The sequence below is a fragment of the Symsagittifera roscoffensis genome, chromosome 5, assembly GCF_963678635.1.
Source record: "Symsagittifera roscoffensis chromosome 5, txSymRosc1.1, whole genome shotgun sequence".
Lineage (NCBI taxonomy): Eukaryota > Metazoa > Xenacoelomorpha > Acoela > Convolutidae > Symsagittifera > Symsagittifera roscoffensis.
Genome location: NC_087066.1, coordinates 59,896,197 through 59,968,285, shown reverse-complemented (window position 1 = coordinate 59,968,285; position 72,089 = coordinate 59,896,197).

Below are 72,089 nucleotides of genomic sequence, written 5' to 3'. Positions count from 1 at the left end.
TCCGGCTTTCTCTTAATATATAAGATACGATTGCGCTTGCAATTAGCAGGCGTTAGCGAATCGGAAAATAGAACTTTTCGGTTTAAAAACGTGTGTTACAGAATCATTTGAATCAGAAGGTTCAAAACGAAATCAATTTTCCTGTCTTCTTCGGTATACTTAGACTGAGGGTAAAAAAATGGCTGTGACGGCTTTTGTCCCGAGATTGCATCTGAACAGAACTTTTTTTTTCAAACGTGAAAATTTTGGTTTAGGCAAAGTTTTCGGCATTGTATTTGTCTGCTCAGTTGCGACATCTTAGAAGTTATTTGTGTGGTACGCAATTTTCAGTCGCTTCGAGTGTTTTGACTATCTCCCGCTATTTTTCATTTAGTACACGCGCTGACACACTTCGTACGAGTCTGGCTTTGGTACATTTTCTGTGTTTTTTTATTTGTTTGAAACTTTAAATCGGACAAAATGATTTTGGCATGTATTTCATCGGCTTAGTAACCTGAATTTGGTTAGTCTCAAGGGAAAAGTAACGATTATGGCTTTTTCCGATGGCACAAAACGCTAAATGTCTTAGAATACATCTTTTAATTCAAAAGCACCAACATTGTTTTCGTTTCTAACCGAATTAACCAAAAATTGTCAGCTCAGTTGCTGCTCGATTATTGTTTCTACCTATACAATAAGCGAGTATGTACTATTTTCCCGTAAAAAACGTTGTTTCAGATTTATCTATTTTTTAGTAATGATAAATTTCTTGAAAACTTTAGTAAACTTTTTTGATTGGGTAGTAAATAGGTGTAGTCCGATTCCGGGGTTAATTTTTTTCAAATTATTTTTGTTGGATTCAATTTTGACGGTTCTTGCTTTCCGGCCTAATTACGGTCGTTTGGTCGGTTCATTTTCCGTTTGCTTAAATTGAATTCAGATTGTTTAGTGTTGTTGGTTATCGGTTTTTTTCTAATACATGGATTATATTTTGATTTTAGAATTTTCTGATTATATTGTCAGTTTTCCAAGTCCAATTTTCTCTATTTTAGTTTTATAATTCTTTTTGACTGAATGGTTTTGGTGTATGTTTTATCGTACAATTTTTTTTATTTCGTAGTTATGAGGGCAAAAAATCCTGTTTTTATTTCGTAGTTATTTCGTAGTTATGAGGGCAACTAAATCAGGTACAAAAAAATCATAACTTTTGAGACGCTTCGCCAAAATTTTTCATTTTTGGCTGTAGTTTTGTCTTTTTCTTGACAATTTTTTTCTCATTGATTTGCGAGAAGTGGAAAAGAATTAACTATCTTTATTTAAATCTTTTTCCACCTTCAAAGGCTGTCGAAAAAATAAACAAAGGCAAAGTTTGACTCATTTTTTTAATGGTTTTTATTCTTTTTGTTTCTCGGACTGAGATGAAGATTTCATTGGCAAGAGCAGGTAGTGTGGAACTCTTCTTTCTCTGCGGAAAATCCTCCCGGCGTAAGCGGTCACGCTCCATTTTCTGTAGAGGAAACCTCAAAGTTTTTGGGTTCTCGATCATTTTTTTTTGAAACTTTGTTACTTTTATTGGAAACTTCCCTGCCAAATCTGATATCAAAAGTTTAATCGAATTAAATGGTCTGAAAATCCTCCCTCTGTTAGCGAATTTGCCTTTTTAGACTTACAGAAACAAAAGTAATCCTCTAGCGAAAAGTCAAAGTTTTGAAACTTTGACTTTTTTTGGAAATTTTTGATTGTTTTCAGAAAGTCAAATCTCCCTTTTCAATGTTGATGGTTGAATTGGAATGTAAAATTTCAAAAGTTTTTGCTGGATAAGCTGATATGCTTTTTTTATTTAGAAAAAAATTCTAGCCTGCAGATTTTTTTTTCTACCCTTTTTCTGGAAATTTTTGATTGTTTTCAAAAAGTCAACCCTTCCCTATTCAATATTGATGGCTGAATTGGAACAACAGATTTCAAAAAATTTTGCTGAATAAGCTGGTATGAATTTTTCTATTTAGAAAAAAATTATAGTTTTCGAAAAGCTTAGAAAAATTTTTAAAAATATTTAGAAAAAAGCCTTCAGACAATTTTTTTTGGACCATTTTTTTGAAAACTTTTGATTGTTCTTTCGACTTAGCGGTTTTTAGTACTTGTGTCGCAAGTGGTGAAAGCTCAGTTTTGGCTTTGTGCGGAACTTTTGTTTTTGAAATTTCAAACGTCGACAATTTTGAGTTTGGACGAGTGTTCCTCAAATTTGAAATAAGTTCAGACATCATTTTCATGTTTTTTTTCTGTGTATTTTCTCAAATTTCAGATTATTTTTTTAATTTAGCTGGTCTCTTTTTTGTCTGTTAGCTTACAATGCTTTTTATGCGATACTTGAAAAGGTGCGGAGCTCTGCTTTGCCTTTGCGTCAAGAAATGTTAACTAAGTTGTTTGTTGACTTTTTTTCATACAGATTTTTAGTCAACAATTTCTTCTGCTCGAAGCGTTAAAAATAACCAATGAGATTCAGCCAAGTTAGTTTGATTTCGAAATTTTTATAATTGACCTTGGGATGTTTTGATGTTTTGTGTATGTGACCCAAAAAAATTTTTGTGCTAATCAGGAAATTTTTTGCTATCTGAAATTTTCAGAAAAAAAGTTCTGGCTGGAATTAATTTTTATCTACTTTTTTCCAAAAGTCAGAGCCAGATTAGCAGTGTTTGCTTGCTGTTAAATTATAAAGAACAACCTAACATCGAATCCGGACACTTGGGTCCTCCCTGCACCGGAATTTTATGGGTAACAGTCTGTCTCAAAACTGTTTTTTATAGTTTGTCTCAAAAAATTGAAAAAAAATCTATCATAAATGATGAAAGATGAATGTTTTGTTTTGTTGGGAGGATGTTGTGCTGGGAAAAAGGATGGATGTATATGGCGGAGAGGGATAAACAAGGGGGCATGGCCGCATGATTAATATATAATAGAGACAAACTCTTTCAACTTAGACTCAGCATCTATCCAAATTTTCCTACTTTACACCTTTATATGGATTCCTCACATGACTTTTTTTGCTCAGGTAAAAATCATTACAGTTAAAAACATCAATCAAATGATCAATCATAGTAATACTAATTTACTTTTCATGAGCAAAACTCATGACTCAACTCTTCCTCGGTTTTTTGTCATGATCAACCCAATTTTAAGTGTTTCACGCTAACTAAAATAAATTTAAAATTACTGATGTAATTGGTTTTGTTATTGCAAACATAAAACTAAAAATAAATGGAAAGGTTTTTACAATTAAATTAAAATAAAAATGAAATGAAACTAAAATTTTTTCCTAACAGTCACCATCTATTTTTTGCTTCTACAAAATAGTTTATCATGAGCTTTTTTAAAGTTTTTTTTCTGCTTTCTGCTGTATATAGTTTCTTTCTGCTTCCTGTTTTCTGCTTTCTGCTTTACTGCAATCGTCTAAATTTTACTTCGTGTTTTGTACATGCTTACACATAGTAGAGACCAATTTTCTTGTTCGGTTATTACTGTAAGATTTATTAGCAAACAAGCAGTTTTTGTAATCGTGAATTATCAATTTTCTTGCGAAATGTTGTTTTAAAATGTTTTGATCTGGATGTTTTTCCGAAGTATCTCAAAAAAGTCCGAGTGAGTGAGAATTAAAATCTTTTAAATCATTCAAAATCAAATACATATGCTGATGGTAGAAAATGAAAATTATACGTGTATTTTTACGAAAATGCTTGTGAATGAAGCAAAGACAAATCTATTGGCTTTTTTTTCAGGAAAGTTTTGATTTTTTTTCTACAGTAGAAATTTCTTGTAGTTTTAATCACTGAATTACAAGTAGAAATAAGCGAAGGAATCCAATTTTTAATTTATGAGACAAAGCCCAAAATATAGCAAAAACTTGCTCAGAAAACAAAATCCAGCTATTGAACATTTTTTGAAAGAAAAACAAAAATCATTGGGTAAAACTTCACTAATTTTCAAATTGAAATAAAACTGAAGATAACCAAAGCAAAAATACGAGATTCAGAGTTTGTCTATTTGATTCGCTTTATGTTAAATACCACCTCTATTGAGAGATTGTACATCTAGTTCTGCTAAAAAGATCAGGGTGCCTCAAAAATTTCACCAAAACTCTTAATAAGTTCTTCAAAAATTTTTACAACAACAAAATGACACTTTTTAGTCGAATTTATGTATATGAAGGTCTTGAAGGCAGGTATTCGATTCATGCTTCATCTGTTCTCTTCCATAAGAACTATTTTTGCTTCATTTTAACACTAATTATAGGTAATTTAATGAAACGCTGTATCAATAAACCAAATAGTTTTGTCTCAGAGTATTGTTAATTTAAACAAAAGCTTAAAACATCCAAACGCTTACGTTAATTTATTTAATTCTTCAAAAAATAACAAATTACGGATACTTACTGATAGCTTACTGTTTTTATTTTTCCGGTTTTCCTCATTCACAACCTGTAGCCTAGATTAGAGCAAAATGACTTCAAGACTCCTGAAGAATTTAATTCTGACTTTTTTTCCAGTTAAGTCTTTCTTGGTTTCTGCTTGATCTATCATTCTCAGATTGATTCAATTTTGAACAAAAATTTACTCATAAAAATGTATCGTTTCAATTTTCTTAAAAAATTCAAAGCAAAAATGAGACCAAAAACTTCATTTGCGAAAAACCTCCCAAAAAATTTGAAACCAGATAGATATATGTTCTTGTTTCTATCTTAATATTTAATTTTGAAGTGAGTTTCTGGTGCACACTTATGTTTTTATTATCTAGAAATGTCCATTGTCTAACAAAACTTTCATCCATTCCATGTCTGTTATCAAAAACAGTGAAAAATCAAGATAAACGACCTTTTATCTGCCTGAAATTGCACTTACCCATAAAATCATTGCGCTTACCCATAAGACAAAAAACAGTGAGTTTTAAAAAACTTATAAATTGATAGATTGGAAAAATGATTCAATTAGTTGTTTTTTTTATAAATACTCGGTGATTTTTTTTCCACAATTTATTTTAAAAACACTTATCCACTTATTAACTCATATTATGTACTATTACTGAAATTTAACACATCAAGATCCGTGTAAGCTTACTGCACTAAATAAACTATAACTGCGGGATTGATTTACATTCAGAGATTCACAATAAAAATGAATCCGATTATTGCTCCATTTGATTCTATCATCAACCAGAATCTTGAACAAAAGCATAAATGAAAAATTACGAAATGCGTTGAAACTTTTAAACAGTGCTTACAAAAAAAAATCATTTTTGTCAAAATTGTATCTTTTTTCTACATTCTTTCGGGCCACAGTTTTTTCAATTGGATTACTGTCTATAGTAGCTTTTCATATGCTTGCTATGTTTTCAATTCATGATTTTAGTTTTACCGTCTCTTGAAGTGTGGTTGGAAACTGCTGAGCGTGTTTTCCATCTTCCTGAAAACATTATTTTGACAAAAATATAGCTTTATTTTGAAACGAATGTTCAGGTCCTTGCTGTTAAAAGTATGGAAAATACAGTTTTGAGAACTCAAAACTCACTGAGATTTACAATTTTTTGATGCTTTTTGACGCATGTTACAATGAACATACTCAAAAATCTTTCGTTTTTTTGAGAACATATGGGAGATTCGGAAAGTCCCAACAATTTTTAGTAAGAGACTTACACAATTTTGAAAATACTCAAAAACAGAACCAGTAAATGGGAGGATTATGCGATTGTAAACCAATTTTTTGTTAACGAGAAAAAAAACAGAATCGTTTTCATCCTTTTTGGCGTATCTGAAATAAGAACAAACCAGTCAGAATGGACGTAAGTTTTGAAATCAACTGAATAGAAACTAACTTAAAATCTAGCTTTACCTATCGTTGAACTTTTAAAAACTTTGATATCATTCAATCAAGATTAAGCTTGATTACTCGAAAAAATTCCGAAAACTTGATATAAACTAATCAGAATCGAGCTTTTCTAATCTTGGAACTTTCAAAAGTTTTGATATCAACAAGTTAGGTTTGAGCTTTAGTTATCATGGATTATTCAAAAAATTTGATATCATTAGATCAGAATTAATTTTACTAAGCAACTAATTATACTTAGTTTTTCAGCAGTTTCAAGGTCAACCAACTAGTTCCGAGCCTACCTATAAAAGATTTTTTCTACCTTTTAAAATCAATCAAATATGACTGGCTGATCAATGCCTGGCTGATCAACGTATTAGGATACGTTACAATTTTCCTGTCAGCCATGCTGTGTTATAACATTGGGTTTGGAGTCTAGGAAGTATTAAGATAGGGAAAAGATTTTGCAAACGTTTCAGTGTAATGGTAAGAGAATGGTAGGAAAAATGATATTTTTCCTTTTTTTTCTCTAGTTTTTTGCACAAATCTCGGGGTTCTTTTTCTAAATGGAGAATATCATTGTTGTATTACACGTAGATTGTGTAATGAAGCTTTTATACTATGTTGATTGGTTCATTGGTTCATGGTAAGTTAATGGTAAGACGATTTGTGCAAAAACTGAATTTTCCTATCAAAAACATTAATTTTGTTCTGAAAATTTTCACAACTCGATAATAGTAAATCTAATTCAATTAATGAAATGTTTCATGTAACAGTTTTATGATGCACCGAGCTACAGGCTAATGAAATTTAAACAAATCGAGTGTTTCAAAAAAATTAAGTTCTAAAGAGATATTTAGATCACTGCTCGTATTTTATATTCACTGCAACTCTTTAATGAAAGTAATAAAACGAGTAAAAAATTGCATCGTTTGCGTCAGGTTTGCGGCCTGGCTTCACTTCTTATCATTTTATTACACTGCATCAGTTCTTATAAGTTTTGTTTAGATTCCATCATCTTGAACACGGCTCTTTGGATGAAAGTAACTAAATTCTTTCTTTATTTGCTCATTTGTGTGCCCCGATATCATTTACGGTTCTGAATTCTCTATTTAGAGATGTTAGGTTGATTGCTTTGTATGTCCAGGGTATGTCTCCAGAACCTTCTAGAACTCATTTGTTCAACCCTTTTTTAATGAATTTGAAGTTATCTGACTTGTTGTAATAGCTGCCATATGTCTTGCTACACAAATGTGGCATCTCTGTAAGTCTAAATTCCTAGTGAAACGTCCCGGCTTCCGCTCATCATGCCTTTTTTGGGTACTGCAACACGTTCAAGGGAGAAAATTAGATTTTTAATCTGCCTTGCAAGAGTCTTTGCAGTCATTTACCAAATGGAAATGACTGCATATGGAGATACTACCCAAAATTTCATTTTTTTGGCTACAACACCTGATAGAGGGTGTTCTTTTTTTTCTTTTTTAAAATCAACCAATGATTAAACAACAAAGTTTAAATACTTTCTAGGAGACTACTAAACAGAATGGTAATTTTTAGCGCACTACAAATATAACAAATATAACTTGAACAGAGGGGATATAACTGTTCCACTTACCAGCTTGAAGCTCGATAAAAGCGTTCTCTGAAGATATTATAACATTCTTGTTTGCATAGTCAACGTTGTTGGTTGCATACTTTCTAAAGTAATCTCCAATATTTTTTCTTCCAACCTTAAGGTTTTTGAAAATTAGGGGAAAATTTGCAAATTTCGATTTTAGTTAATCTGGAACAATAATAAAAGGGATTGTAACACAGCCAAAATGAGATCCATATTTGATTATTGATAAAAAAGGAGTCTGTAGAAAGAAATCTTTCGTTCGGAATGTGCGGTCTGACATGATTTTGATCTTGTCATCGGTATTGAAAATTTCCTCCAATCACACTTCCACGTTTCTTCAATTTTGTTTCCTTCCTTTTCTCTTTTATGTATTCACGTGACATGTCATCTATTTCTCTCTCTTCTTTTCACTTCGCGCAATACTCTGAACTGTTAAGGAGAGACGAGCTTCTCGACGCAAAAAAATTGCTAGTAGTAGAAATCCATTACTTCGAATACCGTTTTACACTGATCACAATAACCTTCCCTATTAAATACAATCAGTTTTCTTCTGTTTTCAAAATGGGAAAAAGCTCTCAATTTAGCTTTTTTTTTTATCTTGGAAGAAAAAATTAACATATTCTCAATGTAGCGAGATCGCTTACTTTTAGCTTCAACCTTCTGCATATCGGTGTCAAATTCCCATCTCGTGTACAGTCCTGTTGGCTTATCTTATCACCTAGAGTATGGGTAAAGCTGGCTTTCATCAATTCCAACGATCGATATACAAATATTTGAGGATTTTCTGAAGAATGTCTTAGATTCTAAAGCTTGTAGGGTAAACACAATTGAAGGACCACCAATAATGTATTCTCGTATTTTTTCACTCAGACCCTTAACACTCTCAAAAATTGGATACAACTTATAATTTGTACATTTTTGTGGACTTATGTTTGCTAAATTTGGAAGTCAACACTATCCTAGTTTCAACATAACTAGCCCTTTGTTATGACAAAAACGATACATTTTTTGCATTGCATTCTGAATTGGAGCAACATCATTGTCATTGTACCACTGCAAAAAGCGTTTGAACACAGTCCTTCCAGTTTTCTTCCAAGTCTTATGTAAGTAAATGTAATTATTCAAACCAGATGGAGGTGCAGTCCTTTTTCAGTAATTGTTGCTCATAAATCCCAATCTTTTTCAATTTTTCATAGGCCCTAAAGTCTTGTCTAGAGGATTGTTGATTCTAATTTTACTAAAAGAGGCTTCATAAGGTGGCAACTCGGTGAAATCAAGTGCGTATGGGCTATCAAACCACTCCTAGGGGAAGAAGCATTTCGTTTTGCTAGCTTTTTAGGGTTTGAGAAAATATCCAGACTTGAAGGAATTGAAATCTTTCGCTTTTTTGATAACTGATGTTTCTCGTTCTTTTTGGGGAAGGAAAGAGGGGTTCAGTTAGACTCGATCAGATTAAAAATTTTTCAATCTTTGTTAAATCCAAAAACTGGTAGAGTCATTATATATCTCTTTAGATAAAGTTTTAAATCAATGAGTTATTTTTTTTGTGAATTCTCGAAAACTGGGTTGATATAAATGCTTCATCCGAGCCTTCTTCTTTGTACTCAAAATTGTTACTTGAAAACTTTTCACCTCGTTTGTTCAGCTGATCATAAATTTTTTGTTTTTTTTTTCACTAAAAAAACACTTCAATAACTTGGATTTTTGTCTCATCTCAAGCTTATTTTGCTTAAATCGAGATTGCTAACAAAATCAATAAACAAGTTCTGTGGATCCTTGTTAAACAAAAAGATGGTTCCATCGATCCGATTCTATGTTAAAGTGACTGAGAGTAGAAAATAATTTCCAATTCAGGTTGAAGTTGGTGTCTCTTTTATTTTTTCTCTAAGAACACAAATGGACTCAAAACCGAAAAAATCCAGGTTATGAAAACTTTTTTTGCTAATCTTCAGAAACTGGAATAATGAATCCTTCCAACTTTCCAAGCAAGGTCTTGCACTTCTCATACACGTTCCTTAGGTAAACATCTCTCAGAAGATCACTACAATGTAGATTATGTCTGCTAAAGGTGTCAGATATGCTGAAGAGGCGGTTGCAACTGGGACACTGGAAACACCTGAAGATGCTATAATTATCATTTGTATGAATGCTATGATTGTTAAATCCGGATAGTTTAACTTTTTAACAAAACTTCTAATACTTCTTTGAGCTATTTCTCTTACACATACTCCTTTTTGAATATCACAATCATCTATAATGATGTTTCTTCGCTCAATTTCCTGGACAACAGGTAAGTCTTCATGGAAACTCCAGGAAACTTTTTAGGATCATGATCAGAGGTTGTAAGGAGTTCTGTAAAGTATCTAAAAGTCTGAGAATCGAAAACATTGTGTCCATTCATTCATATTGGCAATGCGCGGAAAAATTATAGATGATTTTTGGATGGTTCAGGTAATACTGAGTCCGCACATCCCATTGGGATGTTTTTGATTGAAACTGCCAAAATTTTATCGTTAGTAATTAACTTAAAGTTTAATTTTGTGTATTGACTTTCCAGTGTACAATGTTCAACAATATGTCACTTTTCTACTTTCCCTTGGATTATTATCAAGTCTGCTTTAGTACACAGAAAATGGGAATTTTCAAACGAAAAAATGTTTTTTGGGCAAAAATTATCGATATTCACTGATATTCCTTCAATCTTACTTTGATATTCCTTCAATCTTTCGATAATCTTAGTTATTCCTTTAATCTTTCACTAACCTCCTCTTGTTCTTTCATTTTTCTTGTACAGGTCAGCCATCGTATTACTAGGTTTCCGTTGCTTAGCTCCATGTTACTTTCTCAGATGTTGTTGAAGAGAGTAGTAACTTGAAAACTCTTGCTCACAAGAATAAATCGTCGAATGCTTAGAAGCTGGTTGAGCATGCTTTCTTGGCGACATGATAGTCCACCTCTTTTTTCGTTTTGTATAACAATGACAGTTTGGACACTTACGCTCTTTTTTTTCACATCTCTTGCAATGTCTCGCAGCATCAGATCTCCTGTGTTCATTTGCAATTAAAATTAACGATTCAATCGAACAAATTGGGCGTATATGAACTAACATTGACGTCAACGCCTACGCAAAAACAAGTTTTTGGTCATAACGTCATTTCCTCTAAAAATGACGTTAACACCTACGCTACTTTTTGGGTAATGATGTCATTGTCTAAGAAAAATCATTTTATGACGGAAATTCTAGAACTTTACAGAAAGTGTTTCGACCAATCAGAGCTCAGCAGTTTCTAGTTATAAATTTGAATGAGATGTACTCACTATTTTAAAACTGTCAATTAAAAAATAAATGAATTTTCTCGATTTTTCTACTGCGTATTATTTCCGTATTGATGAAATGGAAGTGGATTTTTGTTTTTTCACTTTTTCTGGACGTTAATGTTGACCAAAATAGAGTTCCATGACTAAAAATGGACCTATTTAGGGAAACTTATAGATTGACTGAAGGAGGGGAAACTTATAAAAACAAATTGAATCAATGAAGGAGTCAGTTTATATTTTTGAATAGATTACTGAGTATCAAAACTTCAAAATTACAGCTGAATTACACCTGACAAAAAAAGAAAAATTTTATTTTAGAAAACTTGAAATGAAAAACCGTACAAAAACATTTCAAACACTCATTTCATACCATAGCCGACTTCACATTTGTCAAAAAAAACCAGTAAAGTTCTTTGAGAAAGATTTCTTGACCAATCTTTCTAGATCAGTTTCGGAAATTTAAAGATCTTGTCTGATTAGGTCTGGAATAAGACTTCCAAGGATTTGTTTTAAAAATTTATTCAACTTCGAACTACCGTCTAAATTTACATCAAAATTAAAGAACTTGACTATCAACTCAAAAATTGGCAATTTATTCTTGATTATGTACAGAAATTTGTTTGACTTGATAAAAAACTGTAAGAAGGTTACTTGTTATAATTTTTTTTGTTTTGTTTTGATTTTTACAGCAAAAAATCTGTAGTCAATTAATTTTGCAACTTCCTCTGTGTATAATATTATCTACTTGCTTGGAAAATGAGTAGGATCTGATTGGTTACAACACTTAATCTAATCTGGTTGGATAACCCTCAAAAGTTTTTTCTGATTGGATACGACAACCTAAATTAAACAAAAATTTTTGTGATTGTAAGCAATAAAGTTTAAAAAAGCCTTAAATTGAACCTCCTCTTGTTCTTTAATTTTCTTGTACCGGTCAGCCATCGTATTACTAGGTTTCCGTTGCTTAGCTCCATGTTACTTTTTCAGATGTTGTTGAAGAGAGTAGTAACTTGAAAACTCTTGCTCACAGAAGAACAAATCGTCGAATGCTTAGAAGCTGGTTGAGCATGATAGTCCACTTCTTTTTTGCGTTTTGTATAAAAATGACAGTTTGGACACTTACGCTCTTTTTGCTTTTCATATCTCTTGCAATGTCTCGCGGCATCAGATCTCCTGTGTTAATTTGCAATTAAAATTAACGATTCAATCGAACAAATTGGGCGAATATGAACTAACATTGACGTCAAAGCCTACGCAAAAACAAGTGTTTGGTCATAACGTCATTTCCTCTAAAAATGACGTTAACACCTACGCTACTTTTTGGGTAAGGATGTCATTGTCTAAGAAAATTCACTTTATGACGGAAATTCTAGAACTTTACAGAAAGTTTTTCGACCAATCAGAGTTCAGCAGTTTGTAGTTATAAATTTGAATGAAAGGTAATCACTACTTGAAAATTGTCAATTAAAAAATAATTAAATTTTCTCGATTTTTTTTTACTGCATATTATTTCCTTATTGATGAAATGGAAATGGATTTTTGTTTTTTCACTTTTTCTGGACGTTAATGTTGACGAAAATAGATTTCCATGACTAAAAAAGAACCTATTTAGGGAAACTTATAGATTGACTGAATGAAGGGAAACTTATAAATACAAATTGACTCAATGAAGGAGTCAATTTTTTTTTGAATAGAGTACTGAGTATCAAAATTGTAAAATTACAGCTGAATTACATCTGACAAGAAAAGAAAAATATTGTTTTAGAAAACTTGAAATTAAAAATCATACAAAAATCTTTCAAAGACCCATTTCATACCCTAGCCGACTTCAAATTTGTCAAAAAAACAGTAAAGTTCTTTGTGAAAGATTTCTCGATCAATTTTTCACATCAATTTTGGAAATTAAAAGATCTTGTCTGATTAGGTCTGGAATAAAACTTCCAAGGATTTGTTTTGAAAATTTATTCAACTTCAAACTATCGTCTCAATTTACTTCAAAATTAAAGAACATGATTATCGACTGAAAAATCGGCAATTTATTCTTGATTATGTACAGAAATTCAAATGACTTGATAAAAAACTGTAAGAAGGTTACTTGTTATAATTTTCTTTGTTTTGTTTTTATTTTTACAGCAAAAAATCTGTAGTCATTTAATTTTGCAACTTCCTCTGTGTATATTATTACCTACTTGCTTGGAAAATGAGTAGGATCTGATTGGTTACAATACTTAATCTAATCTGGTTGAATAACCCTCAAAAGTATTTTCTGATTGGATACGACAACCTAAAATAAACAACAATTTTTGTGATTGTAAACAAAAAAGTTTAAAAAAGCCTTAAACTGAACCTCCTCTTGTTTTTTCATTTTCTTGTACCCAAAATTGAAAGAACCGGTCAGCCATCGTATTACTTTACTAGGTTTCCGTTGCTTAGCTCCATGTTACTTTCTCAGATGGTGTTGAAGAGAGTAGTAACTTGAAAACTCTTGCTCAAAAGAAGAACAAATCGTCGAATACTTAGAAGCTGGTTGAGCATGCTTTCTTGGCAACATGATAGTCCACCTCTTTTTTGCGTTTTGTATAAAAATGACAGTTTGCACACTTACGCTCTTTTTGCTTTTCATATCTCTTGCAATGTCTCGCAGCATCAGATCTACTGTGTTCATTTGCAATTAAAATTAACGATTCAATCGAACAAATTGGGCGTATATGAACTAAGATTGACGTCAACGCCTACGCAAAAACAAGTTTTTGGTCATAACGTCATTTCCTCTAAAAATGACGTTAACACCCACGCTAATTTTTGGGTAAGGATGTCATTGTCTAAGAAAATTCACTTTATGACGGAAATTCTAAATTTCGACCAATCAGAGTTCAGCAACTTCTAGTTATAAATTTGAAGGAAAAGTAATAACTATTTTAAAACCGTCAATTAAAAAATAATTGAACTTTCTCTAGTTTTTCTACTGCGTATTTTTTCCTCATTGATGAAATGGAAATGGATTTTTGTTTTTTCACTTTTTCTGGACGTTAATGTTGACCAAAATAGAGTTCCATGACTAAAAAGGACCTATTTAGGGAAACTTAATGGTTGACTAAATAAAGGGAAACTTATAACTACAAATTGACTCAATGAAGGAGTCAATTTATATTTTTGAATAGAGTACTGAGTACCAAAACTTTTAAAAGTACAGCTGAATTACACCTGACAAGAAAAGAAAAATTTTGTTTCAGAAAACTTGAAATTAAAAATCATACAAAAATTTTTCAAAGACCGATTTCATACCCTAGCTGACTTTAAATTTGTCAAAAAAACCAGTAAATTTCTTTGTGAAAGATTTCTCGACCAATCTTTCTAGATCATTTTCGGAAATTTAAAGATTTTGTCTGAATAGGTCTGGAATAAGACTTCCAAGGATTTGTTTTGAAAATTTATTCAACTTCGAACTATTGTCTAAATTTACATCAAAATTAAAGAACTTGACTATCAACTCAAAAATTGGCAATTTAATCTTGATTATGTACAGATATTTATTTGACTTGATAAAAACTGTAAGAAGGTTATTTGTTATAACTTTCTTTGTTTTGTTTTTATTTTTACAGCAAAAAATCTGTAGTCATTTAATTTTGCAACTTCCTCTGTGTATAATATTACCTACTTGCTTGGAAAATGAGTAGGATCTGATTGGTTACAACACTTAATCTAATCTGGTTGGAAAACCCTCAAAAGTATTTTCTCATTGGATACGACAACCTAAAGTAAACAACAATTTTTGTGATTGTAAACAAAAAGATTAAAAAAGCCTTAAATTGAACCTCCTCTTGTTGTTTCATTTTCTTGTACCGGTCAGCCATTGTATTACTAGGTTTCCGTTCCAAAGCTCCATGTTACTTTCTCAGATGTTGTTGAAGAGAGTAGTAACTTGAAAACTCTTGCTCACAAGAAGAACAAAACGTCGAATGCTTAGAAGCTGGTTGAGCATGTTTTCTTGGCAACATGATAGTCCACCTATTTTTTGCGTTTTGTATAAAATTGACAGTTTGAACACTTACGCTCTTTTTGCTTTTCATATCTCTTGCAATGTCTCGCAGCCTTAGATCTCCTGCGTTCATTTGCAATTAAAATTAACAATTCAATCGAACAAATTGGGCGTTTATGAACTAAAATTGACGTCAACGCCTACGCAAAAACAAGTTTTTGGTCATAACTTCATTTCCTCTAAAAATGACGTTAACACCTACGCTACTTTTTGGGTAAGGCTGTCATTGTCTAAGAAAATTCATTTTATGACGGAAATTCTAGAACTTTACAGAAAGTTTTTCGACCAACAGAGTTCAGCAGTTTCTTGTTAAAAATTTGAACGAAAAGTAATCACTATTTTAAAACTGTCAATTAAAAAATAATTGAATGTTCTCGAGTTTTTCTACTGCGTATTATTTCCTTTTTGATGAAATGGAAGTTGATTTTTGTTTTTTCACTTTTTCTGGACGTTAATGTTGACCAAAAGAGAGTTCCATGACTAAAAAAAGACCAATTTAGGGAAACTTTTAGATTGACTGAATGAAGGGAAACTAATAAATACAAATTGAAAAATGAAGGAGTCAATTTTCATTTTTGAATAGAGTACTGAGTATCAAAACTTTAAAATTACAGCTGAATTACACCTGACAAGAAAAAAAATTTATTTTAGAAAACTTGAAATTAAAAATCATACAAAAAAATTTCGAAGGCTCGTTTCATATCCTAGCCGACTTCAAACTTGTCAAAAAAAACCATTAAAGTTCTTTGTGAAAGATTTCTCGACCAATCTTTCTAGATCAATTTCGGAAATTTAAAGATCTTGTCTGATTAGGTCTGGAATAAGACTTCCAAGGATTTGTTTTGAAAGTTTATTCAACTTCGAACTATTGTCTAAATTTACATCAAAATTAAAGAACTTGACTATCAACTCAAAAGTCGGCAATTTATTCTTGATTATGTACAAAAATTCAATTGACTTGATAAAAAACTGTAAGAAGGTTACTTGTTATAATTTTCTTTGCTTTGTTTTTATTTTTACAGCAAAAATCTGTAGTCATTTAATTTTGCAACTTCCTCTGTGTATAATATTACCTACTTGCTTGGAAAATGAGTAGGACCTGATTGGTTACAACACTTAATCTAATCTAGTTGGATAACCCTCAAAAGTATTTTCTGATTGGATACGACATCCTAAAACAAACAACAATTTTTGTGATTGTAAACAATAAAGTCTAAAAAAGCCTTAAATTGAACCTAATTTCTGATTTGACACGACTTTTTATCAAAAACTCCCTGAAAGAGAGCTGAGTTTTGATTGGATAAGTCTACTGTCGATATACGGGAAATCTAATCTGGTTGGTTAACCCACACATTTCAGTTTAAAAGATCCCTCGCTCCTAAGTGAAAATCAATTTTTTAACTAACGTGAACTAGCTCCTCAGTAGTAGAAGAGTGAGGCGATCAGGGGGGTGGGTGCTGACCCCCATGTATTAACATACGCTATTGAGTATCCGGTCAGCACCCTATGTATTAACATAGGCTATAGATTTCCTATGTATTAAGATGGCAATATTTCAGATGTTAAGTTTCAGAAAAATTTTTAGCGCCCGATCTTACCATGTTTTAAGATAGTGTTTGGATTTCCCATGTATTAGGATAGTGTATATATATATATATATCCCTATGCATAAGGATTAGATTTTATTTGTATTAACACAGGGAATAGGTTTCCTAAAGTATTAAGATAGGGAATGGTAAGGTTTCAGTGTGATGGTAAGAAAATGGTAAGAAAAACGGTATTTTTTGGATTTTGTGTGGAAATGTCCAGTTTTTTCGCAAAAATCTCGGCATAAGTTATGTAGTTTTTGAGTATAACATGTAGAATTTGTAATGAAAAGATTTTGTTGATTGGTTCATGGTAAGTCCATGGTAAGATGTGCAAAAATTTGGAAATGTTTATAAAATAAGTGATATTTTTTCAAAAAACTTCAAAACACGATAAGATTTGATATAATTTGACTTAATAACTATTTTATTAGATAATCCTTTTTTTTGAAACTGTACTCAAACTAGCTTAAACTATGCTGAAACCTCCTGAAACCTTAAAAAATGTCAAGTTTTTTGAGAAAATTGCAAAAATTTCAAGTTTTTGGTAAAAATTGCAAAAATTTCAAAGTTTTTGGAAAAATTTGCAAAAATTTCAAGTTTTCGGAAAAAAATTGCAGATATCTCAAAATTTTGGCAAGTTTTCTGTTGCTTCTGATCTAATTTTTAAAATATGGATATGTTTAGAGTTTAAAATTAAGCTTTCAAAATTTCAATTGGCATCATGTTGAGACACTGATACAAAACTTTGAATGGAAACATGGGTTTTTCCACAATTTCATCTCAAAATAAAAAAATACGATAAAATTTACCCTACTTTTAGCTGAAAAGTGGTTTATATAATGCTCTGAACACATAATGCTCATATTAGCAGAATCAATATTGATAAATCCGATTTCTCGGGAAAATAATGTAATTAATCGTAACTTTCGAGAAAGTAGAAATTAATCAAATCTATCCAAGGTTTTCCATTTTTAACCTTTCAATTGTGTAATTAATTGGTTTTTTGTTCAATTCAAGGATAATTTACCTTAGAATCTCAATTCAATTAAACAATAAGAGCAATTTTCCTTGAATTTTCCATGATCCAGCTCCTCCTCAGGTTTTTCTCAAAGAATCACCCAAACTTGTAACAAAAAATTACAACTTGTGAGATGTTTTTAACATTATTAATAATAATAAGTTCCAGATCATTGATAAAAATTGAATATTTTATTGCTTAAATTGACTAAAAATGGGGTATATTTCTCTTAACAGTATATTAGATTGTATGATATTCAAAAAAATCTTCTTCAAAACTGATGATTATCTCTCTGTTGCTTCTACAACATAATTTTTATGGTTTTTCCGTAGAAATATTCTATGTATTAGGCTTATTCTTGCTTTCTACGTATTGCATGTTTTCCTTCTTGAACTCACTTTGCAAGAAACTTTAGTCAGAACTGAGGAATTTAGAAGAAAATAGTATCAATTGAACGAACAATTTGTTGGCAGAGATAAAGTAAGAACTGATAACGTCTAAATATTACCATCTAATTTGTACATGTTCTTCTTTAGGTTCCCTTGTTTAGTTTCTACAGCAAACTTTTTCAGCAAAAACCCATTTTTTGAGATCATTAATTATCACTTTTCTTGCAAAGTAGTTTGTAATTCGCTTTTTGTTCTTGATTTTTGTCGGAAGTTTTCTCAAAAAAGTAGAAGTGCGAAAGACTCGCTGCTAGTTTAAGCATTCGAAAGCACACGTATAATTTGAGAATTTTAAGGTGTGTTTTACGTTGATTTCTTAGAATAAATTAAGAGCAGTTCTATTGTTTATAGTCTGCAAAATCTTTTGAAGTAAAGAAACGCAAGCAAATTTAGTTCCATATTTCTGCAAAATTTATAACATTCAAAAGATCTGTTCTCTAGGGAAACTTATAGATTGACTGAATGAAGGGAAACTTATAAATACAAATTGACTCAATGAAGGAGTCAATTTATATTTTTGAATAGAGTACTGAGTGTCAAAACTTTAAAATTACAGCTGAATTACACCTGACAAGAAAAAAAAAATTTTATTTTAGAAAACTTGAAATTAAAAATCATACAAAATATTTCAAAGACTCATTTCATACCCTAGCGGACTTCAGATTTGTCAAAAAAAAAACAGTAAAGTTCTTTGTGAAAAATTTCTCGACCAATCTTTCTAGATCATTTTCGGAAATTTAAAGATTTTGTCTGAATAGGTCTGGAATAAGACTTCCAAGGATTTGTTTTGAAAATTTATTCAACTTCGAACTATTGTCTAAATTTACATCAAAATTAAAGAACTTGACTATCAACTCAAAAATTGGCAATTTAATCTTGATTATGTACAGATATTTATTTGACTTGATAAAAACTGTAAGAAGGTTATTTGTTATAACTTTCTTTGTTTTGTTTTTATTTTTACAGCAAAAAATCTGTAGTCATTTAATTTTGCAACTTCCTCTGTGTATAATATTACCTACTTGCTTGGAAAATGAGTAGGATCTGATTGGTTACAACACTTAATCTAATCTGGTTGGAAAACCCTCAAAAGTATTTTCTCATTGGATACGACAACCTAAAATAAACAACAATTTTTGTGATTGTAAACAAAAAGATTAAAAAAGCCTTAAATTGAACCTCCTCTTGTTGTTTCATTTTCTTGTACCGGTCAGCCATTGTATTACTAGGTTTCCGTTCCAAAGCTCCATTTTACTTTCTCAGATGTTGTTGAAGATAGTAGTAACTTGAAAACTCTTGCTCACAAGAAGAACAAAACGTCGAATGCTTAGAAGCTGGTTGAGCATGCTTTCTTGGCAACATGATAGTCCACCTATTTTTTGCGTTTTGTATAAAATTGACAGTTTGAACACTTACGCTCTTTTTGCTTTTCATATCTCTTGCAATGTCTCGCAGCATCAGATCTCCTGTGTACATTTGCAATTAAAATTAACGATTCAATCGAACAAATTGGGCGTATATGAACTAACATTGACGTCAACGCCTACGCAAAAACAAGTTTTGTTCATAACGTCATTTCCTCTAAAAATGACGTTAACATCTACGCTACGTTTTGGGTAAGGATGTCATTGTCTAAGAAAATTCACTTTATGACGGAAATTCTAGAACTTTACAGAAACGTTTTCGACCAATCAGAGTTCAGCAGTTTCTAGTTATAAATTTGAATGAAAAGTAATCACTATTTTAAAACTGTCAATTAAAAAATAATTGAATTTTCTCGAGTTTTTCTACTGCGTATTATTTCATTTTTGATGAAATGGAAGTGGATTTTGTTTTTTCACTTTTTCCGGACGTTAACGTTGACCAAAATAGAGTTCCATGACTAAAAAGGACCTATTTAGGGAAATTTATAGATTGACTGAATGAAGGGAAAGTTATAAATACAAATTGACTCAATGAAGGAGTCAATTTAAATTTTTGAAAAGAGTATCAAAACTTTAAAATTACAGCTGAATTACACCTGACAAGAAAAGAAAAATTTTTTTTTAAAAAAATTGAAATTAAAAATCATACAAAAATATTTCAAAGACTCATTTCATACCCTAGCCGACTTCAACTTTGTCAAAAAAAAAACAGTAAAGTTCTTTGTGAAAGCTGTCTCGAACAATCTTTCTTGAACAATTTCAGAAATTTAAGGATCTTGTCTGATTAGGTCTGGAGTAAGACTTCCAAGGATTTGTTTTGAAAATTTATTCAATTTCGAACTATCGTCTAAATTTACATCAAAATTAAAGACTTGACTATCAACTCAAAAATCGGCAGTTTATTCTTGATTAGGTACAGAAATTTAATTGAATTGATAAAAAACTGTAAGAACGTTACTTGATATAATTTTCTTTGTTTTGTTTTTATTTTTACAGCAAAAATCTGGTTTCATTTATTTTTGCAAGTTCCTCTGTGTATAATATATCCTACTTGCTTGGAAAATGAGTAAGATCTGATTGGTTACAACACTTAATCTAATCTGGTTGGATAACTCTCAAAAGTTTTTTCTCATTAAATACGACATCCTAAACTAAACAACAATTTTTGTGATTGTAAACAATAAAGTTTAAAAAAGCCTTAAATTGAACCTAATTTCTGATTTGACACAACTTTTTATCAAAAATTCCATGACAGAGAGCTGAGTTTTGATTGGATAAGTCTACTGTCCATATACGGGAAATCTAATCTGGTTGGTTAACCCACACATTTCAGTTCAAAATATCCCTCGCTCCTAAGTGAAAATCAATTTTTTTTAACTAACGTGAACTAGCTCCTCAGTACTAGAAGAGTGAGGCGATCAGGGGGGTGGGTGCTGACCCCCATGTATTAACATACGCTATAGAGTATCCGATCAGCACCCTATGTATTAAAATAGGCTATAGATTTCCCAATGTATTAAGATAGGGAATATGTTTCCTGTGTATTAAGATGGTAATATTTCAGATGTTAAGTGTCAGAAAAGTTTTAGGCGCCCGAACTTACCATGTTTTAAGATAGTGTTTAGATTTCCCATGTATTAGGATAGTGTATAGATATCCCTATGCATAAGGATTAAATTTTATTTGTTTTAACACAGGGAATAGGTTTCCTAAAGTATTAAGCTAGGGAACGGTAAGGTTTCAGTGTGATGGTAAGAAAATGGTAAGAAAAACGGTATTTTTTGGATTTTGTGTGGAAATGTCCAGTTTTTTCGCAAAAATCTCGGCATAAGTTATGTAGTTTTTGAGTATAACATGTAGAATTTGTAAGGAAAAGATTATGTTTATTGTTTCATGGTAAGTCCATGGTAAGATGTGCAAAAATTTGGAAATGTTTATAAAATAAAGGATATTTTTTCAAAAAACTTAAAAAACACGATAAGATTTGATATAATTTGACCTAATAACTATTTTATTAGATGATCCTTTTTTTCAAACTGTACTCAAACTAGCTTAAACTATGCTGAAACCTACTGAAACCTTACAAAATTTCAAGTTTTTTGAAAAAATTGCAAAAACTTCAAGTTTTTGGTTAAAATTGCAAAAATTTCAACTTTTTGGAAAAAAATTGCAGAAATCTCAAAATTTGGCAGGTTTTTTGTTGCTTCTGATCTAATTTTTGAAAAAGATGGATATGTTTAGAGTTTAAAATTAAGCTTTTAAAATTTTCAATTGGCATCATGTTTAGACCTTGATACAAAATTTTGAATGGAAATATGGGTTTTTCCACAATTTCCTCTCAAAATAAACAAATACAATAAAGTTTACCCTACTTTTAGCTGAAAAGTGGTTTATATAATGCTCTGAATACATAAAGCTCATATTAGCAGAATCAATATTGATGAATCCGATTTCTCGGGAAAATAATGTAATTAATCGTAATTTTCGAGTAAAAATTAATCAAATCTATCCAAGGTTTTCCATTTTTAACCTTTCAGTTGTGTAATTAATTGGTTTTTTGTTCAATTCAGCGATAATTCACCTTAGAATCTCAATTCAATTAAACAATAAGAGCAATATTCATTGAAATTTCTGGATCAAATTCCATGATCCAGCTCCTCCTCAGTTTTTTCTCAAAGAATCACCCAAACTTGTACAAAATTACAATTTCCGAGATGTTTTTAACTTTATTGTTAATAATTAGTTCCAGATCATTGATAAAAATTGAATATTTTTCTGCTAAAAATGACTAAAAATGGGGTATATTTCTCTTAACAGTACATTAGATTGTATGATATTCAAGAAAATCTTCTTCAAAACTGATGATTATCTCTCTGTTGCTTCTACAACATAACTTTTATGGTTTTTCCGTAGTAATTTTTAATCTATTAAGCTTATTCTTGCTTTCTGCGTATTTCATGTTTTCGCTCTTGAACTCTTTTTGCAAGAAATTTTAGTCAGAACTGAGGAAATTAGAAGAAAACATTATCAAATGAACGAACAATTTGTTGGCAGAGTTAAAATTAGAACTGATAACGTCTAAGTATTAACATCTAATTTGTACATGTTATCCTTCAGGTTCCCTTGTTTAGTTTCTACAGCAAACTACTTCAGCAAAAACCCAACTTTTGATATCATTAATTATCAATTTTCTTGCAAATTAGTTTGTAATTCGCTTTTTTTTTTTGATTTTTGTCGGAAGTTTTCTCAAAAATGTCGAAGTGAGAAAGAAAGGCTGCTTTTTCAAGCAGTCGAAAGCACATGTATAGCTTGAGATTTTTAAGGTGTATTTTTACATTGATTTCTTAGAATAAATTAGGAGCACTTCTATTGTTTATAATCTGCAAAACCTTTTGATGTAGAAATACGCAAGCGAACTTAGTTCCATACTTCTGCAGCATTTATAATATCTAAAAGTTCTGTTCTCAAAAACACCGATTAAAGAAAGGAAATAGTGGTGCAAACTGTAACAACCGAAAAATTTTGCGAACTTTATTAAGCAAAAACTTTATAATTCAACGTAATTTTCTAATTGAAAAAAAAAATGAAGCTAAACGGAACTAAGTTTTTACTATGTGTCTAATTGAAATTTTTCTTGTTAAAACTCATAGAATTATGAGATCATACATCTGGTTCTGCTAAAGTTTTAGTTCGTTTAGAATTGTTCAGCAGACTACATATTACTTTCTCTAAAAATCATTCTAAATCAATTTTTTTTATCCAAAAGAATGAAATGGAGATCTTGAAGGCAAATTTTTGATATATGCTACATGTATCATCTTCCAAAAGATGTTGGAGTTGGGTTTACTTTACAACAAAATATTTTCAAAAAATCTGAATTTTCAATTAAGTTAACCTAGTATATCAAATGATTAAAAAAATTTTCCAAACTTTACACTTTTATGTTGGATTTTTTCTCGAGATGTAATATATAAGGTAAATTTTGATTAAAAAAATCTTTAAACTCCTAATGAATTAAATTGAGTTTCTATCTCAATTTGATTTTTTCTCAGTTTCTGCTTCACCTACTATCTTCCAACTCAATCAAATTCGAACAAAGTTTTGTTTGAAAATTGAGTTTTAGAGGGAAAAATGTATCATTTCAACGAACGTTCATTAATCCGAAGCAGAATTATTACCAAAAATCCTTTTTAAAAACAACTTCAAATTATTTTCTCGACCTATAAATGTATGTTGCTGTTTCAACTCTGAATTTTTATTTTGAAGTAAATTTTTGGTTGAGAATGATGTATATTTTTATCTTGAAAATTTCAAATGTTAGCAAAACATACGTTTTCCAGGACAGTTATCATTTTTTTTCTGAATCTATGAAAAAAAAGCAAAAGAAAACCATATTTCTTAGTAAATCAATCCCCAATATCTGCTACGCAATACTCTATGATTACTTTTACAAGAACTAAGCAAGGAAAACTTTGAAATGGTTATTAGGTAAAACCTTTCAATTAATCAATGTTTTATAAATATCCAGTTTTTTAAAGTATTTCAACAAATACTTAAACACTCATTAGCGTATGTGATTCACTTTTACTACAAACTTATCGCAACAAACTCCCCGCAAGTTGGCAACCGATGGAGTTTTTACACTAGATGGAAGATTTTCGGATCGATTTCCATTAAAATATTCAAGACAATTTGAACTCGGTTGTTGCTGGTTTTATTATCAATCAGAATCTTTGAATATGACAAAACAAGAATCATGATAAAAAAGCTGTAAATTTTTCACCAGAAATTTTTCAAACCTAGTGTTTAAAGTATTTTCAGATTCAGTAAAAAATTATTATTCAAAGTATTGTCTACTAAGTTTTTATTAAAAATATATCAATTTTATCTTCTCTTGGAGTGTATTTTGAGACTGCTGAGCACATAATTTAACATTGTGTAAACAATGCTTCTTCTTGACATGATAAGTAAGTTCCTTGCTGCTATATGTATAAAAGTTACAATTGGAACACTCTAAAACGCCACAGTGCTTTCGTTGTCTTGACGCATCTTTACGTGTGTATTCTCTTCCACATTCAAAACATGCAATTCTTTCGTTTCTATTCAGTGACGGCATCTCAATAAGTAGAATTTGAAAAAATAGGAGATTTAGAATTTCCCAAATTTTTAGAAAAGAAAAGTTGAATAACCTCAAAAAATGAATAAAAATGAATAAAAAAGCGATTTTCTTAACCAATTGCTTTTAACGTGAAAGAAAAACAGAATGGATTTACTATTTAGCCTAGCTGACCATAGAGTTTTCAAAAGTTTTGCTATCAACCAATCAGAATCGAGCACTAATTATAAGGAAATTTTTATCTTTTTTGATATCAACCAATCGGAATTGACTTTCAATGGTCATGAAAATTTCAATAAATTTTATGTCAACCAATCGAACCAACCAGTTCTACTTCTCATGAGTTTTTCAACAATTTAAATATCAAACGATCAGAATTGAATATTCTTTTAGTAACACTGTTTGTTGGAAATTATCCTATTAGAATCAAGGATTTTCTATAAGTGAACTGTTAATGATTTTTTAAAAAAAATAAACCATTATTTGAAAAAGGTCTGTCAAAAAACATCTGAAATTCCTCGAGTTACTTTACAAGAAAACAGAAAAAAAAATTCCATTTGATTTTCTCATTGATGAAACAGATGTTGAATCTTACTTTTTTCAAAATTTTTGGTTGTTTATGTTGTCCAAAATAGAGTTCTCCGACTAAGTAAAGGTCTTTTCAGAGAAACTTACCCATTCAAAGAGTTCACTTGTGATCCACATATTGCGGGTCGAAGCTTCAAACTTACGGCTGAATTACACCTCACAAGGAAATAAATTTAGTTTATTCTCGAGAATTTGAAATTATTCAAAAACTCGTACGATAATATATCAAAAAGTCTTTTTATCCCCTACCCAATAACCAAATATGTAAAATTTCCTCAGCAACGTTCTTTACTTCTTCTTTTCTTTAAGGATTTTCAAAGTTCAAAATCCTGCTTGATTCGGTTTGGAATCAGATTTCCAGAGATTTCCTTTGAAAAATTCATCAAATTTGAGTTATCCTCCCAAACTTACATCAAAATCAAAGAACTTGACTATCTACTCAAAAATCAACAATTTCTCATTGATTACATACAAAAAATTTAATAATCTAGTTGAAAAAATTTGTAGAGATGCTACTTGTTCGCTATTCTATCGTTGTTTATATCAGCATTATTTCTTATTTTTAAGGCAAACAACTTTCGTTAATTTAGTTTTGCAATTGCTTTTGTGTATATTTTTACTTAATGGAAGACTTAATTCATTTAAAATTTCTCTGATTGGATACGACAACTAGATCAAAAATGAACTTTTGTGTGATTGGAAACGACAATACCCAAAATGGAGCTTTGTTTCCGATTGGACACGACTTTTATCCAAGAATGCCATAAAAGGAAGCTGAAATTTGATTGGACACGACTACAACCCAATTAAAGAAAATCAATTCTGATTGGCCTAACCCACACATTCGAGTTGAAGGTATCCCTAATTACAAACTAAAAGTTTTTATATTTTCAAACTAACTACCGTCAACTACCTCCTCTCTCAGCTCTAAATACTTTAATTTCAACTTATCTTCCGTCAGCTACCCCCTCTCACAGCTCTTTCTTGTTTTTAGTCTTTTACTCAATTTATTGCTCAAAATGATCTTCTCAGTGCAAAACAGCAACCTCATGTACTCTGTAGAATTTTCGCCTGATCACCTGATTCAAGAGCGAGAAACAGTCTCTGGAGTTTTTCTGACACAAATGGACATCCCAATCCAAGTCTGGCACATGGTGGAAGTGATGCGAAGGGACTTCAACGATTATCATATGACACAAGTACCCATGACAAAGAACCAACTTGAAGAAATGCAAATGATGGAGGAAGTTTCTGATCATGTGGGAATGAACTACCCCGAGATTCCTGACTCAAGATTTGTAGCTCAACCAGTCGACGACTTCGTCTTTCCTTGGTAGGAGGCAGGATCAGCCGAAAACCCCATCACAATAGATGAAGATGAGGGTTTCTCAGAAACAATGATGCCTCAAAATACTCCTCCAAAACAACCACCAGCAATGGAACCTCGTCCAGCTCTGCGTTCTATAGAGAACCTCCAGAACTCTTCTGCTGCTCGACAGCTCTTTGATTATCTATTTTTGTAAACAATTATTGTTTGGTATTACTTTTGTTCTTTGTAATTAATTAATTTCTTCAATTTCATTTTAATTATGAGAATAGATGAGAGGGTCAGGGTAAACCATTGAAAAATAAATAGAACTTAATTTAGTGCTCCGAACTCCCACATATGTTAAGAATATCCAATAGTTTTTGCACACATATTCGGATAAAACACTAGAAAAATTGTACACAAGTGAAAAATACCTGATAGTTTTTGCATCTTGACAAAGAAAAAACTCAACTAATTTTCGCACTTTGTAGAAAAATTGAAACACTTTTCGCATTTCGTCAAAAAAAGTGAAACACTTTTCGCATATTGTCAAAAATATTGAAACACTTTTCGCATTTTGTAGGAAACAAGTGAAACACAATTTGTATTTTGTCAAAAAAATTGAAACACTTTCCGTATCTTGTCAAACATTTGAAACACTTTTCGGACTTTGTCGAAAAAAGCGAAACACTTTTCGCATTATATCAAAAGAAAAATGAAACACTTTTCGCATTTGTAGAAAAAAAGTGAAACACTTTTCGCATTTGTAGGAAAAAAGTGAAACACTTTTCGCATCTTGTCAAAAAAAGAAACACTTTTCGCATCTTGTCAAAAAAATTGAAACACTTTCCGCATTTTTTCCAAAAAATAAAATTGAAACAATTTTCGCATTTGTACGAAAAAAGTGAAAAATTTTCGCATACGCTTCAAAAAACTAAAACAGTTTTCCCATCTTGCCGAAATAAATCATTACATTTTTTCTTGCACAGTTAAATACTTATCTTTATGAAATTTTTATTCAAAATTTAATCCTTCAGAATACTAATTTTTGCATGTCTGTTGATCAGAAACAATTGAAAAACAAGTTTTTAATATAGGGAATAGCGATGAAAGTCATCAATATAGAAGTTTTCTAAGCAATAATTCAAAATGCTTTTTCCATTAAAGTTTTGCGTCTTTTGCCTTACCATTTAGAAAATAAATTTAAAATTTTAGAAAATTTTTGAAAAAACCAAGAAAAAACGTGAATTTTACCAAAAAAAATCTTAGATTTTTTTGCATTTCGCAAAAATTGTTGAGAAAACGTTTGGTACACGTAAAAAAATAATTTACATTTATATGTTAAAAACTGTTCAGGCTGGAAAAAATATATTTTTGACAAAATTCTTGCAACAAATTTTCAATTATCATAAGAAAAATTATTTGAAAAAGCCATTCAGAGGGTCTGACATGATTCCTCTTCAGAGCTATGAAGGTGTTTTTTGAATTATTTAGGTAATAAAAAAGTAATTCAACCTCAGAAAACGACGTCATTACACTTTAACTTTTATAGAAGAGTAAAAGTTGTGGAATTTTCCACCAGAGAAAATGACATTATTATTCATTAAATTCTAGAATCTTCTAATTTTTAGAATCTACAGATTAAATCCTTGAATTTTATAAGAAGTCCTTACACATTAACATCTAGATTTTTCTCAATCTTCTAAATTCTAGAAATAATCACTAAAATTTAACCAATCAAAATTCCAGAACTAACTCTGAGGTGATGACGTTGATGAAAAAAAGTTGTGAGTTTTGGTTATTTTGCTAGTTTTTTAAATCTAAAAAAAGATACGCAACCAAGGTTGTAAATAATAGGAATAGTTTTCATTGAAATTCTTCCCTTTTGAAAAACTTTAGTCAACAAAAAGGTCTTAATTTACCAAATCCTTCATAAACAATTAAAGTCAATCAAGTGTTGCAAAGTTTTTGGAGTTTTTTATTAGAAATTCAGCAAAATTTACAGCTGAAAAAAATATATTTCATTTCATTTGAAAATCTCCTACAGTTCAGTTCATTTTACCGAGAGTAGAAGAGAACTCGAGAGTAGAAGAGTTAGAGAATTTAGAAAAGAATCCGAGAATAAATCACGGGTTTTCATACAATTCAAATGAAAAATTTTCTGATGAAAATGTGGATCTGGGATACGGAAATAGTTTTCATTTGCTTACAAGTGATCATTTACTACAAATGACTATTTTTGAAAAACTGGTTGAATTTGACATCTTCTACAGAGATCCGAAGAAGTGTTTCAGTCCCTTAAGAATTTCCATACATGATTAGCGAAAAATTGAAACATTTCGTGATAGAAGGTACAAGAAAGAAAAACTGAAGGTGCAACATGATAACTTAGCTCTGTTTAGAAGAAAACATGGTGTGGTACATGAGCAAGAAAGTGACAAGGAACTCGAAAATTAACTCATTTTTTGATTTTTTACACACTTTTTCAAGTTTCCCATTGAATTCTAAATTGGTTTTTTCTATCAATTGAACAAAGTGTTCCTGAGCCAAAGCTTAGTTTTTAAAGATTTATCAGTGTAAACTTTAAAGAGCACATTTGAAAACAATTGATTATTTTATCTCAAAGCTTACAGATTCACTATCCACAGAACCATGACAATCGATAAAGCAATCAATTATCTTGGACAAATCAGATTCATATTTTGAATTTTGAATTTTTCGAGTTCTATCCAGAAATGCTGAACCAAGATTTTGTGTGGAAGCCAGTTTCTGGTTGGAACATTAGTAATGTCTCTTGAATTTTTTCCGAATCAGTCGTTTCCTTGCAATACTGGGCATCTTTTTGGCTCCTTTCTATCGTAAGTTATATTGAACTGCTCGTGTAAGCTGACTGAACATTTCTCCGCTTGACGTAACAATAGTTGAAAAGAATCTGTATTTGAACAAAGTGTAAAGACAGTCAATTTCTTAATATATGTATACATATTTGTCTAATCTCTGTAAAATTTGGCCAAGAGATGTTCCTATTAAAACCAAATGGAACTTAAAATTTTCCAAAGAACATATAGAATTGTGGGTAGAGACACAATAATCATGTGTTACTATGTATTTTTCGTAAAAATTACGGTAAACGGAAATAAATAGCGATTTTTTACAATAATCTGAATATAAGCTGGGAAGAGCTTGACACATAGCAGCAGCCATTGGGAAGAATTCTTTTTGCTGAGAATTGTGGATTTATATAGGAGAAGTAACGCCTACGTGATTTCGGTATATGTAAATTTCATACAAAAAAATTCCTTATTTGGTATTACTTCCAGATATGGAAATCATGATGAGTCATACTTATTACTTTCGTTTTCATTTAGTCTCAAAATCATTTTTCTCATTTCTCTTCATCTGATTAGTCTGTTCTTGAAAAATGTACTCAAGAAAAGACACTAGTCCCAATTATAATGAGATCTCAAAAAATAAAACAAGAATTGGGAGATTTGTTCGGTTCCAAAAATCCTACAAGCGGAAGTTTTCTTTTGAGCCCTGCTTTCAATTATTAAAAATTAACGATTTGGGACAATTTGAAAAGTCCCAACAAGTCTATCTTAGTGAAAAAGCATTATCGACAATCCGGAATACTGTTATTCACGATGCTGAAAACCTTGGACTCGTACCTATATATGAAGCCAAATCTAGCAAAGAATCAACTATGAATCAGGAGCTGGAGATCTGTAATAGAGTATATGAAATACAACATACAACATAAGGAGGGTGTGTGTCACAATCAAGAAGTACTATTTGAACAAGCCACCCTACATTCAGATTCGACACTTTACTGCAAAAGAGAATGAAGCAATGAAACAAGTTGCCTATGTCAACTATACTTTGAACGAATTCAAAGAACTGTTCCACATTTTGGGAGACTTTATGTTTGTTAATAATTGTAAGCCTCAGTAATGCTTTGTGATGTTTTGTATGTTGGTTAATTGAAATATTGTTGGTTCAAAACTATCTTTTGTCACTGAAGTGCACATTTAGAGCTGGGATATCTGAGGAAAAGTCAGACAAAACATAAAAATTTAGTCAAAATTGACACAAATTACCATTCAATTATCAACAGATTTTCCAGTATTTGCTTAGGAGATTACAAAAAATATTACTTAATTACTGCTTTTATCAAAATTAAGTAAAATTTGTCTTATTTGAACAAAAAACAAACAAATGTATAGTTAGTTGTAACATGATCACTATTTTTCGAAATTTTGAATTTCTTTGGTTGTTTTCAAATTCCTTAGTTTGAAGTTTTGATTGGCTACATGAATTTACTTAACAACTGATCAGTCTCTAAAAAAGAAAAAAACATTTTATGTTGATTACAAAATAAGTAAAAATGGTTCAACAATTCGAGTTTTTTCAAGTTTCTTTGTTAATTTCAGTAAGAAATATGTTTCTATCAAAAGCGTTTTCAATGTCCAAAATGAATATTTATCAGATTGATTTTAAGGTTGAATTACTATAATAAAAAAAACCAAAAGAGTGGTGTACAGATGACGTTGATGGAGATTGTATTAGTTTTAACTTGTATAGAAACACAGAAACTTCAATAATTCTGTTAAAAAGATGGAGAGGAGATTTCAGAAAACAAGAGTACTGCCACATTTATCAACAATGTTTTTATATAGAAGAACTAACTCAAACATGAGTGGTCAATCAGTAAAAAAAACAAAAGAATGGAAGAGTCTATGAAACAAATATTGAAGATAAGGAACATCATTTCTATTACTGTTTTGAATTTGATACAAATGCAAAATCTAGATTCGTCAGATTATCTTTTAATCGACTATCCAAATTTAAAAAACTTCAAGTTGTTTATATTACAATATACCAGAAAAAAAACAACAAAAATGTATATTTTGGTAATTTCTCTTTTCATTGGTTAGAAATAGAACAAATTGAAAAAATTTTGATTAAAGTTTCAAACTTTGAATTGAGCATCGATAAAACAATATAAACCAGTCAAAAAATCTCATTTATCTCATTTTTGTGTCAATTGTATTTGTTAGTTAGTTATGTTAGAACAATTCAATTAAATTGATTGATTGGGAAATTTCATAAACATACTTTAAAATCTGTGAATTTTTCATTCTGATTGGTTATTACCACAAATACTACCTGTGAAGAAGTCCTTCATATCTTCAAACGATATCAAAAATGTTGAAAAACCCAGGAGAGGTAGAACTCAGTTTTGATTGGTTGACATAAAATTTATTGAAAATTCCATGACCATTGAAAGTCAATTCTGATTGGTTGATATCAGAAAAGATAAAAGTTTCCTTTTAATTAAATTCTGATTGGTTGATAGAAAAACTTTTGAAAACTCCAGGGTAAGATTGGATAATTTTTAATTCAACTAGGCTAAATAGTAAATCCATTCTGATTTTCTTTCCTTTTAAAAGCAAATGGTTAGGAAATTTGCTTTTTTTATTCATTTTTATTCGTTTTTGAGCTTATTCAATTTTTCTTTTCTAAAATTTTTGGACATTCTAAATCTCCCATTTTTTTGTTTTTCTACCTATTGAGATGTCGTCACTGAAATGAAACGAAAGAATTGCATATCTTGAATGTGGAAGAGAATACACAGGTAAAGATGCGTCAAGACATCGAAAGCACTGTCGCGTTTTAAAGTGTTCCAATTGTAACTTTTATAATAGAGCAGCGAGGAACTTACTAATCATAGCAAGAAGAAGCATTGTCAACATAATGCTAAATTATGTGCTCAGCAGTCTCAAAACACACTCCATGAGAAGGTAAAATTTATATATTTTTAATAAAAACACTTTTTTAATGAAAATACTTTGAATAATAATTTTTTACTGAATCTGAAAAGACTATAAAATAAATTTAAAAAACTTAAAAACTTCTAGTAAACATATTACAGTTTTTTCATTCCTATTCTTGTTGTTTTCATATTCAAAGGTTCTGATTGATGATGAAACAAGCAACAACCGGGTTCAATTGTCTTGAAACATTCATAGGAAATCGATCCGAAAATCTTCCATCTACTGTAAAAACTCCATCGGTTGCCAGCTTGCGGGGATTTTGTTGCGATAAATTTGTAGTAAAAGTGAATCACCTACGCTAATGAGTGCTTAAGTATTTGTTGAAATACTATTAAAAACTGGATATTTATAAAACATTGATTAATTGAAAGGTTTTACGTAATAACCGTTTTAAAGTTTTCTTTGCTTAGTGCTTATAAAAGTAATCATAGAGTAGTGCGTAGCAGATATTGGGGATTGATTTACTACGAAATATGGTTTTTTTTTGCTTTTTTTTCTAAGATTCCGAAAATAAATTGATATTTGTCCTGGAAAGAGTATGTTTTGCTAACATTTGAAATTTTATAATATACATCATTCTCAACCAAAAATTTACTTCAAAATAGAAATTCAGAGTTGAAACAACAACATACGGTTATAGGTTGAGAAAATAATTTGAAGTTTTTTTAAAAAGGATTTATGGTAATAATTCTGCTTCGGATTATTGAACGTTCGTTGAAATGATACATTTTTCCCTCTAAAACTCAATTCTTAAATAAAACTTTATTCAAATTTGATTAAATTGGAAGATAGTAGATGAAGCAGAAACTGAGAACAAATCAAAATGAGATAGAAACTCAATTTAATTCATTTGCAGTCAAGAGATTTTTTAAATTTAAATTTAGCTTATATATTACATCTTGAGAAAAAATCCAACATAAAAGTGTAAAGTTTGGAAATTTTTTTATCATTTGATATACTAGGTTAACTTATTTGAAAATTCAGATTTTTTGAAAATAATTTGTTGTGAAGTAAACCCAACTCCAACATCTTTTGGAAAATGATACATGAAGCATATATCAAAAATTTGCCTTCAAGATCTAGATTTCATTCTTTTGGATAAAAAAATTTGATGTAGAAAGATTTTTTAGAGAAAATAATATGTAGTCTGCTGAACAATTCTAAACGAACTAATACTTTAGCAGAACCAGATGTATGATCTCATAATTCTATGAGTTTTAACAAGAAAATTTTCAACTAGACACACAGTAAAAACTTAGTTCCGTTTAGCTTCATTTTTTTTTCAATTAGAAAATTACGTTGAATTATAGAGTTTTTGCTTAATAAAATTCGCAAAATTTTTCAGTTGTTACAGTATGCACCATGATTTCCTTTCTTTAATCGGTGTTTTTGAGAACAGATCTTTTAGATATTAGAAATGTTGCAGAAGTATGGAACCAAGTTCGCTTGCGTATTTCTACATCAAAAGGTTTTGCAGATAATAAACAATAGAACTGCTCTTAATTTATTCTAAGAAATCAACGTAAAAATACACCTTAAAAATCTCAAATTATACATGTGCTTTCGAATGCTTGAAATAGCAGCGATTCTTTCTCACTTCGACATTTTTGAGAAAACTTCCGACAAAAATAAAAAAAAAAGCGAATTACAAACTATTTGGCAAGAAAAACGATAATTAATGTACTCAAGAAAAGACACTAGTCCCAATTATAATGAGATCTCAAAAAATAAAACAAGAATTGGGAGATTTGTTCGGTTCCAAAAATCCTACAAGCGGAAGTTTTCTTTTGAGCCCTGCTTTCAATTATTAAAAATTAACGATTTGGGACAATTTGAAAAGTCCCAACAAGTCTATCTTAGTGAAAAAGCATTATCGACAATCCGGAATACTGTTATTCACGATGCTGAAAACCTTGGACTCGTACCTATATATGAAGCCAAATCTAGCAAAGAATCAACTATGAATCAGGAGCTGGAGATCTGTAATAGAGTATATGAAATACAACATACACCATAAGGAGGGTGTGTGTCACAATCAAGAAGTACTATTTGAACAAGCCACCCTACATTCAGATTCGACACTTTACTGCAAAAGAGAATGAAGCAATGAAACAAGTTGCCTATGTCAACTATACTTTGAACGAATTCAAAGAACTGTTCCACATTTTGGGAGACTTTATGTTTGTTGATAATTGTAAGCCTCAGTAATGCTTTGTGATGTTTTGTATGTTGGTTAATTGAAATATTGTTGGTTCAAAACTATCTTTTGTCACTGAAGTGCACATTTAGAGCTGGGATATCTGAGGAAAAGTCAGACAAAACATAAAAATTTAGTCAAAATTGACACAAATTACCATTCAATTATCAACAGATTTTCCAGTATTTGCTTAGGAGATTACAAAAAATATTACTTAATTACTGCTTTTATCAAAATTAAGTAAAATTTGTCTTATTTGAACAAAAAACAAACAAATGTATAGTTAGTTGTAACATGATCACTATTTTTCGAAATTTTGAATTTCTTTGGTTGTTTTCAAATTCCTTAGTTTGAAGTTTTGATTGGCTACATGAATTTACTTAACAACTGATCAGTCTCTAAAAAAGAAAAAAACATTTTATGTTGATTACAAAATAAGTAAAAATGGTTCAACAATTCGAGTTTTTTCAAGTTTCTTTGTTAATTTCAGTAAGAAATATGTTTCTATCAAAAGCGTTTTCAATGTCCAAAATGAATATTTATCAGATTGATTTTAAGGTTGAATTACTATAATAAAAAAAACCAAAAGAGTGGTGTACAGATGACGTTGATGGAGATTGTATTAGTTTTAACTTGTATAGAAACACAGAAACTTCAATAATTCTGTTAAAAAGATGGAGAGGAGATTTCAGAAAACAAGAGTACTGCCACATTTATCAACAATGTTTTTATATAGAAGAACTAACTCAAACATGAGTGGTCAATCAGTAAAAAAAACAAAAGAATGGAAGAGTCTATGAAACAAATATTGAAGATAAGGAACATCATTTCTATTACTGTTTTGAATTTGATACAAATGCAAAATCTAGATTCGTCAGATTATCTTTTAATCGACTATCCAAATTTAAAAAACTTCAAGTTGTTTATATTACAATATACCAGAAAAAAAACAACAAAAATGTATATTTTGGTAATTTCTCTTTTCATTGGTTAGAAATAGAACAAATTGAAAAAATTTTGATTAAAGTTTCAAACTTTGAATTGAGCATCGATAAAACAATATAAACCAGTCAAAAAATCTCATTTATCTCATTTTTGTGTCAATTGTATTTGTTAGTTAGTTATGTTAGAACAATTCAATTAAATTGATTGATTGGGAAATTTCATAAACATACTTTAAAATCTGTGAATTTTTCATTCTGATTGGTTATTACCACAAATACTACCTGTGAAGAAGTCCTTCATATCTTCAAACGATATCAAAAATGTTGAAAAACCCAGGAGAGGTAGAACTCAGTTTTGATTGGTTGACATAAAATTTATTGAAAATTCCATGACCATTGAAAGTCAATTCTGATTGGTTGATATCAGAAAAGATAAAAGTTTCCTTTTAATTAAATTCTGATTGGTTGATAGAAAAACTTTTGAAAACTCCAGGGTTAGATTGGATAATTTTTAATTCAACTAGGCTAAATAGTAAATCCATTCTGATTTTCTTTCCTTTTAAAAGCAAATGGTTAGGAAATTTGCTTTTTTTATTCATTTTTATTCGTTTTTGAGCTTATTCAATTTTTCTTTTCTAAAATTTTTGGACATTCTAAATCTCCCATTTTTTGTTTTTCTACCTATTGAGATGTCGTCACTGAAATGAAACGAAAGAATTGCATATCTTGAATGTGGAAGAGAATACACAGGTAAAGATGCGTCAAGACATCGAAAGCACTGTCGCGTTTTAAAGTGTTCCAATTGTAACTTTTATAATAGAGCAGCGAGGAACTTACTAATCATAGCAAGAAGAAGCATTGTCAACATAATGCTAAATTATGTGCTCAGCAGTCTCAAAACACACTCCATGAGAAGGTAAAATTTATATATTTTTAATAAAAACACTTTTTTAATGAAAATACTTTGAATAATAATTTTTTACTGAATCTGAAAAGACTATAAAATAAATTTAAAAAACTTAAAAACTTCTAGTAAACATATTACAGTTTTTTCATTCCTATTCTTGTTGTTTTCATATTCAAAGGTTCTGATTGATGATGAAACAAGCAACAACCGAGTTCAATTGTCTTGAAACATTCATAGGAAATCGATCCGAAAATCTTCCATCTACTGTAAAAACTCCATCGGTTGCCAGCTTGCGGGGATTTTGTTGCGATAAATTTGTAGTAAAAGTGAATCACCTACGCTAATGAGTGCTTAAGTATTTGTTGAAATACTATTAAAAACTGGATATTTATAAAACATTGATTAATTGAAAGGTTTTACGTAATAACCGTTTTAAAGTTTTCTTTGCTTAGTGCTTATAAAAGTAATCATAGAGTAGTGCGTAGCAGATATTGGGGATTGATTTACTACGAAATATGGTTTTTTTTTGCTTTTTTTTCTAAGATTCCGAAAATAAATTGATATTTGTCCTGGAAAGAGTATGTTTTGCTAACATTTGAAATTTTCAAGATAATAATATACATCATTCTCAACCAAAAATTTACTTCAAAATAGAAATTCAGAGTTGAAACAACAACATACGGTTATAGGTTGAGAAAATAATTTGAAGTTTTTTTAAAAAGGATTTATGGTAATAATTCTGCTTCGGATTATTGAACGTTCGTTGAAATGATACATTTTTCCCTCTAAAACTCAATTCTTAAATAAAACTTTATTCAAATTTGATTAAATTGGAAGATAGTAGATGAAGCAGAAACTGAGAACAAATCAAAATGAGATAGAAACTCAATTTAATTCATTTGCAGTCAAGAGATTTTTTAAATTTAAATTTAGCTTATATATTACATCTTGAGAAAAAATCCAACATAAAAGTGTAAAGTTTGGAAATTTTTTTATCATTTGATATACTAGGTTAACTTATTTGAAAATTCAGATTTTTTGAAAATAATTTGTTGTGAAGTAAACCCAACTCCAACATCTTTTGGAAAATGATACATGAAGCATATATCAAAAATTTGCCTTCAAGATCTAGATTTCATTCTTTTGGATAAAAAAATTTGATGTAGAAAGATTTTTTAGAGAAAATAATATGTAGTCTGCTGAACAATTCTAAACGAACTAATACTTTAGCAGAACCAGATGTATGATCTCATAATTCTATGAGTTTTAACAAGAAAATTTTCAACTAGACACACAGTAAAAACTTAGTTCCGTTTAGCTTCATTTTTTTTTCAATTAGAAAATTACGTTGAATTATAGAGTTTTTGCTTAATAAAATTCGCAAAATTTTTCAGTTGTTACAGTATGCACCATGATTTCCTTTCTTTAATCGGTGTTTTTGAGAACAGATCTTTTAGATATTAGAAATGTTGCAGAAGTATGGAACCAAGTTCGCTTGCGTATTTCTACATCAAAAGGTTTTGCAGATAATAAACAATAGAACTGCTCTTAATTTATTCTAAGAAATCAACGTAAAAATACACCTTAAAAATCTCAAATTATACATGTGCTTTCGAATGCTTGAAATAGCAGCGATTCTTTCTCACTTCGACATTTTTGAGAAAACTTCCGACAAAAATAAAAAAAAAAGCGAATTACAAACTATTTGGCAAGAAAAACGATAATTAATGATCTCAGAAAATGGGTTTTTGCTGAAAAAGTTTGCTGTAGAAACTAAACAAGGGAACCTAAAGGAAAACATGTACAAATTAGATGTTAATACTTAGACGTTATCAGTTCTAATTTTAACTCTGCCAACAAAGTGTTCGTTCAATTGATACTATTTTCTTCTAAATTCCTCAGTTTTGACTAAAATTTCTTGCAAAGTGAGTTCAAGAGCGAAAACATGCAATAAGCAGAAAGCAAGAATAAGCTTAAGACATAGAAAATTTCTACGAAAAAACCATGAAAATTATGTTGTAGAAGCAACAGAGAGATGATCATCAGTTTTGAAGTTCATACAATCTAATGTACTGTTAAGAGAAATATACCTCATTTTTAGTCAATTTTAGCAGTAAAATATTCAATTTTTATCAATGATCTGGAACTAATTATTAATAATAAAGTTAAAACCATCTCGGAAGTTGTAATTTTGTACAAGTTTGGGTGATTCTTTGAGAAAAAAACTGAGGAGGAGCTGGATCATGGAATTTGATCCAGAAATTTCAATGAATTTTGCTCTTATTGTTTAATTGAATTGAGATTCTAAGGTGAATTATCCTTGAATTGAACAAAAAATCAGTTAATTGCACAATTGAAAGGTTAAAAATGGAAAATCTTGGATAGATTTGATTAATTTTTACTTTCTCGAACATTACGATTAATTACATAATTTTCCCGAAGTATCAATCGGAAGTATCAATATTGATTCAGCTAATATGAGCTTTATGTGTTCAGAATATTATATAATTCAATTTTTAGCTACAAGTAGGGTAACTTTATTGTATTTGTTTATTTTGAGAGAAAATTGTGGATTCAAAGTTTTGTATCAGTGTCTCAACATGATGCCAATTGAGCTTAAATTTAAACTCTAAACACTAAAAATTAGATCAGAAGCAACAAAAAACTTGCCAAAATTTTGAGATATCTGCAAATTTTTCCGAAAACTTTGAAATTTTTTCAATTTTTTCCAAAAATTGAAATTTTTTAAGGTTTCAGTAGGTTTCAGCATAGTTTAAGCTAGATTGAGTACAGTTTCAAAAAAGGATTGTCTAATGAAATAGTTTTTAAGTCAAATTATATCAAATCTTATCGTGTTTTGAAGTTTTCCAAATATTTCCAAATTTTTGCACATCCTACCATGGACTTACCATGAACCAATAAACATAATCTCTTCATTACACATTCTACATGTTATACTCAAAAACTACATAACGTATGCCGAAATTTTTGCAAAAAAACTAGACATTTCTACACAAAATCCAAAAAAAAACGTTTTTCTTACCATTTTCTTACCATCACACTGAAACCTTACCTTTCCCTATCTTAATAAATTGAGAAACCTATTCCCTGTGTTAATACATTTAGTTTCTAATCCTCATACCTAGGGATAATTATACACTATCCTAACATAAAAGAAATCTAAACACTATCTGAAACATGGTAAGATCGGGCGCCAAAAATTTTTCTGAAATTTACCATCTGAAACCTTACCATCTCAATACATAGGAAACCTATTCCCTATCGTGTTTTGAAGTTTTCCAAACATTTCCAAGTTTTTGCTCATCTTACCATGGACTTACCATGAACCAATAAACATAATCTCTTCATTACACATTCTACATGTTATACTCAAAAACTACATAATGTATGGCGAGATTTTGGCGAAAAAAACTAGACATTTCTACATAAAATCCAAACAAAAACCGGTTTTCTTACCATTTTCTGACCATCACACCAAAACCTTACCTTTCCCTATCTTAATACATTGAGAAACCTATTCCCTGTGTTAATACAATTAATTTCTAATCCTTATACATAGGGATAATTATACACTATCCTAAGATATAAGAAATCTAAACACTATCTTAAACATGGTAAGATCGGGCGCCAAAAATTTTTCTGAAATTTACCATCTGAAACCTTACCATCTTAATGCATAGGAAACCTATTCCCTATCTTAATACATTGGGAAATCTATAGCCTATGTTAATACATAGGTTGCTGACCGGATACTCTATAGCCTATGTTAATACATGGGGGTCAGCAACCACCCCCCCCCCCCTGATCACCTCACTCTTTTACTACTCTCCTCTCTCAGCTGGAAGTCAGACATATTCTTGGTTTTCATTCAGTATCTTAAATTTATTTTTCAGTATGTTCATCTCGGTTCAGAAAACTTTCTTACGCACTCGGTTGAGTTTTCACTAGAATTGTTGACAATAAAGGTGCTCAGGTCAGTCTCTGAGATTTTCTTGGCTCAAAAGGATGTCCATATTCAAATGTAGCACATGATCAAGAGGAGAGACTCCAGTAAACACCACTAGATGCAGATTCCAATCACATCGAGAATCAGCTAGGAACGATGGCAAGGATGTCGCAGATTTCAAAACAAGTTGAGATTAATTATCCCGAGGTTCCTGACTTTAGATATGTACCTGAACCTGCAAACAGTTTCCTCTTCTCGTGGTAAGAAGAAGGATCTGCGGAGAACCCAATTACAATCGAAGATGATGGTGGGTTCTCTCAACAAACGGTTCCAGTGTGCGAACCACCAAGCAAACCACCTGTGATGGCGGCAAGACCATTTTTGCGCTCTGTTGAGAACTTGAGAACTTGCGAAACTGTGCTTCCTGGTTTTAAGATATGTTTCATCTAGTGTTTTTTACCTAAATGAGATAGATACAAACAAATTAAAATCAAAAATTTTCGTAGAAAAACTTGTAAAAAAAACTTGCACACCATTCGAAAATCAATTCAGTTCTGCAATTTGCAAAAAAAAAATTGGCTAAATAATGCAAAAATGGTGAAATTGTTAAAAGAACTTTAACAACTTGTTAAAACTCTCAGTTTTTTTCGCACACCTAATAAAAAATTTATTTCGTTTTTTGCACCCTGGATAAAAACATCATCACGAATTTTGCATTTTGTCAATACCTTACAACGTTTTCAGCACATTTGTTGAAAAATCAGAGAAAATTTTGCATCTTAAGAAAAAAATTTCTGCATCCCGAATTCGCAGTTTCATGATTTTTTTCTTTTAAATTATTTAAAAATCCGTAGTTTTTCGAAGCTGTCGTGAACATAGCTACCTCTTTTTTAAATTCTCTCATTCTTGTACTCTCGTTTTCTCCCGATTCTGAAAGATGTATGATAATTTTTGCATTAGTCTGTGAGATTTTATTTAGTCTTGGAATTTGGATAGTATTAGTACCAATTTCAAACTGGATATCGTACATAGTGCGATGGGGTTTTCAGCTGATGCCTTCTCCTTCTTCTAATGAACGAATCGGGTACAAAATGAAAATTTCTTTGATATATTTTCATACGAGTCTTTCATAGTTTCAAAAATTTCTAGATTAAATAAAAATTCCTTTTTTTTCAGAAGTAACTTTAAAGCCCTGATACGCAAATGTGGGTCAAAAGTTAGGCCTTTTATCGGCTTCTTCTGAAGAGATTTTTAATTAATCGGAGAACTCTCTTTTATAGAACTTGAACGTCCAAAAAATAATGAAAAAATAAGAGTCAACATCTGTTTTATCAGTAAGAAAATCGATTGAGCAATAGCTTGAAATAATGAAAAAGACTGAATAAAAACAAGAGTTAAAAATGATTTAGATTTGAGAGAGGAGGAAGTTGTTGGTAGTTAAACTGAAACTAAAAGGATTTGGAGTTCAGAATGGGTATACCTTCAATTCAAATGTGCAAGTTTAACCAATCAGAAGAGAATTTTTTCAGTTGGTTTGTAGTCGTGTCCCAGTCGAAGCAGATTTCAGTTTTCTTCTATGGACTTGAAGAAATTAAAATAAAAGGTGTGTCCAATCAGAAACAAAGTCTTATTGTTAATTCCAATCACAAAAAAGATCTTTTATGTTATGATGGCGTAATCAATAAGAAAAAAATTTTCCATTATAAGACTTAAATTTCTAAATAAGTAAAAATATGCACAAAAGCAATCGCAAAAGCCTTTGATCGAGTAAGTTTTGATGTAGAGACTTTTTATTAGCCGGAGAACTCTCTTTTGTAGAACGTAAACATCCAAAAAATTGTTTAAAAGTAAGGGTCAACATCTGTTTTATCAGAAAGCGATTGAAATAAAATTTTTCTCTTTCTTGTAAAGACAACTAATCAATTAAAGATATACAATTGTTTTTTTTTGCTAATCGTAAAGGAATCTTTTTTAGAAAACGATGGGCTCTGATTTGTTGATCTCGGTTAAACAAGGTTTTTATAGCTTACTTAATTCTAATTGGTTAGTTTCCCCTAAGCAAAAGAAAAATAAAAGTCCTTCGATTCTGTTTTTTTTACGTTAAAAAGTTGTTTCAGTTCTTCTGATCAATTCAAGGTGACTATATGTAGTTTATTCTTTTTCAGGACAATTTATATCTACCATTTTTGTAGGTACCAAGGTACATGACTATTATTTTCAAATGCTGTTACTCAAAGGATTAAGAAAGAAAAGTGCCAGGGCTGTGACAAAGGGCACAGGTAAACGAATCGGAAGAGTTGTATGCGAGGCGTTATTTATTGTCCAGATGGTAATTATTGTAACTAAAACCAGCAAGAAATGAATTTCCATAAAAGCAAGAAGCATTTAAAGTCAACCTCAACCTTAACAAAGTGTGTATTGTGTAAGAACTCCGAGCTTTTGTTAACCTCAACATCATCGCAAGAAAGATCACCCGTTGAAAGCAAGAAAAATCAATGAATCTCTTGCTGATTTGATTAAAAATTTAGAAAATAAGGAGGATAGTGATCATCTACGAGATGATTTGAATGTCTCTCAGCACTTTTTCACAGATATCGAGATGGAAAATGGGCACCCCAATGTATTCAGTTTTCATTATTCCAAACTAGATCCTTATATATTAGTTGAAACACTGGATCGAGTCTTTGAAAAATTCGATTGCGCAGCAAAAATCTCTATTGATCTGGGATTCGTGTTAGCTAATATAGGAACCGTTGAAAATTTTCATTTCAATGGTCATCGGAATAACACGTTCTTGTTAATTCTATGACAAGGTCAAAAATTACGATGTCAAAAAAATTTGTACAAAAGTGAGACAAAACACAAAGTGGCCATTCAAATTGATCATTTGCGTAAGAAAGTTTGCGGTAATGCTGAAAAACGTACCTAATATATGGGAAATCTAAACACTATCCAAAACATGGTAAGAAAAATTTTTCTAAAATTTACCATCTGAAACCTTACCATCTTGATACATAGGAAACCTATTCCCTATCTTAATACATTGGGAAATCTATAGCCTATGTTAAAACATAGGGTGCTGACCGGATACTCTATAGCCTATGTTAATACATGGAAGTCAGCACCCAACCCCCCCCCCCCCCCCTGATCACCTCACTCTTCTACTACTCTCCTCTCTCAGCTGTAAGTCAGACATATTCTTGGTTTTCATTCAGTATCTTCACTTTGTTTTTCAGTATGTTCTTCTCGATTCAGAAAACTGTCTTACGCACTCGGTTGAGTTTTCACTAGAATTGTTGACAATCAAGGTGCTCAAGAGAGTCACTGAGTTTTTCTTGTTGCTCAAAAGGGTGTCCAAATTCAAATGTAGCACATGGTCGAGATCAAGAGGAGAGACTTCAGTAAACACCAACAGATGCAGATTCCAATCACATCGAGAATCAGCTAGGCACGATGGCAAGGATGCCGCAGATTTCAAAACAAGTTGAGATTAATTAGAAAAATTTGTAAAAAAAAAATTGCACACGATTGGAAAATCAATTCAGTTCTGCAATTTGCAAAAAACTTGGCTAAAAATGCAAACATGGTGAAATTGTTAAAAGAATCTTAACATCTTGTTAAAACTCTCAGGCTTTTTTTGCACACCGAATAAAAAATTCATTTCAGTTTTTGCACCCATGAAAAAAACATCACTCATGATAAAAACATCGTCACGATTTTTGCATTTTAGCAACACTTTACAACGTTTTCAGCACATTTGTTGAAAAATCGGAGAAAATTTTGCATCTTAAGAAAAAATTTTCTGCATCCCAAATTCGCAGTTTCATGAATAGTTTTTTTTTCTTTTAAATTATATGAAAATGCGTATTTTTTCGAAACTGTCTTGAACATAACTACTTTTTTTTAAATTCTCTTATTCTTGTACTCACGTTTTCTCACGATTCTGAAAGATCTATGATAATTTTTGCACTAGTCTGTGAGACTTTATTAAGTCTTAGAACTTGGATAGTATCGGTACCATTTTCAAACTGCATATCATACCTAGTGCGATAGATTTTTCAGCTGATGCCTTCTCCTTCTTCTAATGAACGAATTGGGTACTAAATGAAAATGTCTTTGATATATTTTCATACGACTCTTTCAATAGTTTTCAAATTTTCTAGAATTAACAAAAATTCCTTTTTTTGTCAGGTGTTTTTCAGAAGTAACTTTAAAGCCCTGATACGCAAATTTGGGTCAAAATTTTAGCCTTATAGCAACACTTTAAACTAAAATGATTGGTATTTAAACTGAAACTAAAATGATTTTCAGTTCAGAATGGGTATACCTTCAATTCAAATGTGAAAACTTAACCAATCGGAAGAAAATTTTTTCAATTGGTCTGTAGTCGTGTCCCAGTCGAAGCAAATTTCAGATTTCTACTATTGAACTTAAGGAAATTCAAAAGAAAAGGTGTGTCTTATTATTTTCAAATGCTGTTACTCAAAGGAGTAAGAAAGAAAAATGCCAGGGCTGTGACAAAGGGCCCATGAAAATCAACTCCAAGAGTTCTATGCGAAGCGTTATTTATTGTCCAGAAGGTAATTATTGTAATTAAAACCAGCATGAAATGAATTTCCAAACAAGCAAGAAGCACTTAAAGTCAAATTCAACATTAACAAAGTGTGTATTGTGTAAGAACTCCGAGCTATTATTAACCTCAACATCACCGCAAGAAAGATCACGCGTTGAAAGCGAGAAAAATCAATGATTCTCTTGCTGATTTGATTAATAATTTAGAAAACGAGGAGGACTGTGATCAGCTACGAGATGATTGGAATGCCTCTCAGCACTTCTTTACAGACATCGAGATGGAAAATGGGCACCCCAAAGTATTCAGTTTTCATTATTCCAAACTAGTCCTTATCTAATTATTGAAAAACTGGATCGAGTCTTTGAAAAATTTGATTGCACAGCCAAAATCTCTCTTGATCTAGGATTCGTGTTAGGTAAGATAGGAACCGATGAAAATTTTCATTTCAATGGTCATCGGAATAACAGACTGTTTAATAATTCTATGCTGCTTTATTGACAAGGTCAAAAATCACGATGTCAACGAAATTTGTACAAAAGTGAAACAAAACACAAAGTGGTTTTTCAAAATGATCATTTGAGTAAGAATGTTTGCGGTAATGCTCAAAAACGTACCTCTCGGATGTCTACGTTCAGTGATTCCCGAAACGTTTCTGACAATTATCAATTTGACTGTTTTTTGGATGAACACACAAAACAACCATACAATGACAATTTGCGTTTCTTTCAAACACTTCTAGTTTATATGCATCCAACAACTATTCTTGAAACATGAACCTCGAAGCATGGGTAAATATGAGAACACAAGGAAGCTTCTACGATACCAAAAACCATATTTTTCTCGTCAAAAACATCTACAATTGTTTCAAATGCTTTCGATGCCCATTTTTCGATTTATTTTCCCACAAAACAGACAACTTAAGCAAGCATACTTTAGGATGCAAAGACCGAGTCGAAAACGATCAACCTAAACGTGCTTATACTCTATGCGAGACGTTATTTGAAAACTGGATGGGTTCAATAGTGAGTGTACCAAACAAATTGTGGCCATTTTTGATTTTAGAACATCTTGCGTACCAAGTGAAGACTTAAAATCAACATAAACAAATACCAGGATCGGGAACCATGAACCCCAATCAGTGTTCGAGTGTCTGGGTTAACCGATAAGCACGCAAGGAAAAAAAACTCGTACTGAAAACCAAACCTCCTATGGGTCTTGAAAACTACGACTACCTGAAATCTATCTGAGAACAGGAAAAGCTGATGTAAAAGCAAATATGTTGTTCCTACAATTGAAGCGATGCAAAAAATGATCGAATTTTAACTAAATAAATGGATAGATAAGTTAAAACTCGACTGCAAACTTCCGAGTTTTGCTAGTAATTGTCTAGACAAATGAACCGACCATAAGTTTTCACCCTTCTTCCCAAGTGATTTTGACTTGCTTGGAAAACTACGTGAACGAATGAACGGTGGTTCCTCAATTGTTTTCACAAGAAAAACGTTAGCAAACCAGACTATTATTCGGAAGTCAAAAACTTGTGGAAATCATTAATTGGGATTGATGCCAGTCATTTAAATCCTTTTTTTATATGTCAGGGTATGCTAAGAGGCTTGTATGCGAAGGGAGACTACAGAAAGTAAAGATGAAAATTCAAGGTCAGGTAAAATGGGGTTAGTACGTTTGAAATTATAGTCATACGTGAAAAAAATCGATTGCTTCAGTTTTGATGGGTATTGCAATCATTTTAAGGCTCTTTTCGAAAAAATGGGGTTTCACTTCCAATTCTGTTCTTGCCAAGAAGCTAGGCCTAGCCTTACTTGTGATGATACCAAACGAGGAACCAAGAAAAGAAAATTGGACTAGCTTTGAAAATAATACATTCGAGACAAAGGATCCTCGACAGAGGAAAAGTGGGAGTGTAGTTGAAGGGATCAGTGGTAATCCTTATACATAGGGATATTTATACACTATCCTAATATATGGGAAATCTAAACACTATCTAAAACATGCTAAGATCGGGCGCTAAAACTTTTTCTAAAATTTACCATCTGAAACCTTACCATCTTAATACATAGGAAACCTATTCCCTATCTTAATACATTGGCAAATCTATAGCCTATGTTAATACATAGGGTGCTGACCGGATACTCTATAGCCTATGTTTATACATGGGGATCAGCACCCATCCCCCCTGATCGCCTCAATCTTCTACTACTCTACTCTCTCAGCTTTAAGTCAGACATATTCTTGGTTTTCATTTAGCATCTTCAATTTATTTTTCAGTATTTTCATCTCGTTACAGAAAAGTTTCTTACGCACTCGGTTGAGTTTTCTCTAGAATTGTTGACAATCAAGGTGCTCAAGTCAGTCTCTGAGATTTTCTTTGCTCAAAAGGATGTCCAAAATCAAATGTAGCACATGATCGAGATCAAGAGGAGAGACTTCAGTAAACACCACCAGATGCAGATTCCAATCACATCGACAATCAGCTAGGAACAATGGCAAGGATGTCGCAGATTTCAAAACAAGTTGAGATGAATTATTCCTAAGTTCCTGACTTTAGATATGTGCCTGAACCTCCGAACAATTTCCTCTTCTCGTGGTAAGAAGAAGGATCTGCGGAGAACCCAATTACAATCGAAGATGATGGTGGGTTCTCTGAACAAACGATTCCAGTGTGCGAACCACCAAGCAAACCAACTCTGATGGCGGCAAGACCATTTTTGCGCTCTATTGAGAACTTGCAAAACTTGCAAAATTGAGAACTTGAGAACTTGCAAAACTGTGCTTCGTGGTTTTATGATATGTTTCATCTACTGTTTTTTTACCGAAATGAGATAGATACAAACAAATTAAAAACATAATGTTAAAGATCAAAAGTTTTCAAAGAAAAGTTTGTAAAAAATTTGCACACGATTGGAAAATCAATTCAGTTCTGCAATTTGCAAAAAACTTGGCCAAATAATGCAAAAATGGTGAAACTGTTAAAAGAATCTTAACATCTTGTTAAAACTCTCAGGTTTTTTTTGCACACCTAATAAAAAATTCATTTCACTTTTTGCGCCCATGACAAAAACATCATCACGAGTTTCGCAATTTGCCAATATTTTACAACGTTCTCAGCCAATTTGTTGAAAAATCAGAGAAAATTTTGCATCTTAAGAAAGTTTTTTCTGCATCCCAAATTTGCAGTTTCATAATTTTTTTTCATTTAAATTATATGAAAACCCGTATTTTTTTGAAGCTGTCTTGAACATAGATACCTCTTTTTTAAATTCTCTCATTCTTGTACTATCTCTTTCTCCCGATTCTAAAAGATCTATGACAATTTTTGCATTAGTCTGCGATATAATGTTTAGTCTTAGAATTTGGATAGTATCGGTACCAATTTCAAACTGGATATCGTACCTAGTTCGATGGGTTTTTCAGCTGATGCCTTCTCCTTCTTCTAATGAACGAATTGGGTACTAAATGAAAATGTCTTTGATATATTTTCATACGACTCTTTCATTTTCTAGAATAAACAAAAATTTCTTTTTTTTTGTCAGGTGTTTTTCAGAAGTAACTTTAAAGCCTTGATACGCAAATTTGGGTCAAAAGTTAAGCTTTTTATCTAGTTTTTCTGAAGAGGCTTTTAATTAATCTGAGAACTTTCTTTTATAGAACTTGAACGTCCAAAAAATAATGAAAAAGTAAGAGTCAACATCTGTTTTATCAGCAAGAAATTCGATTCAGCAATAGCTTGAAATAATGAAAAAGACTGAAAAAAAACAAGAGTTAAGAAAGATTTAGATTTGAGCGAGGAGGTAGTTAATGGTAGCTAAACTGAAACTAAAATGATTTTCAGTTCAGAATGAATATACCTTCAATTCAAATGTGGAAATTTAACCAATCAGAAGAGAATTTTTTCAATTGGTCTGTAATTGTTATATTGGTTCTATTGAACTTAAGGAAAATCAAAAGAAAAAGTGTGTTTTATTTTTTTCAAATGCTTTTAATCAAACGAGTAAGAACGAAAAATGCCAGGAATGTGACAAAGGGCACATGAAAACCAACCGCAAGAGGTCTATGCGAAGCGTTATTTATTGTCCAGAAGGTAATTATTGTAATTAAAACCAGCAAGAAATGAATTTCCATTCAAGCAAGAAGCACTTAAAGTCAACCTCAACATTAACAAAGTGTGTATTGTGTAAGAACTCCGAGCTATTATTAACCTCAACATCATCGCAAGAAAGATCACGCGTCGAAAGCAAGAAAAATCAATGATTCTCTTGCTGATTTGTTTGAAAATTTAGAAAACGAGGAGGATAGTGAACAGCAACGAGATGATTTGAATGTCTCTCAGCACTTCTTTACAGATATCGAGATGGAAAATGGGCACCCCAAAGTATTCAGTTTTCCTTATTCCAAACTAGATCCTTATCTAATTATTGAAAAACTGGATCGAGTCTTTGAAAAGTTTGATTGCGCAGCCAAAATCTCTATTTATCTAGGATTCGTGTTAGGTAAGATAGGAACCAGTGAAAATTTTCATTTCAATGGTCATCGGAATAACAGACTGTTTAATATTTCTATGCTGCTTTATTGACAAGGTCAAAAATCATGATGTCGACAAAATTTGTACAAAAGTGAGACAAAACACAAAGTGGCATTTCAAATTGATCATTTGCGTAAGAAAATTTTCGGTAATGCTCAAACACGTACCTATTGGATGTCTACGTTCAGTGATTCCCGAAACGTTTCTGACAATTATTAATTTAACTATTTTTTAAGATGAACACACAAAACAACCATACACTGACAATTTGCGTTTCTTTCAAACACTTTTAATTTATATGCATCCAACAACTATCCTTGAAACATGGGTAAATACGAGCACACAACGAAGCTTCTACGATACAAAAAACCATATTTTTCTCGTCAAAAACATCTACAATTGTTTCAAATGCTTTCGATGCCCAATTTTCGATTTATTTTCCCACAAAACAGACAACTTAAGCAAGCATATTTTAGGATGCAAAGACCAAGTCGAAAACGATCAACCTAAAAGTGCTTATATTCTACGCGAAACGTTATTTGAAAACTGGATGGGTTCAATAGTGAGTGTACCAAAAAATTGTGGCATTTTTGATTTTAGAACATCTTGCGTACCAAGTGAAGACTTAAAATCAACATAAAAAAATACCAGGATCGGGAACCATGAACCCCAATCAGTGTCCGAGTGTCTGAGCTAACCGATAAGCATGCATTGAAAAAAAACTCGCACTGAAAACCAAACCTCCTATGGGTCTTGAAAACTACGACTACCTGAATTCTATCTGAGAACAGGAAAAGCTGATTTAAAAGCAAATATGTTGTTCCTACAATTGAGGCGATGCAAAAAATTATCGAATGTTAACTAGATAAATGGATAGATATGTTAAAACTTGACTGCACACTTCCGAGTTTTGCTAATAATTGTCTAGACAAATGAACCGACCATAAGTTTTCACCCTTCTTCCCAAGTGATTTTGACTTGCTTGGAAAACTACGTGAACGAATGAACGGTGGTTCCTCAATTGTTTCCACAAGAAAAACGTTAGCAAACCAGACTATTATTCGGAAATCAAAAACTTGTGGAAATCATCAATTGGGATTGATGCCAGTCAGTTAAATCCTTTTTTTATATGTCAGGATATGCTAACAAGCTTGTGTGCGAAAGGAGACTACAGAAAAAAAGATAAAAATTCAAGGTCAGATAAAATGGGGTTAGTACGTTTGAAATTATAGTCATAACAGAAGAAAAAAATTGATTGCTCCAGTGTTGATGGGTATTGCAATCATTGTAAGACTGTTTTCAAAAAATGGGGTTTCACTTCCAATTCTGTCCTTGCCATGAAGTAGGCCTAGCCTTACTTGTGATGATACCAAACGAGGAACCAAGAAAAGAAAATTGGACTAGCTTTGAAAATAATGCATTCGAGACAAAGGATCCTCGACAGAGGAAAAGTGGGAGTGTAGTTGAAGGGATCAATTTAAAAACAGCGTAGACGTGAAAAATCACATTATCACATTCCAACAACCTCTTTCTTCTCCAAACAGATCAAAAATGATATGAGAGAACCAGGATTGTTCAAAGAGATGTTTCGATGCACTTAAGTGTTGTACCTTTGTAGTAAAACTGATTGCTGTTACGATAGTAAAAGTCAAAAGTATAAGTTAAGCAGTAAAGGACTCAACTAATGTGCATTGCAGTACTCTGGAGATAGCCCGATGACCAAATATTGACAAATACTGAATGAAGCAATGAGTTGAAGTCAACTAATAGAGGATTTAAAACGATTAACTATGCAGTAGTGACTTGTGAATAAACTAAAAAGGGATCGAACTTTTTTTTACAATAGACGGGTTACTGAATGTGAGGTATTACAAACCAAACCACTAATTTTCTGATAGATTAAGTGTAACACTGTATAAAATTAAACAAAAAAATTCTCTCCGGGATTATTTTTTTTCATAATTTTTTTCTAAATGCCGCGCTTGGGATAGCAATCGTTTTTGATTCAGAAAATGGACAACATGTAAGTCTTCATGGAAACACCACGAAGCTTTTTAGGATCATGACCAGACGTTGTTAGGAGTTCTGTAAAGTATCTAGAAATCTGAGAATTGAAAACATTGTGTCTATTCATTAATATTGGCAATGCGCGGAAAAATTACAGATGGTCCTTGGATGGTTCAGGTAATACTGAGTCCGCACATTTCATTGGGATGTTTTTGATTAAAACTGCCAAAATTGTATCGTTAGTAATTAAGTTGAAATTTAATTTTGTGTATTGACATTCCAGTGTACAATGTTCAACAATATCATTTTTTTCTACTTTGCCTTGGATTATTATCAAGTCTGCTTTAGTACGCAAAAAATGGGAATTTTCAAAAAAAAAATCTTTTTATGGGCAAAAAATTATCAATATTCACCGATATTCCTTCAATCTTTCTTTGTTGTTCCTTCAATCTTTCAATATTTTTAGTTATTCCTTCAATTTTTAACCAATCTCCTCTTGTTTTTTCATTTTCTTGAACGGGTCAGCCATCGTATTACTAGGTTTCCGTTGCTTAGCTCTATGTTACTTTCTCAGATGTTGTTGAAAAGATTAGTAACTTGAAAACTCTTGCTCACAAGAAGAACAAATCGTCGAATGCTTAGAAGCTGGTTGAGCATGCTTCTTGGCAACATGATAGTCCACATATTTTTTGCGTTTTGTATAAAAATGACAAGTTGGACACTTACGCTCTTTTTGCTTTCCATATCTCTTGCAACGTCTCGCAGCAACGTCTGTGTTCATTTGCAATTAAAATTAACAGTTCAATCGAACAAATTGGATGTATATGAACTAACATTGATGTCAACGCCTACGCAAAAACAAGTTTTTGGTCATAACGTCATTTCCTCTAAAAATGACCTTAACACCTACGCTACTTTTTTGGTAATGATGTCCTTGTCAAAGAAAATTATTTTATGACGGAAATTCTAGAAGTTTACGGAAAATTTTTCGAACAATCAGAGTTCAGCAGTTTCTAGTTGTAACTTTGAATGAAAAGTAATTTCTACTGCGTATTATTTCCTAATTGATGAAATGGAAGTAGATTTTTGTTTTTTTTTTCACATTTTTTGGACGTTAATGTTGACCAAAATAGATTTCCATGACTAAAAAAGGACCTATTTAGGGAAACTTATAGATTGACTGAAAGAAGGGAAACTTATAAATACAAATTGACTCAATGAAGGAGTCAATATATAATTTTGAATAGAGTACTGAGTATCAAAGCTTTAAAATTATTTTTCAAAGGCTCATTTCATACCCTAGCCGATTTCAAATTTGTCAAAAAACCCAGTCAAGTTCTTTGTGAAATATTTCTTGACCAGTCTTTCTAGATCAATTTCGGAAGTTTAAAGATCTTGTCTGATTAGGTCTGGAATAAGACTTTCGAAGATTTGTTTTGAAAATTTATTCAACTTCGAGCTATCGTCTTAATTTATATCCAAATTAAAGAACTTGACTATCAACTCAAAAATCGGCAATTTTTTTTTGATTATGTGCAGAAATTCAATTGACTTGATGAAAAAATGTAAGAAGGTTACTTGTTATAATTTTCTTTGTTTGGTTTTTATTTTTACAGCAAACAACCTGTAGTCATTTATTTTGCAACTTCCTCTGTGCATAATACTACCTACTTGCTTGGAAAATAAGTAAGATCTGATTGGTCACAACACTTAATCTAATCTGATTGGATAACCCTCAAAAGTATTTTCCAATTGGATACGACAACCTAAAATAAACAACAGTTTTGGTGATTGTAAACAATAAAGTTTAAAAAAGCCTTAAATTGAACCTAATTTCTGATTTGACACGACTTTTTTATCAAAAATTCCCTGAAAGAAAGCTGAATTTTGATTGGATAAGGCTACAGTCCATATACGGGATATCTAATCTGGTTGGTTAACCCGCACAATTCAATTTAAAATATCCCTCGCTCCTAAGTGAAAATCAGTTTTTTTAACTAATGTGAACTAGCTCCTCTCTCAGCTTTAAGTCAGACATATTCTTGGTTTTCATTCCGTATCTTCAATTTATTTTTCAGGATGTTCTTCTCGGTTCAGAAAACTTTCTTACGTACTCGGTTGAGTTTTCTAGGTGCTCAAGTCAGTCTCTGAGATTTTCTTGGCTCAAAAGGATGTCCAAACTCAAATGTAGCACATGATCGAGATCAAGAGGAGAGACTTCAGTAAACACCACCAGATGCAGATTCCAATCACATCGAGAATCAGCTAGGAACGATGGCAAGGATGTCGCAAATTTCAAAACAAGTTGAGATGAATTATCCCGAGGTTCCTGACTTTAGATATGTGCCTGAATCTGCGAACAGTTTCCTCTTCTCGTGGTAAGAAGAAGGATCTGCGGAGAACCCAATTACAATCGAAGATGATGGTGGGTTCTCTCAACAAACGGTTCCAGTGTGCGAACCACCAAGCAAACCACCTGTGATGGCGGCACGACCATTTTTGCGCTCTAATGAGAACTTGCAAAACTTGCAAAACTGAGAACTTGAGAACTTGCAAAACTGTGCTTCGTGGTTTTAAGATATGTTTCATCTAGTGTTTTTTACCTAAATGAGATAGATACAAACAAATTAAAATCAAAAATTTCCGTAGAAAAACTTGTAAAAAAAATTTGCACACCATTGGAAAATCAATTCAGTTCTGCAATTTGCAAAAAAAAATTGGCTAAATAATGCAAAATGGTGAAATTGTTAAAAGAACTTTAAAAACTTGTTAAAACTCTCAGTTTTTTTTGCACACCTAATAAAAAATCATTTCGTTTTTTGCACCCTTGATAAAAACATCATCACGAATTTTGCATTTTGTCAATACCTTACAACGTTTTCAGCATATTTGTTGAAAAATCAGAGAAAATTTTGCATCTTAAGAAAAAAATTTCTGCATCCCGAATTCGCAGTTTCATGACTATCAACTCAAAAATGGGCAATTTTTTCTTGATTATGTAAAGAAATTCAATTGACTTGATGAAAAAATGTAAGAAGGTTACTTGTTATAATTTTCTTTGTTTGGTTTTTATTTTTACAGCAAACAACCTGTAGTCATTTATTTTGCAACTTCCTCTGTGCATAATACTACCTACTTGCTTGGAAAGTAAGTAAGATCTGATTGGTTACAACACTTAATCTAATCTGATTGGATAACCCTCAAAAGTATTTTCCAATTGGATACGACAACCTTAAATAAACAACAATTTTGGTGATTGTAAACAATAAAGTTTAAAAAAGCCTTAAATTGAACCTAATTTCTGATTTGACACGACTTTTTATCAAAAATTCCCTAAAAGAAAGCTGAATTTTGATTGGATAAGTCTACAGTCCATATACGGGAAATCTAATCTGGTTGGTTAACCCGCACAATTCATTTTAAAATATCCCTCGCTCCTAAGTGAAAATCAGTTTTTTTAACTAATGTGAACTAGCTCCTCTCTCAGCTTTAAGTCAGACATATTCTTGGTTTTCATTCCGTATCTTCAATTTATTTTTCAGGATGTTCTTCTCGGTTCAGAAAATTTTCTTACGTACTCGGTTGAATTTTCAAGAGAATTGTTGACAATCAAGGTGCTCAAGTCAGTCTCTGAGATTTTCTTGGCTCAAAAGGATGTCCAAATTCAAATGTAGCACATGATCGAGATCAAGAGGAGAAACTTCAGTAAACACCACTAGATGCAGATTCCAATCACATCGAGAATCAGCTAGGAACGATGGCAAGGATGTCGCAGATTTCAAAACAAGTTGAGATGAATTATCCCGAGGTTCCTGACTTTAGATATGTGCCTGAACCTGCGAACAGTTTCCTCTTCTCGTGGTAAGAAGAAGGATCTGCGGAGAGCCCAATTACAATCGAAGATGATGGTGGGTTCTCTGGACAAACGATTCCAGTGTGCGAACCACCAAGCAAACCACCTGTGATGGCGGCAAGACCAATTTTGCGCTCTATTGAAAACTTGCAAAACTTGCAAAACTGAGAACTTGAGAACTTGCAAAACTGTGCTTCGTGGTTTTATGATATGTTTCATCAAGTGTTTTTTACCTAAATGAGATAGATACAAACAAATTAAAGACATAATATTAAAGGTCGAAAAATTTCATAGAAAAGTTTGTAAAAAAAAAATTGCATACGATTGGAAAATCAATTCAGTTCTGCAATGTGCAAAAAACTTGGCTAAAAATGCAAATATGGTGAAATCGTTAAAATAGTCTTAACATCTTGTTAAAATTCTCAGGCTTCTGTTGCACACCGAATAAAAAAATCATTTCACTTTTTGCACCCATGATAAAACATCATCACAATTTTTGCATTTTGCCTGAATTTGTTTTTTTATTATTTAAATCATATGGAAACCCGTATATTTGAAGCTGTCTTGAACATAGTTACCTCTTTTTTAATTTTTTTCATTCATGTACTCTCGTTTTTTCCCGATTCTGAAAGATCTATGATATTTTTCGCACTAGTCTGTGAGATTTTTTTAAGTCTTAGAATTTGGATAGTATCGGTACCAATTTCAAACTGGATATCGTACCTAGTGCGATGGGTTTTTCAGCTGATGCCTTCTCTTTCTTCTTATGAACGAATTGGGCACGAAATGAAAATGTCTTCGATATATTTTCATAGGACTCTTTCATAGTTTTCAAAATTTCTAGAATAAAAAAAGTTTCTGTTTTTTCAGGTGCTTTTCAGAAGTAATTTTCAAGCCTTAAGACGCAAATGTGGGTCAAAAGTTAAGCCTTTTATCGAGTTTTTCTGAAGAGACTTTTGATTAATTGGAGAACTCTCTTTTATAAAACTTGAACGTGAACGTCCAAAAAATAATAAAAAAGTAAGAGTCAACATCTGTTTTGTCAGCAAGAAATTCAATTGAGCGATAGCTTGAAATAATGAGAAAGACTGAATAAAAACAAGAGTTAAGAATGATTTAGATTTGAAAGAGGAGGTAGTTGTTGGTAGTTAAACTGAAACTAAAATGATTTTCAGTTCAGAATGGGTATACCTTCAATTCAAATGTGGAAGTTTAACCAATCAGAAGAGAATTTTTTCATTTGGTCTGTAGTCGTGTCCCAGTCGAAGCAGATTTCAGATTTTTTCTATGGAATTTGAGGAAATTCAAAATAAAAGGTGTGTCCAATCAGAAATAATTGTTGATTCTTATTGTTGATTCCAATCGCAAAAAAAACCCTTTATGTTATGATGGCGTAATCAAAAAGAAAAAAAATTCCTTTATATGACTTACATTTTCCAAATAAGTAAAAAAGTAAAAAAAATAATACACAAAAGCAATCGCAAAAATATTTGATCATAAGATGTTTGCCCTAAATTGAGAAAAAAATTGCCAATATAAATATCAAACAAATCATAAAAGCAGCATCTCTGCAAATTTTGACAGCTGCTCATTTGAATTTTTGCATATAATCAAAAAAAACTGCCAATTTTTGAGAAAATAATCAAGTTTAATTTTGAAGTAGATTTGAGAGTAAATTTCGAAGCTGGCGATTCTTTCGAAAACATTCTCTGGAAATCTTCCACAAATCCTAATCATGCAAGATTTTGAACTCTGTTAGCTCTTGAAACTGTTAATGAAATGGAGGAAATTTGAATTTGCTGGTGAGTTTTGACAAATATGGGTATCGGTTTGGGAACAAAATTGTCATTGATATATTTTCATACGACTCTTGCAATGTTTTTTATTTTTCAAGAATAAACAAAAGTTTGTTTTCTTGTCAGGTGTAACTCATAAGTAACTTCAAAACAAACCTTGATACGCAAATGTGAGTCAAAAATTAAGCCTTTGATCGAGTAAGTTTTGATGTAGAGACTTTTTATTAGCCGGAGAACTCTCTTTTGTAGAACGTAAACATCCAAAAAATTGTTTAAAAGTAAGGGTCAACATCTGTTTTATCAGAAAGCGAATGAAATAAAATTTTTCTCTTTCTTGTAAAGACAACTAATCAATTAAAGATATACAATTGTTTTTTTTTGCTAATCGTAAAGGAATCTTTTTTAGAAAACGATGGGCTCTGATTTGTTGATCTCGGTTAAACAAGGTTTTTATAGCTTACTTAATTCTAATTGGTTAGTTTCCCCTACGCAAAAGAAAAATAAAAGTCCTTCGATTCTGTTTTTTTACGTTAAAAAATTGTTTCAGTTCTTCTGATCAATTCAAGGTGACTATATGTAGTTTATTCTTTTTCAGGACAATTTATATCTACCATTTTTGTAGGTACCAAGGTACATGACTATTAATTTCAAATGCTGTTACTCAAAGGATTAAGAAAGAAAAGTGCCAGGGCTGTGACAAAGGGCACAGGTAAACGAATCGGAAGAGTTGTATGCGAGGCGTTATTTATTGTCCAGATGGAAATTATTGTAACTAAAACCAGCAAGAAATGAATTTCCATAAAAGCAAGAAGCATTTAAAGTCAACCTCAACCTTAACAAAGTGTGTATTGTGTAAGAACTCCGAGCTATTGTTAACCTCAACATCATCGCAAGAAAGATCACGCGTTGAAAGCAAGAAAAATCAATGATTCTCTTGCTGATTTGATTAAAAATTTAGAAAACGAGGAGGATAGTGATCATCTACGAGATGATTTGAATGTCTCTCAGCACTTCTTCACAGATATCGAGATGGAAAATGGGCACCCCAATGTATTCAGTTTTCATTATTCCAAACTAGATCCTTTTGTATTAGTTGAAACACTGGATCGAGTCTTTGAAAAATTCGATTGCGCAGCAAAAATCTCTACTGATCTGGGATTCGTGTTAGGTAAGATAGGAACCGTTGAAAATTTTCATTTAAGGGTCATCGGAATAACACGTTCTTGTTAATTCTATGACAAGGTCAAAAATCACGATGTCAAAGAAAGTTGTACAAAAGTGAGACAAAACACAAAGTTGCAATTCAAATTGATCATTTGCGTAAGAAAGTTTGCGGTAATGCTGAAAAACGTACCTAATATATGGGAACTCTAAACACTATCTAAAACATGGTAAGATCGGGCGCGAAAAATTTTTCTAAAATTTACCATCTGAAACCTTACCATCTTAATGACCTTACCATCTTAAAAACCTATTCCCTATCTTAATACATTGGGAAATCTATAGCCTCTGTTACTACATAGGGTGCTGACCGGATACTCTATAGCCTATGTTAAAACATGGAAGTCAGCACCCAACCCCCCCCCCCTGATCGCCTCACTCTTCTACTACTCTCCTCTCTCAGCTGTAAGTCAGACATATTCTTGGTTTTCATTCAGTATCTTCACTTTGTTTTTCAGTATGTTCTTCTCGATTCAGAAAATTGTCTTACGCACTCGGTTGAGTTTTCACTAGAATTGTTGACAATCAAGGTGCTCAAGTGCGATGGGTTTTTCAGCTGATGCCTTCTCTTTCTTCTAATGAGCGAATTGGGTACGAAATGAAAATGTCTTCGATATATTTTCATAGGACTCTTTCATAGTTTTCAAATTTTCTAGAATAAAAAAAGTTTCTGTTTTTGTCAGGTGCTTTTCAGAAGTAACTTTCAAGCCTTAAGACGCAAATGTGGGTCAAAAGTTAAGCCTTTTATCGAGTTTTTCTGAAGAGACTTTTAATTAATCGGAGAACTCTCTTTTATAGAACTTGAACGTGAACGTCCAAAAAATATTAAAAAAGTAAGAGTCAACATCTGTTTTGTCAGCAAGAAATTCAATTGAGCAATAGCTTGAAATAATGAGAAAGACTGAATAAAAACAAGAGTTAAGAATGATTTAGATTTGAAAGAGGAGGTACTTGTTGGTAGTTAAACTGAAACTAAAATGATTTTCAGTTCAGAATGGGTATACCTTCAATTCAAATGTGGAAGTTTAACCAATCAGAAGAGAATTTTTTCATTTGGTCTGTAGTCGTGTCCCAGTCGAAGCAGATTTCAGATTTTTTCTATGGAATTTGAGGAAATTCAAAATAAAAGGTGTGTCCAATCAGAAATAATTGTTGATTCTTATTGTTGATTCCAATCGCAAAAAAAACCCTTTATGTTATGATGGCGTAATCAAAGAGAAAAAAATTCCTTTATATGACTTAAATTTTCCAAATAAGTGAAAAAGTTTAAAAAAATACACAAAAGCAATCGCAAAAATATTTGATCATAAGATGTTTGCCCTAAAATTAGAAAAAATTGCCACTATAATTAACAAACAAATCAAAAAAGCAGCATCTCTGCAAATTTTGACAGCTGCTCATTTGAATTTTTGCATATAATCAATGAGAAACCGCCAATTTTTGAGAAAAAATTCAAGTTTATTTTTGAAGTAGATTTGAGAGGATATTGAGGAAAGCTGAAAATTGGTGGTTTTGTTTGATCTTAAGCACGATACTTGTTTTGTGAAATGTTTCGTCAACAAAAACATATTATAATCGATATTTATCATTGGAACTTTGGTACAGGTAACCTAAATTGTCGATTTTTATAATGCTACCACTATGTGTATAACAAGAAAATGGTGGATAAATTTACGGACAAGCATCAGCTTTTAAAAACTTCAGCTGAGCGTTTAAATTGAGTAAAACGAATGATTTTAATAAAACCTTGAAAAAAGAGGAGGTTAGTGATCAGCTACGAGAGGAGTTTTATTCCTTTCACTACATCTTGACAGAAACCGAGATAACAGTAGACGCGACAAGGTTTTCAGTTTTCAAGATTACAAACTAGTTCCTTATCTAGTTAAAGGAAAATTGGATCGTCTTTGAGAACTTTGATTGCGCAGCAGTAATCTACATTTCCGTGGGATTCATGTTACTTACAATACAATATCGTTATTTCTATGCTCATGAGAAGTCTATGCTGCTTTTTTGACAAGGTCAACAATCAAGACTTCAAAAAGGTTTGTACAAGAGAGAGACAAAATACAAAATGGCGATTGAATTTGATCACCGGTATTTAAATTTTTGCTTCACTTCTCAAAAGCGTACTTATGGGAAGTTGAATAACCACTTCTGAAAAACATCAAAATAACTGCTTTATTTCGGATGAACACACAAAACCACCCTCCAGTGACACTTTGTTTTTGTTTCAAACACTTGCAGTTCAATTACAAAGTACATCTAGTCTTGAAACATCTACCTACAAAATCGTCGATGAATTTTTCGTAAAAATATTGTCATGAACCGAGTTTCGATGAATAACTTACCGATAGTTGAATATTTAGTAGAGAAAACATCTTCACTTACTAGATCAAAACAAATGATAGGAATTATGTGGGAGAACTAGATTGAGAGGTATCGGTGAAAATTAAAATACAGTGAAGCTTCTACGGTACAACAGCTATATTATTCACGTCAATAATGTCAACATTTTCTTCAAATGTTTTCGATGTCCAACTTGCGATATATTTTAACCAGCATCTTTTACGATGAAATGATCGAGTCAAAAAAATTTATCCTAAAGTTTTATACATTCTACATGAAATGGTATTTGAAAAGCTGGAATTTTTCTTTTTTCACTATTTCAAAGAGATAACTTTGTTCGGAAGTGTCGCCAACAGAACAAGTTAGAACCTACAAAAACAATTACCTGGATCGGAAATCATGAGCCCCAATCAGTGTCAATTTTATCCAATTTACTTTAAAAACCCAAGTTTTGGAGTGCCAAAGAACCAAAATGCCTCAATGAGTTTGTGAAAGACTTGGAAAAGTTTGCTGAAAAGAACAAATCGGAGATGCCATCAGAATTTCTGGAAACTGAAATTATCCTCAAAAGCGGCTACCCACGATTTTTAGCATCCTCAGTGAAAGAGTCAATTTCAATAACAGCGAAGCCAGAGAGTAAGAAGAAGAGCGTATCGAGGATGAAATGATTGCTTCAGTGTTGATGTGTATTGCAATTATTGTAAAAATGTTTTCGAAGCGATGGAAAGTTATTTCCTTTTCTGTCCTCCCGAACCAGCTAAACTTAGCCTTAACGTTGATGATAGCGAACGAGCATAGAAAAGAAGAAATTCGAGAAAAAATCTACTCGATAAACGAAATGAGGTAAATCAAATGAAGGGATGAGTTTAATAACAGCGTAGAGGTGAAAAAATACCTTAGAAACCATTTCCCCTTCAAATGAACGCTTTTTTAAATTCACTATTGCAAAACATGAAAGATGAAATAATGTTTGGCTATAGGCAATGTGATCTTATTGTTGCAGATGAGCTGAAAGCAAAAAGTTCGAATTCCCCGCCTACTTTCAAAAATATCAATGTTACCAGAAAAGATATTGGGAATTTATGAAGTCATTTGCGGAAAAAAAAATTGTTTAAACAACCGCAACAATTTTTTATATTTTGTTTCAATTTAACCAATGGCACACCAATTAAACCACTCTTCAACTTCTATTTGACTTTGGATTGCAGTGTACAGAAATTTTGAAAAGTGTCGTTCATTCTGTTGCTGATGCTGAGGCCGTGATGAAAATTCCTTATCTGGTTTGGTAGAAGAAAACAATTAATATTGACGAACAATGAAGATTCAGTGCGAGACCGTTTTTCATTAAAATGAGCAACAAGGATTAATGAAACACTTTGATCTAACTTATTTTAAGATGCCTGTAACATTGCAAAGTAGGTACCCGAATAACTTCGGGAGAAATTGATTGATTATCACCAAAAAGGTTGTTCTACCAACATGAAAATAATTGGTCCTTTTGTTTGGCCTTAAACTTGATAATATTGAGGGAGTTTAGAAGAGTCTAAAATCAAACCACTTTTCCTCAAGATCTTTCATTTTTTGTTTGTTTTTGTTTCGCTGGAAAAACCTTCAAGCGTTTCTAAAAGTTTTTTTTTTTGCTGCTACAGAAGAAATCAAAAACTAACATGACAGTTCGCATCAAGGCAAAACCCAGAATGCTTCGAGCTTCGCTTAAATGTATAGAAAATGGTTAGGTTTCGTAAAAATTATTTAAAATTTGAAAGGGAATACGATAGATTTTAACTGCTCATATTTCTCCATTTGAAAACTATCAAAAACAATCATTTCAAAAAACTCTGTTGTTTGGACTTGCCACGATAAATGGTTGTCTAGACAAAATTTTTGGTCAATGAAAATTCATCATAATCGATTTTTACCTATGAAGGATTTTGGTACCGGTAACCGAACCTGTTGCTTTTTAAAAACAACTATTCCATGTAGAGCAAGAAACTACCAACAATTATCAAGACAAATGCAATCTTTAACAAAAACTTCAGTGGGCGTTTGATAACAGCTTGAAATTTTCATCAAGTCAGGTTGATTATCAGAATGAAATTCTTATCAAATGTTGAAATTCTTATCAAGTCAGTTAGGTTAGCCAGACTCACTGCTGTTTGGCAATATGGTCTATAAACAAGCTACTTCGGCTGAAAAATTCCAAGCTATTACTCACGTCAACAAAATCGCTAGAAAGATCACGGTTGAAAGCCAGAAAAAAGAGTGACTCTGATGCTGATTTGAATAAAATCATGGAAAGTGAGGAGGATACTGATCAGCAAAGAGATTAGTTGACTTCCTGTCTGCAGTTCTTGGCAGATACGGAGATCAAAAATGAATTTCCTAGGAGATTCAAGTTTCATTTTTTCAAACTATATTCTTATCTAGATAAACGAAAATTGGGTCAAGACTGCAAAAAACTGGAGTGCGCAACAAAAATCTACATTGCCTTGGGATTCGTGATGTATAATATAAAAATCGGTGAATACCTCTTTTTCTATGCTCACGAGAATAATACACTCTTTATTAAATCTATGCAGCTTTTTGACAAGGTCATCAATCAAGACATCAAGGAAGTTTGTACACAAGAGAGGATACAAAATACAAATTGGCAATTGAAGTTGATCACTAATGTAAACGTTTTTACGGCACTGCTCAAAAACGTATCTATGGGATGTCTAGATTCGGTGATTCCAAAAGCTTCTGAAAACCATCAACTTAGCTGATTTTTTCGGATGAACACAAGAAACAAACATACAAGGTCAATTTGTGTTTATTTCGAGCACTTGCAGTTGATTTGCATGAAACAACTAATCTTGAAACATCCACCTCCGAGGTTTTCAATGAATTTCTGGAAAAACCACATTGTGAACTAAAACTTGATTTTTGGAGTTTCAATGGATATTTATCGATAGTTGAAAATGTAGTTGAGGATGTAAATGAAAACATTTTTTTAACTAGATCGACAATGAAAATGGGTTTATAGTGGAATAAATAGCTCAAAAACTATAGGTAAACACGAAAACACAGTGAAACTTTTATGATGCAAGAACCACAATAGTCACAACAAAAAACATTGACATTTTCCTCAAATGATTTCGCTTCGCAATCTGCCAAAAAAGGGACAACATCAACAAGCATCTTTCACACTGAATTGATTGAGTGAAAAGATTTATCCTAAGAATTTTTACACTCTATCTAAGATGGCATCTGAAAAGCTAAATATGTTCATTATTCAGTATTCCGAAGAAAAAATTTTGATGAAAAGAGTCACCAATTTTGACTTTAGATCAGCTTGCGTACCGAGTGAAGAATTACAATCTACAGAAACAAAAACCTAAAAAAACCTGGATCGGGAATCATGAACCCCAATTAGTGTCGGTTTCATCCATTTTGCTTGACAAACACATTTTTTGTGTGACCAAGACCCACAATCCCTCATTATTGAGTTTGTTGTAAAGTTGGAATTGTTGGCTGAAGACAACGAAGCGGAGATGCATCAGAGTTTCTAGAAGTTGAAACTACCATCAAAAGCGGCTACACGCGCCCTTCAGCATCTTTAATGAAAGAGTCAGTTTCCATAAAATTGAAGCCAGAGAGTACGAAGAAGAATGTATCGAGGATGAAATGATTGCTTCAGTGTTGATGTGTATTTCAATTTTTGTAAAACTGTTTTCGAACCGATGGCAAGTTATTTCTTTTTCTGTCCTCCCGAACAAGCTAAATCTAGCCTTAACTTTGATGATAGCGAACGGGCTTAGAAGAGAAGAGATTCGAGAAAAAATATACGCGATAAACGAAATGAGGTAAATCAGTTGAACGGATGAGTTTAATAACAGCTTAGAGGTAAAACAAATACCTTCGAAATCATTTCCCCTTCAAATGAACGCTTTCTTCTAATTCATTATTGCAAAACATAAAAGATGAAATTATGTTTGGCTATAGGCAATGAGATCTTATTGTTGCAGAAGAGCTGAAAGCAAAAAGTTCCAATTCCCAGCCTACTTTCAAAAACATCAATGTTACCAGAAAAGATATTGGGAAGTTATGAAGTCATTTGTGGAAAAAAAGAATTGTTAAATTAACCGCAACACTTTTTTATATCCAGTTTCAATTTAACCAACGGTACACCAATTAAACCACTCTTCAACTTCTATTTGACTTTGGATTGCAGTGCACAGAAATTTTGAAAAGTGTCGTTCATTCTGTTGTTGATGCTGAGGCTGTGATGAAAATCCTTTATCTGATTTGCTAGACGAAACAGTTAATGTGCTAGGAAATAGTTCCTAAAACTATACTACTATAGATCCTTACATGCTGAAGATAATACATGATAAGCAAAATATCAGTTCAAGGGTGTTATTGAATGGTAAAAAACCAGGTAACCGAAGCAATAAAGATTCAGTGCGAGACCGATTTTTACTGAAATCAGCAACAAGGATTAAGGAAACACATTGATCTAACTTATTTTAAGATGCCTTTAACATTGCAAAGTAGGCTCCCAATAAACTTCGGGAGAAACTGATTGATATATACCAAAAAGGTTGCTTACTAACATGAAGACAATTGATCGTTTTGTTTGGCCTTAAACTCGATAACGTTGAAGGAGTTTAGGAGAGGATAAAATCAAATCACTGTTCGTCAATAGCTTTCATTTTTTGTTTGTTATTGTTTTGCCGGAAACACTTTCAAGCTTTTCGAAAAACTATTTTTTTTGCTGCTACAGAAGAAATCAAAATTGAACATGACAATTCGCATCAAGGCAAAACCGAGAATGCCTCGAGCGCCGTCCAAATGTATAGAGAATGGTTAGATTTTGTAAAAAATATTAATAAATTGGAAAGGAAAATGATAGATTATAACTGATCATTTTTCTCCCCAGGAAAACTATCAAAAACAATCACTTTAAAAACTCTATTATGTTTGGACTTGCCACGATAAATGGTTGTCTAGACAAAATTTTTGGTCAAGGAAAATTCATTATAATTGATGTTTGTCTTTGCAGATTTTTGGTACTGGTAACCTAAACTGGTGCTTTTTTTAAAAGAACTACCCCATGTAGAGCAAGAAACTGCCAACAATTAACAAGACAACTGCAACCTTTGACAGAAAATTCAGTGCGCAATTGATAACAGCTTGAAGGTTTTATCAAGTAAGGTTGATAATCAGGTTGAAATTCTTATCAAATGTTGAAATTCTTTTCAAGTCTTTTAGACTAGCCAGACTCATTGCTATTTGGCGATATGGTCTATAAACAAGCTACTTCGACTAAAAAATTCCAAGCTATTACTCACGTCAACAAAATTGTTAGAAAGATCACGGTTGAAAGCGAGAAAAACGAGTGACTCTGATGCTGATTTGAATAACAACATGGAAAGTGAGGAGGATACTGATCAGCAAAGAGATTAGTTGCCTGCCTGTCTGCACTTCTTGGCAGATACGGAGATCAAAAATGGACTTCCTAAGAGATTCAGTTTTCATTTTTCAAACTAGCACCTTATCTAGTTAGAGGAAATTTGGATCAAGACTTCTAAAAACTGGAGTGCGCAACAAAAATCTTCATTGGCTTGGGATTCGTGATATAGAATATAGAAATCGGCAAAAATCGCTATTTCTATGCTCATGAGAATAACACACTCTTTGGTAAATCTATGCAGATTTTTGACAAGGTCGTCAATCAAGACATCAAGGAAGTTTGTACACAAGAGAGACAAAATACAAACTGGCAATTGAATTTGATAACTATTGTAAAAAAAAATTGCGGCACTGCTCAAAAACGTACTTATGGGATGTCCAGATTCGATTATTCTAATAGCTTCTGAAAACCATCAACTTTGATGTTTTTTTTGATGAACACAAAAAACAAACATACAATGTCCATTTGTGTTTATTTCGAGCCTTTGCAGTTGATTTGCATGAAACAACTAATCTTGTAATATCAACCTCCAAGTTCTTCAGTGAATTTTTGGAAAAACCGCATTGTGAACCACAACTTTTTCGTGGAGTTTCGAAAGATAATTTACCGATAGCTGAAGATGTATTTGAAGAAAAAATTAAAAACATCTTCTTAACTAGATTGACGATAAAGATGGGTTTATATTGGAATAAATAGCTCATAAATTATAGGTAAAAATGAAAACACAGTGGAGCTTGTAAGATACAACAACCACAACATTCACTACAAAAACATCGACTATTTATTCAAAAAGGACTACTTCAACAAGCATCTTTCACACTGAATTGATCGAGTCAAAAAAAATTTATCCTAAAAATTTTAAAACTACCTAAGATGGTATTTGAAAAGCTGGATGTGTTCCTTATTCAGTATTCCAAAGAAAAAAAATTTGATCAGAAGTGTCAGCAAGTTTGACTTTAGATCAGCTTGCGTGCCGAGTGGAGAGTTCATTCTACAGAAACAAAACCTGGATCGGGAATCATGAACCCCAATTAGTGTCAGTTTTTTTCATTTTGCTTGACAAACCCATAATTTTGTGTGATCAAGATCCACAATCCCTCATTATTGAGTTTGCTGTAAAGTTGGAAATGTTGGCTGAAGAGAACAAAGCGGTGATGCAATCAGAGTTTCTGGAAGTTGAAACTACCATCAAAAACGGCTACACGCGAATTTCAGCATCTTTAATGAAATAGTAAGTTTTAATAAAAACGAAGCCAGAGAGTACGAAGAGGAATGTATCGAGGATGAAGGTATTGCTTCAGTGTTGATGGGTATTGCAATTAAAGTAAAACGGTTTTCGAAGCAATGGCATGTTGTTTTTTTTCTGTCCTCGTCAACAAGCTAAATCTAGCTTTATTATTGATGATAGTAAACGAGCTTAAAAAAGATGAGATTCGAAAAAAGGACACTCGATAAACGAATTGAGGTAGTTGACTTGGTGGGATCAGTTTAAATACACCGTAAACGTGAAAAAAAAACACATTACAACGCATTTGTTCTTCAAAAGACCTCTTTCCTCCATCTCACTCGTGCCAAAAATCAGAAATCAAGCTATGTTTGGCGATGTTAATATGTTTTTTTGTTCCAGATGAGCTAAAAGGAAAAATCTCCAATTTCTTGACCATTTCAAAAAACATCGACTTTTGAAGGAGCAACTTATGAACAAACAAAAAGAATACTGAGCATTTTTTACCCAAAAGGGCAAGTTGAATGTAATGGAATACAGATTAAACCACTAAATTTGTAAGAGATTATGTAGTATACTTGTATACGATGCTGATAATTAAAGCAATTTCTCTGTAAGTGAAGTTTTTTAAACAATTTCCCTAAACGCTTTGCTTGGGTTAACAATTTATTGTTTTTGAATCAGAAAAAGTTTAGAATCAAAACCTTGTTGTATTGCCTAAATCGGGCGCAAAAAGTTTTCTGAAAACCAAAGTTTTTTTTCTAAACTTACCATCTTACCATATGAAACTCTAGAACCATCTGAAATCTATAGTCTATCTTATTACATTGGAAACTTAAATCCCATCTCATTACATAGGGCGCTTACCGGATACTATCCTAATACACTAGCCTATCCTAATACACGGGGGTCTGCATCCTCGGGCGCTTTGGCTCCAACATATATAACTTACTTGAGGGGAGGGGTTATAGTAGGGGGACCGGGACTGGGTGTTTGTGTGTGTGCGTGTGTGTGTGTGTTGAAAAAGCGTGTGGGGTGTGGGGTTGGGTAGGGGTGTTCGTGTTTGAACATATTGGACTTCATAAGCCAAAAATAATCTTTTTTATTGAAATTTAACGTGGTTTGAATAATTTATAATATAAAATATAGCTTTTTTATTGGTTTGATTTTAATGACTGCAAAGTCCATAATGTGTCCATAATCCATGTCCATGATTTTAATGACTGCAAATCCGGTTAGTTTTTAGATTTGTTTAGATTACCGTTATTCTAAATTTGCATGATTAACGGTAATCTAAACAAATTCCGAAAAACTAAACTGGTTAATACTTGCCTAAGAAACTTCAGTGCTGATATTCTAAATAATTGCTTCACAACTACAGGATGGAACAAATGCAGCAAATTATACAAATAATAGAGTTATTGAATTGTAATGAGCCAGATACCTGCTAAGAAATGACGATTTACTCCGAGACCGTTTTTTACGAAATTCAACAACAAGGAGTAGAGAAATGCTTTTGATCAAGATGCAAAATTTAACATTGCAAAATAGGTACCTAATAAGCTTCGGTTGAAACTGAATGATGCATGCCAATAAACATTTTCTTTCTTACATGAAGAAAGTTGGCCGTTTTGTTCGGCCTTTAACACACTTGTTATTGGGACAAACTTTTGTTCAAATATAATCATCATTATAATCGATATTTATCAAAGAAGATTTGGTACGGGTTATCTAACTTTTGTTTTTTTTAATGCTACTACTTCATGTAGAACAAGAAAACGGCGGATAATTTTAAGGACAAGTATACGCTTTAGAAGAAACTTCAGTGCGCGATTGATAACAAACTGATGAAATTCTCATCAAGTCTCTTAAAAGAGCCAGATTCATTGCTATTTTGCGATAAAGCTAGATGGTCTCCAAGCAAACTACTTTGATTGAAAATAGGCTGCCTTGAAATGGGCTGCAAAATACTTTTTAATGGATCTGAAACGCAATGGAATTTTAGAATTGAGTCGCGATAGTTAGGAAGTTTGTCAAGCAAACCTTTAAAAACTAACGGTAATAATTAGTCTTGAAAGTTTTAAAAAATATTTTGTTATTCTGGAAAAGAGCTGAAATACAAAAAAGTGTCCGTTCATAAATAAAATCCAGAAAATGCAGAAAGTGCCAAATAAAAAGGGCATCAGTTTGTAGAAGCAATAGTTTGATCGTTCAAACAGCGGTACCGGATAGAAAGATACTGTGCTTTGAGGAACGAATAAAATTAAAAAAACAATTTGATTTTTTTTTTTGGTTTTTGGTAGTTTTGCTTTCCTTGTGGTTTTTGTTAACATCTTAGAACATTTGGCACAGAGGAAAAAACTAATAAAAAAGAAAAGATTGAACAACGAAGCGTATGTTTCGATGTCCAGTTTTTTCTTAGCATTTATATCACCTTGATGACTAGCAGTAGCGGATTTGAGGGGGACACTCTTTCTTCAGGGATTTGACCCCCTACAGACCCAAAGAGTCCCCCTTTGTACTATAACGAAATACTTACTGGATGACTGGCCTTGAAACTTTTCTAAAGGCGCCTAAAATTTGGTCAATCTAGGGTCTTTATAGTGATTTGGGATTTGAGAGAGCTCAGAAAATCAATTTGGTCGACCTACAAAAAGGTCGACAAAACTTCAAAGATTTTTGAAAATCCGCCCTCCTCAAGAAAATTCTAGGTCCGCGCCTGATGACTAGCGCTTTAAGTTATCCCGCGTTGGTAAAACAAAAATGCAACAAAAATTGCAAGCAAAAAAAACAATGGTGTGAAAATTTTTCTAAACACTAAGAAATATTTTTAAACAATTAAATCGATTTCAATTATTTGCGTCGTTTTGCAACTGAGTCATTTGAATCAATAGTTAAAGAAGGACCGGTTTTTCTCGACACTGGGAATTTTTTCTGGAAATTCTTTAATGTGGTTCGAATTACGACTGCAATGGCTTTAATATGTTTTATCACTCGAACCAGTCCAATGATTGTTTGTGGTACCTGATTTTGCGTGGAAAACAAAAAGCAAAAAAACTAAAACACACCCGAAAACAAAATTTTCCACTATTTTTCAAATGGCCTCATATGGTTCAATTTTGTTGGCGGAAAAGTTTTCACAAACAAACAAAAAATTATTTGCATTTTTCTGAACACTTTTTGTTCATACTATTTATAGATTTTATACCAACTAAATAGTTTTATACATTTTTATTAGGTTACATAGCGGTTTATACAGATTTTTGCAGACTATCTACATCGTATATACAGATTGTATGCAGATTTTTTACAGAGTGTATACAGATCATGTCTACATTATATACAGATTGTAAGCAGTCTTAATACAGACTAAATGCGTTTTATATACAGATTACACTCTGATTTTTTTCAGTGTTTCATCCCACCATCTAAAACTAGTAAAATGAAGAGAAACTTGATTTTTACAGGAAAGATACTTATTGATTTCAGTCTTATAAGAATAATTTGCCCAAAATATTAAAAACAAGAGTGAATCACGGGTTGACCTCCAAACACCGAAGACGCTTTTCATACATTTCCTTACAAAAAAATCTTATCATACAGTTCCATACATCAAGTTCATGGATAAAATGCTTGTTTTACAATTTTCATACATTTTCAAAAACAAAACAAAATAAAAACTATACATTTTCTGCGGCTTTTTAGAACAATTGAACAGGCAAGTAACGGAAAAAAACTGACTTAAGGTTTTTTTTCAAAAAAGTGCTTACCATAAAGTTTCCCTATTTGAAAACTGTATGACAAGTGTTTTCGCCCTAAAAGATAGTTTTTTCAACTTGAAATATCAACTTTACAAAAAAAAACAATTTTTCAAATTCGTGTCTCGTCGCAGTTTTTGCGTTATGGAGTTATGAAAACTGATTATTTTTCTGGAAATCTTATTTTTTGGAATTGTAAAACAATACCGTAAGTCAATCCTGATATATACCACAAACCTTCACGCTGCGCGGGCAACCAAATATAACAAATTTAATTTAAAATTTTCTTTTCGGTTTTCTGGCCCATCAAAGATTGGCTTCAATTGTTTTTTTTTTGGCTTTTCTTGGGCTCCTGCCCTGTTCATAAGTTCAAAAAGTTTGATTTGATCCTCACACGCTAATTTTTTCATCAGATTTCAAATTGAAGCGTTTACAGTCCTCAATACGGCGTGTTAGTTTTAATATAGTTTTCTAGTGTCGAAAGTTTTCATCGAGAAATCCTTCAATTTGTGCCCTAATTTTCTTGTTTTCATTCAAATCTGGTGCACAGAGGCAGTAACTTTTCCTAACCTTATTGATCGTTAGCAGGATGATGATTAGAGTTGCAGAATGGTTGATTGGGCGAGGTACAACCCGATTTTTTAAGTTTTTTTTTAAATGTTTATAGCCAGTGATTTCAGAATTTCCTATTTTTACGGTTGAAATGTTTTACCCTATGACAAAACTATACTATTCTCCCCGTAATTATAGTTACCAAACATCATTCGATGCATGAAAACTATTAAAGTTAAAAAATCAAATTTTTTAAAAACAGTCATTTTAAAAACAGTCAAAAATCGTTCAGGGGTCAAAATATCCAGAAAAAAATGTCGCACTTAGTTGACACGTATTCGGTACTGTTATACAAAGGCGCTAACAGCAAAATTTCTAGTTGAAAAAACTCATAAGGTCAGTTTTGGGGATTTCATTTGGCCTGAAACACGCTTCAAAAAATATTCTGCCCTGAATATCAAAACTTACAAAGTATTCTTTTCTGCAAACTTCTGTAATCGTTAAAAATTTACAAGGACTAAATTTTGATGTAGAATACGTTCCTAATCTCAGCGAGGTTGTAAAAAAAAACGAATTAGAAAAAATCCCAGTTATTTCAAAATCCTTGCTTATCGA